This window comes from Gavia stellata, chromosome 1, assembly GCF_030936135.1.
Source record: "Gavia stellata isolate bGavSte3 chromosome 1, bGavSte3.hap2, whole genome shotgun sequence".
NCBI classification, from domain to species: domain Eukaryota; kingdom Metazoa; phylum Chordata; class Aves; order Gaviiformes; family Gaviidae; genus Gavia; species Gavia stellata.
This window is the reverse complement of record NC_082594.1, coordinates 75006611-75078699: the sequence shown is the minus strand read 5'-3', so window position 1 is coordinate 75078699 and position 72089 is coordinate 75006611. Positions and strand designations below refer to the sequence as shown.

Sequence of the window (72089 nt, the reverse complement as noted above, 5' to 3'; positions counted from 1 at the left end):
ACATTGGGACAAGACGCTACACCTAAAATGACTTTAAATTCGCAGTTTTAAAACTAAGTATCAAATTGACTGGGCTCTTTTAAGGCAAAATACTGCAGTGCATGTACTCAAATGCAAATTATTAGTCCAAGTCACTGGAATTTTTCTTTTGCCCAAGCTTGTAGAAGCCCTTAAGGGGTTGTTTTGTTTTGTTTTAAATAAATGAAGGAAGACGTTTTGAGTTACTGCTTTCCAGTTGTTGCTTAGCTCTGTCTGCAGAATCTTCATTTAAGAGCTTGTGTTTTAAAAAACAAAACAGGGTGAAAAAAAATCTAGCGAAGCTAGCAAAGGTTTTGCACAAGCCTACAAGCTTTCTGTTGTTTTGCCTATGCTGTCAGGAGTAAGAAACACGCAGCCACAGAAATCTAGCCATACAAGAAACACTTAGCCCTTTTTACACAGGAAGATCAGATACGCATTGTGTTTAGAACAGTAGTCCAGATTACTGCACAAACTCTGGCATGCAATTTAAATACTTTATAATATAAAGCCTCTGACTAGTTTGAGCTAGGAGCCTACGCAGGCGCAGATGAACGTTAATATGGCTTCTGTTGTTTTGTTCTAAAGAGGTTTCTGAAGAAGCGTTCCCAAAGCTCTGATCATCTCTGCATAATAACCAGAATGGAAACAAACATCACAATCTTTAGGCACAAACGATTATTTTAGAATACAACAATTCATACCAATTTTTCCAGTTTGGACATCATAATCAAAGGCATCCACTGAGTAGGACAAGCTGTCGATGTAAAAGAAGGTTTTGTGATCCAGCGACCAGTCCAGCCCATTAGAAATGTCCACCTGATCAAAGTGCTTCACTACTGAGAGGTCGGAGAATAGCGTATACAGAGAGCCCTGGTGTCTTTCCAGCACAGCCGGTCGAATCTCCTCAGCCATCGTACCTGTGCAGAGCCAAAGGGGAGGAAGCAGGTTCAGAGTGAATGGGCTCTCCTCCAAGTTTGGTTGCAGCCCCTCACTAGGATGATGATCACACTGCCAACGTAGAAGGGAGCAGTGCAGGGGCTTCAGAAATTTGGGGAAGAAACCAAGTTAAATGCAAAAGAGAAAGGTAGACTTCAAAAGTGCTTGCTTTTAGCCTAAGATGAGAAAACACAGCGGATGTTTATTTTTTGCTGAACTGTGGCAAAAATGGTGCGCAGCATGATTTCTGCAAAGCATTTTGTTCAGTCATTCAAACATTAAGAAAGGTGTGGTCAGCATTTAACTTCCCACAAATCTTAATGTCTTGTATAGCAGAGAGACCGGAAAAAAAAATTTCCTTCTCCCTCAGAACGAGTCTTACTAAAGCCTCTTCAAAAACAAATCTCATCTTCGTGGCTCGAAGTTGGCATCTGAGACTGGCTCTTGAGAGGCTGAGTAAAAGCAAGTTAAGGTAAGCCTAGGGACCCAACCACAGGGCAGACGCACAGAATGGCGTTTTAAAAACCAGGAGGACAGGATCACAGGATGGCTGAGGCTGGAGGGCACTTCTGGAGATCATCCAGGCCCACGCCCTGCTCAAAGCAGGATCAGCCACCACAGGTTGCTCACGGCAGTGTTGTGTCTTGAAGATCTCCACAGAGAGAGACACTCCACAGCCTCTCTGGACAACCTGTTCCACTGTTTGATCATCCTCAGTAAAAGAGTTTTCTTACATTTAAACAGAATTTCCTGAATTTGAGTTTGTGCCCATTGCCTCTGGTCCTCTTACTGGGCACCACTGAGCAGAGCCTGGCTCCCTCTTCTTTATGCCCGCTCCCTCAGGTACTTATACACACGGGTAACATTCCCCTGAGCCTTCTCTTCTCCTGGCTAGACAGTCACATAGTTTTTCGAAATACCATCTATAAATTCTGATTTACGAAGAACAAAACCCACAATATCATAAATTTCTCACTGGAAAAGTATTTTCTATCAGCACTCTGCCAGTATTCAAAACAAGCGTGCCAACAGGGAGGAGACAAGGCCAGCGTCTTTAACTAGGCAGGCTCTGAATAGTGGGCCTCTTTTTAAAAAAACAGTCAGGATAAGATGGTGTCCAGGTGATACAAACAGATTTGTAAATGGCATTAAATTCTGCCTGAAGACAACCACAACAGAAAAAATGCCCACCATTTAACTATGAACGAACACTTGCTGCATCTACAACTGATCACTGCATGTCATCACCAAAACCTAACAGAGCAGCAGAAGGAAGGACCTGCTTGCAGCATACCTGCGAAATACCTCCCTGCAGGATCCACTTTCCCATCATTGAATCGGTTGTTAGGTTTATCCTTGTCCACGTGAGTAATGGTGGTTACCAGCTGCTCTTTCCATTTCAAAGCTGCGAACCTGGTTCCGAGGGTGATGACATAATCCCCAGATTTCCGGAGAGCCACAGAGCTCACGGGAGCATCTAGAAACAGGGTGAAATGGAAAAGAGGTATATGCTATGGAGAGACATTTCTTTTCTGCCCACCTTAGACAAGCAAGCAGTCACACCAAACTCAGTGAGACCACAGGCAAGAGAAACAACCTACTTTTCCACCAACAAAACTGATGTTTAAATAAATAGAAATAGATCCTTTCACATGAAGAGGGCATACTCAGTGCATACAGAAAGTGGCTATGAAGAGAACCACCACTTTGGGACCTATAAACTCAGGGAACTTGAGGAGTGATAATCATTACCAGCACCTGGTTCTGCTAGATGCTTTAAAAAAACATAAAAAGGGGGACAGATACAGGCACGTATACTTTTTTATGGCAGGTTACTGCGTGGGTTCCCCCCCTCCTCAGGGGAAAAAATGATTGCCACAACAGCTCTGGAGCAACTGTGTTTGTTTAACCCAGCTCCTGGGTAAATCAGCCCTGCATAGCTGTTCAGTCGTAACTCCTGGAGCCAGAGAGTAACTCTGCAGTGAAACGGTTCATGCTGGGCAGTAGAGCCACCCCACTGCACCATACTCTGCCGTGCAGTTCAGACATGCCTCCAGCAGAATCAAAACCACACCAAGGAGTGGCAGAGTTTTCCAAGAGTTAAAGCAAAGCAGAAAATTAGTAAATGCTCTATGGTTAGTTTACACTCATTTAAGCTATTATACTGTAAAACCTCAATTGCAGGTTATTACAAAGGAATTTGGAAAAAAAACCAGAGAAATGACTGTGAGGATAGCATTTCTGTAAAAGCCAGGCACAATATAAGGAATAATAGCTTTAAACAGGGCAATAAAATCTGCGATAGTATTTAACGGACAAGACTTAAGAACATGCATGGGACTAATTGCCAACTTTCTAATTTAAAAATAAAACATTTCTTGTACTTATAGCTTTGCAGAAGTATAATTAGGTAATAGTTTCACGAACACTTATAATTGCCACCAGCCACTACTGCTGCCAAGAGGAGCTGCTCCCTTCCGGCTGCTTGCACTTGGCTTGGGGCACCCCTTCCCTTTGCAGCCCCACCAGCGGTACCACCATGCTAGAAATCCAAATGCTGTTTGTCACCAACACCTGACATGCACCGCTGATTGCAAGCTCAACTTGAGCAACTCCTTCACCTAGAGATGTGTGTGACCACACTGCTGAGGCTACTGGTGGTCTGGGCTTGTACACGCTGGGCCAGTGGGTGCCACTTTTCCTTCCCACGCTAGTAGAGAGATGTCGAAAGAGTCCCCTCAGCTGTGTGTGGCACCTGCCAAAGGAAGTCATTTTGCTGCTCTTCCAGTTGACAGTAACCACGCCAATAAAAGCGCTTTTCTGCCTGCACCAGCACCAGGGGCTTTGCCAGCAGAGCGTGGGAACACAACTCTCCACTCTCACAGCAAAATACCTGGGGCCACGAACCACAGGAGCCCTTCCACCCGGGCAGCCCCCAGGGCCTCCCTCCCACCCTGGGGGGAGCAGCCCCCAAGCACAGAGCCAGTATACCCCTGCCTGCCTGTCCCTGAAGGTGTCGGCCCCCCAGGTGCCCCTACAGCCACAAGAACAGCCCCATACCTTCCTGACAAAGCACCCAGGGGAAAGGGGCGTATCAGGCTAAAGAAACAAACACAGCCACCCTACTGTTCACTGCACAAATGCAGTGCAGGCTGTATTAGCCCTTGCACCTGGCTCAGTCCACAGCCACAGAGGGCTTTGTTAAGCAGCATCCACAGGAACCGATTTATTTGCAACACCATTTTATACCGAACAGAAAACTGACCAGAAGGTCTCCCCCCTCCAGGCACGGTTATGTATGTAGCAGTGCTTTCCCTGTGGAGTTGAAAAGAGCATTTGAAGTTGTTGCTAAGTGTGGGGTTGTTGTAATTGTCTATAAGCTTCAGTAATGACTAATTTCTCTCTCAATTTCCACTTTGGACATCAACCTGCTATTTTAATCACATAGCACTCTTTGGCTGTTTAGGGTTTTAGCCTTTTAATCATTGTATTCCTAAAGGCACAGCTATTAATTACAACTAATTTATTACTAAACACAGGAAACGGAAGTAAAAAAAAAAAAAACAGTAGCTACTTCAGCTACTATGCTTTCTACATCCCCAGAGAGGCCACATGTAAAAGATTACACCTTTGAGAGTAGGTCCGAGTTGGGGGAGGAGGCAGGGAGAAGCACGCTCCTTCAGCTAAGGTAAGAGGAAGTAAGCTTGGGAAGCAATGTTTCCAAAATTAGTATCAGGCCTTGTCTCCTCTTAAAACTGGCAAATACAGTAATTTGAGGGGCAGACAAGCCCAGATCAATTTATTGTGAATAATGTGAACAGCTTATGGGTGGGCAAGAGCAAGCAATTTTCACCAAGCGTTACTGAACACGAGAAAGTAATAAGTCCAAGTACTTAAACTAATAAGGAGCTATCTTCAGACAGACAAATATTTACATTATCACATCCAGAAGTAGATCTGCAACTCTTTATGAGAGCTAGCACATCTCCTCCTTTGTGGAATAAATACTTAAACTATTGAGACTCTAGCTGGCGACACTGTTACCTTAAAAAAAAAAATAATCTTCTTAAATCATTGTGGGAAATTTTGTTCCAATAAAGAAAACGTTATGGGCATTGCTCACTCAAATCAGTAACAAAACTCCCACAGACATCAACACCAGAGAAGGAGTCTTGGTGACCCTTACCTCTGGGACAAAGAGAGGACAGAAGAGAGCAGGTTGTGAACAACTTACAGGAAAGAGAAGTAGATCAAACATAATCCAATAGCACAAAATCATAAGAAAAGTCCTCACAACCACGTCCGGCCAGTCACTGCATTTAGTTTCTGCATGCAGCACAAGCCTCAGTGTCCTCTTTGGCCTCGCAAAGCCAGGTTTTAGGGAGAGGCCTCCTTGCACCAGAAAATGAACATCATCCAGCATCACCTACAGGAGTCCTGCCCATGTTTGGCAGGGATGCAGTACCAAGTCAGAACGCAAAACTCTTGTGTTCAGAAGAGGGTTTTTTGAGCCATTCCTTACCCACAGAGATGGTCTGTACTTGGTTGCTGACCGAGTTCCAGCGGCACACCTTTCTACCCGTGATGTCCACGCAGAGGAGCGCGCTTTCCTTCTCGTCCCAGACGGGCGACTCCCCAATCCTGTAGCCCTCGCTGGCAATGCATTCGATCTTAATGGATGACATGCCTGTGGGGAAAAGCATTCCGCTTTTACGTATACCCGTCGAGAGCAAGCGCGTATAATCAACCCCCGGGTCTGACGCTGAAAATCGGTATTTGTGTCTGCGGCCGTTCAGAGCCACGTTTTCAGACTAGGGGGGTTTTACCTGGACAGAGGACAGAGCAACGGAGTTTATTTGTGCTGCTTGCACCGACCGACCGCTTCGTGCTAGTTAACGACTCTCACAGGTCCAACAGCGTGCGTTTCCCCCCCGCCAAAGCCTGCGGGGAGCGCGGCCCGGCCCGGCCCGGAGGCGGGAGGGCGCCTGTGGCCGGCCGGGCGCCCCGCCGGGCCCCCCGCGGGTTCGGCGCACAGCCCTGCCGCCACACCGGCCGGCGAATTTAGAAAAAAATAAATAAAAGGGCGGGGGGGCAAGCCACGACAGAAAGGAAAAAAATAAACCCGTTGGGGCGGGCGGGCGCCGGGCCGGGGTCTGTCCGGGAAAGGCCCGTCCGCCGGCGGGCCCGCCCGTTCAGGCGCACCTCCCGCGGCGGCGGCACCGCTGCCGTGCGTGGGACAGTATCGTTTAAACACACGCATCTGAGAGAGAAAAGAGTAAGCATAAAACACCCCCCCAGACACACACCCCGCCGGCCCTACCTGTTCCAGCAGCGCAGCCAGCGATCCCGGCCCGCCGCAGCCACCACTCTTATAGCAGGGAGGGGAGAGGGGAGGCGGCCGCGCTCCTCCGGGCTGAGGGGCCGGCGGCGGACAAGCCTCGGGTGCCCTCGCCAGGGGCGGGCCCCCAGCCTCGCCTGGGGCCTGAGGCCGGACCCGAGCCCGGCCCGCCCCGCGGCGGGGCGGGGCGGCCATCTCTGCCTGCCGGCCGAGGCCAGGCCGCCTGGGATCCTCTCGAGGTAGTGCTGTGAGGGCAGCGCAGGCAGCGGACGACAGCAGCTGCTCGAGGTGGGGCGGCTCGGCTCCCCCCGCGCAAGAGCTACAGGGAGGAGGAGGAAGAAGAAGAGATTTCTCTCCGCAGTGGCCAAGTTTCTCCTCTCCTTGGAGAGGTTCGTTTCCAAAAGGCCTGGTTTCTGCATGGCTTCTCCTTGCTGTGGTTTAGGCATCCACTGGGCCTTGGCCCCGACTTCCAGCACAAGGGATCTTTGTCCATAGCTCCTACAACATTTCCCTGCATATCCAGAAATGTAGGGCCTTCAGCGTGCCATGCCCTCCTTCGCTCCCTTTGCCTCAAAAAACTTCCAAAGGCGCCAGGCAAATAGCTGGCATCAGAATTTCCATGTGCAGTTCTCCATTGCGCCTGCCTGTCTCCATGCTACTGCCGCCACGGCTCCCAAGCCTCAAGTTGTAAAGCAAAAGGAGCTTTGTAAATGCCAGCTCTCCTCTTCATCATCCTATGACAAATTGCCTTTTGACTTGGATTCGGTCATCCCCGTAGGGATCCATGATACCAAAATTACTTTGGTCTCACTGCTCTGTGTCTCACATGTCTTCTCCTGGGAACTGGGTGCACAGCAGGTAGGCGCAGGCTGGCTTGCCCCTGTGTCCCCACAAACCGGCATTAACGTGGCTGCTCCAAAACCCACCTCTCCCACAGCCAGACTCTTTTTCCAGCTGGCACTTGTAGCAGCCCCTTCAGTGAAGTGGTACGGCACAGCGCTGCACACCAGTGATTGCACAGCACCCACCCACACCTCTTACTGGCAGCCCACTCACAGCTCCTGTTGAAGGCTTTTATCCGTTCCTGATCAATCCTACATCTTCCTGTGGGCAATTGTCTCCTGTCAGGCATTTTTACTGGGTTATCTCTGTACATACAGCAGATGCTCCCACCCCAAGCTTCATTTGGTCACGTTTTTTTCTTTCAGTGGTATTTTTGTGAAGTTCGTTGGCCACATACCCTTACCAACACGTTTCACGCAAGCTTCCCTGAGTGGACTACTAACATGGTATTTACTAACTTACTGTCATCTTACCTGAGCAGTTAGGCTTTTACTTTACAAGCTTGCATAGCATTAGTTCAGCACTCAGCATTGAATTTTCTCTTTCTGTCCCCTCTATGGTGTCATAACACAAACAGCAGGATTTAATCTCAGACCTGAGACAAACAAATTATTAGTGATTGCCAACACAGAAAACAAACATCCAGAAAAAAAGTCCCACAGCTCTCTTTCTTTCATACATTTTACAACACGGAAAGAATATCCAGAGGTTTAAAAAAAATGAACATATGCAAAGAACTCATCAAGTAAGTACGGTGAAGTACAATTATCGCTTTTTACAAAGAGCCACGTTTGCTGCTCTCCCATTGTCCTTGCACATTAAGAGGCTGCTTGGGATACGTGGCCAACCCAACAGCTTACTGAATTCAGCAGCAGGAGATACTCATACCCTTAACCCACCTGACCAGTCCCTCTGCTCCTTGCTGACATAGGCATTTGCCTGCATGGTTTGGAGGCATCAAAACAAGCTGTGTGTTGGCACACACCTTGGGAGAAAATTAACAGCTTCTGTGAGTGCCAGGTTACAACACAAACTCTGGTCGTCTTCTGAAGTGCCAATATTTTGAACTTGGATCTCTAGTTACACGGGACAGTACTCCTGCTTTGTCTTTTCAGCAATGGCTAATCCAGGCTTGCTGAAAGATAGAGCAGGGAGGAATTCATGGAGGGGTCCCTTCAGAGAGCGTCAGCTGAGGTCTTCTGCCAGTACAAGTTCACTATTGGAGAGAAGAGCACAGAAGAGATGGCTGCCAAAGGTGGTGCTGCCATGTGGTTTCCCTGCCAGGAACTGCACACTGTTGCATTGCAGCCACAATGTCTACTCTGTGGCCTCCAAATCTGAGCAATGGGGAGCAGACGCAGCACCTCCATGGCTTCCAGAGGAGGTGGCTGGTGGCCCAGCATTTATTCCACGTGGTAGCGCACGCTGCACACTTACTCCTCCAGCTTTGCAGGGAGCAGGGGAAGGGGAATCTTATTATCACAACCATGAAGAATACAAGGACTAGATCTGCAGCACGGGAGGTCCTGTAAGGTGTCACAGCCCTCACCCAGCCTGCAGGTTCCCTGAGCCTGCCACAAGCCATTACCCTTCTCGCCAGTCAGGAAATGCTCAGCAGTTTTGGAGAATGGCCCAGTGCGCCACAAAAATCCCCCCACCCATAAGGACTGCAGGCAAGAAGGGGTGCTGGATGATTTCAGGGGTTATAAAAGGAAACTAGTTTTTGCTTATGCTGGTTCCTGGAAGGTCACAGTTGTTGTTCTCTGCTTTTATGAGCCTGCTCCTGCCATTTCTTCATCTTTAGAGCCATCTTTGTCTTTTATCTTTCACCTTTAGTTTTCTCCGTTTACTTCTACGTTAGTCCTCCTCCCTGCTTGAAGTTGGGAGGGCTGTAGGCCTTATCCATGCCTGGTACAGAGTGCAAATGCCATGTATCAGATGTGCAGATCTTACAGCTGCCTCTGAGCACCACACGAAGGCAGTCTGTCAGGCCTCCTCTGCAGCTGGGCAAGATGCGGCAGACAGCAGGGACTGCACCAAGGGCACTGGAGCCCAAAGAGCCACTACCTCAGTGTAAGCCTGCCCTGCTGTTACGTCCATTAGGGCAACCATAGTGAGCATGTGGGAATTTACCACTTAGCAAGTAATACTGCTGTTACGTCCATTAGGGCAACCATAGTGAGCATGTGGGAATTTACCACTTAGCAAGTAATACTGCATTTGGGGGGTGGGGGGAACAACAAAAGAAAACAAACAAAAAAACCCAACACCAAGCAAGAGCAGAGGTAGAAATATAAGATCAGTCACTGCAATCAGTTGGCTGGCAAGCAAGAGTTGGCACTGCCATGCACTTGTTTTCAGCCAAATGTAGTTTCTTGGAATTGACTTCTGTGTCTGGATCAAGCTTTTCTTTGTTAGTAAGCAACAAGTAGGTCCAGGAGAGATCGAACTGCTGAGAAGTCTCAACTGTTTACTAGTCTGGATGATCACAGACGTGTATTTAAATACTCATACAGTTCGAACATTTGCCAAAGTACACCATTTTCCTGCTTTGCAAACGTCCCCTCGGGAGAAGGTGGCACAAGGGTGCCAACAGCAGACTTATGCCCATTGATTAATTTATATGTTACATCAAGTCTAACACCCATCTGTCACACTGTCACAGAAGTTAATGCAGAATGGATTAAGAATCTCAAACAGTGAATCTTTTCTAAGAAAGGATTGCACCAAATTACCGTGAAGTCATATTGAAGCATTTAGCCTTAAAAGTACAGTTTCTCTCACAGAACTGGCAATGGTACCCTCTACTCATTACAGTTTACGCAGACTTCTTTAAGCATAATTTCTTATATACTGGCCACGGTCTCATGAAAAAGCATCTCACACTGAAGAATGTAGTGCTATAAGCAAATGTGTGACCCTTCCCAGTGCAGCCAGCTTCTCAAGTGTTTCACAAACTCCCCTCACACGTTCATCTCCAACTTCTTTGTCACGGGAGCACCTGCAAGTGCTAGTTCCTGCCACCTTAAGCTGCCTCACAAAGCTCGAGTGCCCAGCCTGTGCCTTTCCAGCCCTCCACTCTGCACTTGGAGCAGCAGGGGAACAGAGTGCTTCAGAAAGGGCAAGCGTTCTTCAGTGGAGCATGGCCAAGACATTTTTCATTAATGCTCTACTTTTCTGCTCTTTGTACCCCACGTGACCCGGATTTGCATTTTGCTTGCCTCAGGATTAAAAAAAAAAAAAGAGTATTGATATGTGCTACAACAGCTGTAAAATTATAGCCACAATGGAGGCTGTGCCACAGAGCCAGGACTTCAGGGAAAGGCAGCATCTTTCATTCAAGTAGCTGATTTAGCAACAGCGCTTTCAGTGTTCGGGGCTTTCAGGCACACAAGCCCTTCTTCAGGCCCAAATCAGAAGCAAACTTCAAATTAACTGCAGGTTTGGGGCAACTGCTCTGAGCTTAATTTAGCATGTTCAACCAGAGAATTTGAGAGAAGTCTGTTTTCTTTATTAGCCGTTTGTAACAAGTGTAAGCTGCAACTTGCTTATGGATATCTACATCACCTGGCTCATGCAGATTTTAGCCTCTGTGCTTCCTTAAGCCAAGAGAGGCAGCTGGCTTGTTGTAGAAGGAATAATCAGAAGAGAGAGGGTAAGGCAATGCCCTTACTCCACTTCAGAGAAGATAACAGAACAATGGCTGAGCCATCAGTTTTAAGGAGGGGAAGTACTTTAGTTAGGCTCCATTCAACCAGATGCAAATGGAGCCTAAAATGCCAGTGATGCCAGGGCAGGAATTCCCGAACTACTCAGCGCCACCCTTCTGAGATAAGAGGGATGGAACCACAAAGGAATGCAACCAGACACCGTGGTTTCAGGTGAAGTGGGTGGGCTAGTTTAGCGATTTCCCCCCCCTCCCCCCTCGGATATGTTATTCCCTCGTTAGGGCCTGCACTTGCAAAGGTATAACCAGAGCCATTTTCCCAAATGGCATGTAAAGCATTTTCTTTTTATAGGTACTACCCTTGTGGTTGTTGAGACCGCAAAAATAAGGAGAGTGGCGTATCTCGATGCCTGTCGCAAGCTCCAAGGCTTCCAGATGACCAGGAGGTTTCTTGAAGGTATCTTCCTTTATACGTTGCTGTTGTGCTAGGTTTGAAATTCTTCTCAGGACACTGGCCCACCAATTTGGCCAGCAGAACATCTCTGGAGCTGTTAGGGAACTCTATCAAAATATGCCTTGTGTCCCTGCTTTGCCCAGTGCTCTTCCCCGGGGTGACAGCAGGGAAGCACCTGGGGAAAAACAACAGAAACCGGAAAAAATGTCTTGAGCAGGGATAAGTCAGAAAAACCCATAAAGGTGTGATTACAGAGCCTACTGGGAGATTTAAAACAATGTCTCAGATAAGGCAGCCTAGGCGAGGCAGATACCCAGCTTCAGGGCTGCTGAGAACGCAATGGGAAGGCAGGAAGGGTCTGCCCAGCCTGAAACAAGAGTCCCAGAGAAGGGCAGGGCAAGGTGGATCCAGGAGGTTGTCCCAGCCAAAAGAAGCCTACTGGAGAAAGATTATCTGGAAGCTGTATTTCCAGGGGCAGGGAAACTAATGGGCAAATATCTGAGGCTCCTTCTCCTTACACAAGGTAGTCAGGCAAACTTATCCAAGCTTTCTGCAAAGGGGTTAAAACTTGAGGAACAGAAGTAGGCAGGCACATCTGCTATTTTCAAACAACTTATCCAACTGCTATGCAACATTTTGTTTCAGAAAACTGTGCTTGCAGTCACTTTAATCCACTTCTGTCACATCCCTCAAGAAAAGTCCAGCGGTTGACAGATGCACTGACTTGGTTAGGAGTGGAGCCCAGGAGCAGTTATCCCAGGACGGTCTCTGCAAGAGGGATATGTTGCAGAATAGCACCCCAGGAGGGGCAAAAGCCTGTTCAGCCATGAAGCTGGCCTAAAGGAAGACTTGCAAGCAACAGTAGCAGGGCATCTCTCACGAAACCACAACCCAGAAGTCTGCGAGTCTTCACTTCTTCCTAAAGAAGCCGCACTGAGGCACTCCATTGTTTTACATCTCTGCCCTTCCCCAGTACTTTTCCCTCGCATGCCAAGCTCTCAGGTTGTGCAAGCAGCTTCCTTTCGCTCATTAATTCACATCAAAAGCATGTTTTCCCAATAGATGTGTCAATTCCCCGCAGTGCTAAACCTTCACAAGTACTGGGATCATCAAAACTTGCAACGATCAAAATGACTGGTTTAGCTGATTATCTTTGCAGCTCATAGAGGCAGGCTTTGAACACTTGGTATTGCTCAGACCCTCCCAGATATCAGATACACATCACGTGTCTGCAGTACAGCCTGTATGCCTAGACCCAGTCATCAGTGACGTACCACATCAAAATCAAGTGAACATTTCAGACTTATTTTCAATAGTTAAATGTTTGTAATTCTTCCTTCTATGGTTTGGGATTCATGGTGCAAAGAAAACAAAGTTACAGCTGTGAAACATTTCTCTTCGGACAAAGGCATAAATGCAGAAATGGTGCTGGGAATCACCACGCAGCCTGTGTTAGTGCTCGTGAGAGCTTGGCCCCAGTTACCATCAACAAGTAACCACACTTACTTATTTGTAAAGACTCTACAAACCAACAGCAGCTGTTTCCAAAATAATGGGGATACCAATTTCCTTCCTTGGCCCTGTCTTTCCCACATCCTAGCCACAAGCAGACTGTATTTGCAAAGGGAATGGGAGGTCACTGGTCAGAAAGTCACAAAAAGGAAGTCTGTTGCTGGAATCTGTTGCAAGAACACCTTTAGGGAAGGAGAAATCCTGGTCCTGAAAAGCAGCTGACAATCCAACACTTACTGTTTCTTCCTCCTGCTGATGTTTCCTCTCTTCTGTATGCACCTTTACTGCCTTCTTCCTTTTTTTCCTCCTGTTTTCTTTTCAGCTGAGGGACTTGTTGCTCCATTTCACCCAAACCACCTCCAGCTCAGCTCCCAGCCTGCTTGGGGCCACCTGCTCAGCCACTCCTGCCCGTATGCCAGGCCACAAGCATGTTGGCCGCTCAGCTCACTACTTGCTCTGCCACTGCCTGATGTGCTGCAGGCAGGAGGGGTCACTGCTGCCTCCAACATGCTAAGTGCAAATCCCCAGTCCCTCTTGAATGCTGCCAGCTACCAAGCCGACTGGAGCAGGAGGGATGCTATCGGATCGGTTGTGCAGCTACACCTGCTCCTTTCTCTCCATCTTCCTCCTCTTTTTTGCCTTCTCCTCTGCTCTGGCACAGGGAGCAGCTCCTCTCTGCCAGCAAGGTGTATCACAGCACCGGCCTGTGGGAGCAGGGGGAACTACAGCAACAGGTCACGCAAAACCGACATAGAACATCAACCCAGCAACTTGCCTGCACCGATTTGTCCTTTGCACACACACGGCAATAGCTGGCTGTTAAGTATTCACTTGTGCATGTGTGCGAGTGTACAAGAAGTGGGATGAGACAGAAGGCCTGGTTATGGCTCTTCCTCTATAGCTTAATTTGTCCAACCAGCGAAAAACAGTCATCCTAAGGCATAACCAAATATATTAAAAAGCAAGGCCAGGGCAGCAAATGGTCTGTTAACATTTGCTCAGCTAGGCAGAAACAAAAGCCAGGCTTGGACTATTTGCTATACACAGCAAATTAGTGTTCAGCGACTTTTTTGGGTGGCTGAAGGGGAAAGGTTTTCCTTGACACTTCAACTTGTTAGAATATTGTCAACTCTGCAGAAATAATTTACTCCTGATGGACACAGTACTGCTGTTAGACTGATGAGTTTAACAACCTGCCAGACACAGAGGGTAAAGCCCTGAATAAATCACAACAAATGAAAATACTGTTAGCAGTTTCATAATTTAATGAAAAAGTACTTGTAAAAAGGGGACATCTGAAAAAGACCAAGTCCATCTTGGAAAATTGAATATATATATATTTATATATATAAAACAAAATGCAAAAACACAAAAAAAAATTGACAAATAAGGTTAAGAGGTAATACTTCAAACAGTTAGCCACCGAACACACAATAAAAACTAGCAAATGCACTTTGGGGACAATACTTGAGAACTACATAACCAAGGGCTCCTTCATATATCTATTAAAATCATGTAAAAATTAGCAAAACCATTGCCCAGACTGGAAACAACTGAATTAACAACCCCAGAAGAGCAGAAACGCTGAGTTTTGCTGAAGCACCATTTTCCCTCCCTTCTGTCATAGGCTTCCAGTCACAAAATAACACGAACGCTTTGCTGACCTCCAAGATAAGTGTTCCCAATACAAGCTTCATAAAATTTCATGACCAGCGAGAGAGGATTACTAATAAATATCGAAGGAGAACTAAGAGAATCAGAACTGGAATACAAATGAACAGACATTTGTTTACTTATTCTGAATGACCCATGGCTTAGAACACAAAGCATTTCCCATTAAAATAAAGTATGTGGAAACCTAAAATGCTACTGCATATTTACACCAAAAGAAATAATTTTGAAGATACAGCTCTAGAAAGATCAATTACACAAATATACATAAAATCAAGAAGTGAAAAAAAATAATTAAGATGCATGAAGCAAACAAAGCAGAATTGCCAAGTATACTTTTTTTTATTTCACTACTGAGAAGTCCTCCAGCCCCTGACCTGCTAGTCCTATTGCAACTAGGGAGATTTCCAAGTTTAAAACAAATATAAAAATGTTGTTGCCATTTCCCAAGCTAAAAGCAATAAATTAAGATTATGAAGACAAACAGGTGGTTGTTTGGATTCTGCATAGCCATCTTGATGCTGGGTGGGGAACACTTTTTGTTTCTAGACAACATGAACGCTCACAGAAAGGAGCCGCATGACGTGCCCTATACAACCTACAGCCCATTTCAGCCAGTGATGTGCGGACAGAGGATGTTGCATATTTATGAAATGTACAGCATTTCAGAGAAAAACAGTGCAGTTACTTTGTTGATCAACACAACACCATCTAGAAAACAAGAAGTTAGTTTGCATTCAAACAAAAATCTCCTGTCATTGAAACGACCAGAAAAGGATTCCCCTCCCTTCTTGCTTCCTCAGTACTGGCTGAAATTTAATCACTACTTAACAATTGCTAATTTTAAAGGACATACAAGGAAGTGTTAGTTTGGGAAACAGCAACTGATCCAGAGGTTGAAAAGCAGCTTAACAAAATAATAGATTTTCAGCAATTAAAAAAAAAACATACTCCAAATGATGACTGGCTAAAATTTTACAGACCTAGATGCCAGAAGTAAAGCTCTTATGCCTGTATTCAAGGCAACTAGGGTTGAAAATTTGTGCCTGCATAAAAAGTTCAGACAAAATTATTTCTAATTCAGCTTATTTTAAAAATACCAGGTGCAAACACCTCTGGACATGAGATCTCAGTTTCAAGAGGAACCTGGCATCACTGGTGATTGCCTAAATTTAAGTATCAAATAGCATTTTTCTTTGAAGTAGTACATCTACTTTTGTAAACACTATCCACAAAATTAGCCATCTGTACTTGTTAGCTGGGTAAAATATTTACAAGTGCATCCCACAACAAGCAACTATGTACAGAGGTTAAAAAAAAGAAGTACTAGAAGTTGTATATTTACAAAATAAGCGAATTATTGTGAAGAGAAACACAACCTTCAGCAAGAGCAGGAAACATGGGGCACGTCTAGAGGTCAGCGAGTTTGGCAGCGCTAGCGACGCCAGCTTCCACCCTCCACAAGGAGCCTACAAACAGCACTGCAGTTCAAAGCCTCCTGCAGAAAAGGATCGTCACTTAGTAGTCACTTTGGGCCTGATCCAGCAGAGCACACCAGCATGCACTCAGGGAGCTGAGCACAAACGTTCCCAGGGGAAACCAGCAGGACTTTTCACATGTTTAACTTCCTAACACATGCGCACGTGCATTGCTGGATCAAAGCCATACTGCAGATGCCGTAAGAATGCAGTTTCAGGGTCTCCATTTGCAGTCTCTTGCAACACGTTAGAGCAATGCAAGGACGCCTTTAATACCTGTCCACCACCACAAGATTGACATAACATGAACACATTGCCTCGCACATAAGCTGGCAAGGGGGAAGTAGTTTCCTGATTTTACGCAAAGGTTAACCGCTTCATGCTCTCCCAGATGTTACCCTCTAATAAAACACATAGATCTCCACATGACTTTGCAACAACGCAGTTAACCTTGCGAAGACTGCAAGCCAATTCACAATTGAACAAAACTACTCCGATTTCTCTCCCCTCCCCCCCATTCCCTACTGCAACTCTTCCTAACATAGGTCCTGGACTATTTTCTGGAACCTTTTGATGCTGAGCTTTGCACTTGTACTCTGCAATACATAAAGGCTGAGTTACCCCGTGGGGGCTTCTAATCACCTTTGTACCGAACTGTGAGAAATCATATTCTTTTTGTTTCTATTGTGACAATCTCTTCCAAAGTCCTTACTTGGGCTTTCTCTCTCTGAGCTACTTCGTCTTAACCTCACTTGCTCTTTGTTTTCATCACTTTCTGCTTCAGAGTCACTCAGCTCTAAGTCAGGACAGTACCCGTCGTTGTCCTGGTAAGGAGCACCTTCAAGCGTCTGCTTGCTCCACAAGCGATCTTTCGTTGCAAGTCTTCTTGTTGGCTTTTCACAGCACCGGAGATCTTCCGTGGTCCTCACCAGACTGTTGGTAGCCTCTTTAAAGGACCGGCTAAAATGTTCTATGGTGGATTTTCTGAAACCGCTCTGGCTGGCTAAGTGAGCCGTGAGCACGGACTCTTGTTCGTAGGGCGTCTGGCTGGAGCTGTCTCTCTGGCTCACGTCTCCAGCCCTGCCCATCAGACCATTGGACTTGGCCACCAGCCTCGAGTTCTCCTGCTGCACCCGCCCATTCCCAATGGAAGACTGTCCGTGCAAAGCAGCCTGGAGCGCTAAGGGCTTCCCGGACGGCTGGCCCCGGTAAAACTCCGGCATCTGCGTGGGGCCAGAATCCTTCGCCTCGCTCCGAGGTTTACCAATCCCTACCAGCAACCCGTTACTTCTGCTGTCGTGCTGATACCTGGAGTAAGATTTTGCTTTAATTTCAAACGATTCCTTTGACATCGGCATGCTCCGTTTGCTGTAAACAGTGCTGTTGTTGTCAGGAGAAAGCGGTCTGTTGCCAGGCTTCAGCGAGTTATTTTTGCAATCTCCTAGTGCCGATTTGGGCATTTTTAACTTCAGGGTGATCCTGGGAGGTGGGTAGAACAGCGTGTTCTCTAATGCATTTGTCAGGGTATGGCCTACAGAAGAAAGAGGGGGCAGAAGAAAAAAAAGCTTTTTTTAAAAGAGGGTAATCATTTTGTTATCTGTAACAAGTTTTATAGTCCATTAGAAGGTTATTCAACAGTAAGAAGCATTTGCAAACAATTAATGTGAAATTACTTTAGGACATTAAAGTAGAAGTTGGGATAATGAAAACTGTTCCAAATTATCCACTGTTTCAGAATTTAGGTATGCATTTTAGCATTTCCATTAAAAACAACAATGTGCCTTTTAACAGGGCTTTAAGCCAGTGAATTGAACCAGTTTTGAGATATGACTGAAGTAGTTCCAAAGCAGCTATAAAAAAAGGTTCATATTCAGTTTTGGATGGAGAAAAAAAAAAGAGTTTCGATTTGGACTTAGTTCAACTCTCTGCTTTGTATTATAAAATTCTCTACAGTATAAAAGTTTTTTCACCCCAGTATATTAGTCTTTATGATATTATATGCATATAGCACCATTGCAAAGTAGCTATCCAGCTATTCTAACAAGTATTAAAAATGCACTTGTATTGGTAAAGACATAAAATAAATTTAGTAGACGTTTCTAATAAAATGCATTTACACAAAACCAAAGTGCTTTAGAGTATTGCTGCTTCCACAAAGTACTAGTCTGACCTAAAACAGTTTAAGAAAACCACCTTGTCAGTACTAATGAATCCTATCCATGTTTCAGGGGTAGAGAAAAAAAGCACAAAGACTTCATTCTAAATTCGTCATTAAAAACATAATATGTATCTTGAAAGAACAGAGAGATCTTAATTTCACGTTGAAGAAATAGCTGCCTTCCCTATTAAAAAAAGAAGTAATTGCACTGTAATGTATACTCTTTCCAAATGTTGTGTTCCTTATTTCAAAACAGTTGCTATAAAAATGAAGGGCAGAGTGGGTTTTGGTACATCAGCATTCCTAAGCAGTTACTGTTCACTATTAAAAACCAGAGTACTTAAACTCTGTTTGAAGGAAGGAGAGAAACTGCAGATGGCAAGCTAAGAAACGCCTCTTTGCACTGTTCATCAGGCATGCAAAGCAACATGAGAACAACAGTGATTCCCATCAGTCACTCTTCTCTTTGTCCTGAAGGAACCAACTACTGACAGCAAGCAAAAAAACTTCTCAGCTGGAGAACCAAGCAGTATTGCAGAGCTTGCTGTGGGAAAACAGTACCATAAACCAGCAGCCCAAGGAAGCAAAAACCGAGAGATCACCACCAGCTTGTTTCTGCTATCTGGTTGCCATAGTGATTGACAAGTAATAGGCATATACCAGAAATGGCCATAAAATAGAGAAATATCCAAGCAAATATTTTAAGAGATTAAAGAGTTTTGTGTGTGTTGCTACTTTCATTGACTGTGTACTTGAAGAAAGTTTTTAAAGGCAGATTTACAGTGTTAAAAACGCTAAACAGGAACATAAAGAGAACACATTTTTTTAGTTTAAATTACAGACAGAATTTGTAAAAATTTTACATTTATATGATTACCTGCAGCTATTTCCTGATTAATGAGCTGGACTTGCAAATTGAAGACCTGTTCATGTACTTTACTGTGAGACAACTTCAGTTTCTCTCTCCTGCTTACCATGTAGCATAGATTTCTTACCTGCAGAGGAATAACAGGAGACTTAATAGGCAGTATGAAAATAAATCCTGTCATAGTTTAAAAAAGTGCATCAACAACAGAATTAAAACAACATTATGTGCTAAATCCCTTGGCAAAGTTCTTGTGGATATTACTGAACATACGTAACTATGAATTAAAAAAAAAAATATATCCTGGAATTTTTTTTTAATTGCCAATCTAATGAATGCCTTGAATATATTCTGCAAGACAGCAGAATATATTTTCATCTATAAGAACAGTGAGTGAACACAAAAGTCCAGTCAAAAGAAAAGTAAGTAATTGCTAAGACTTGCTTGTCTGTAAGCCTGCTTCCACTGTGTATAATGCTGGGGATGTTACTGCAGGCAATACGGGATTCTCCCACAATTTCCCTGCAAAGCATCTCATAGAATGATTTTTAACAGCTAAATTATGTTTATTTCCCCTAAAATTATTGCAATATTATAAAGTAATACTTTTTACAAAGCTACCCAAGAAAGCCAGCCTGTTTGGACCAAAACTAACACGCAGAACACGTCTAAAAGAACATTCTGGCTTCTTGTGCAATGTACACGTTTTGGCTGATCCATTTAGCAGTTTCTTTTCCGACTCCATTGCATTGACTCATGAGGTTCAACAAGGCCAAGCGTAAGGTTGCCCCGACCTACACCTAGGTCGGGGCAATCCCCAGGATCAATACAGACTGGGGGATGAATAGATTGAAAGCAGCCCTGCGGAGAAAGACTTGGGGATACTGGTGGGCGAAAGACTGGACATGAGCCGGCAATGTGCGCTCACAGCCCAGAGATCCAATCATATTCTGGGCTGCATCAAAAGCAGTGTGGCCCGCAGGTCAAGGGAGGTGATTCTCCCCCTCTACTCCACGCTTGTGAGACCCCACCTGAAGTACTGCATCCAGCTCTGGGGCCCCCAGCACAAGAAAGACATGGACCTGTTGGAGCGGGTCCTGAGGAGGGCCATGAAAATGATCAGAGGGCTGGAACACCTCTCCTCTGAAGAAAGGCTGAGAGAGTTGGGGTTGTCAAGCCTCGAGAATAGAAGGCTCCAGGGAGACCTTATTGCAGCCTTTCAATATATGAAAGGGATTATAAGACAGACAAGAGAGAGACCAGGCCTGTAGTGACAGGACAAGAGGCAACTGTTTTAAACTGAATGCGGGTAGGTTTAGACTGGGCATGTGGAAGACACTTTTTACAGTGACGATGGTGAGACACTGGAACAGGTTGCCCAGAGAGGTGGCAGATGCCCCGTCCCTAGAAGTGTTCAAGGTGAGGTTGGACAGGACTTTGAGCAACCTGATCTAGTGAAAGATGTTCCCGTCCATGGCTGGGATGTTGGACTAGATGATCTTTAAAGCTCCCTTCCAGCCCAAAGCATCCTGTGATTCTCTGTTTCAGTTCCACATAATTCTACTTTCACTGCTTGTTTGAGTTAATAGAAACATTTCCATCTAATGTAATGAGAACAGGAAGAGGCTCTGAAAGTTCTCAATCAACACTCAAAAGAGCTTTCAGAACACAGAAACAGTGTAGGGGCTGGTTGAAAGATACTTGCCAAACATACTTCCCCCAGCACTCAACTCCATCTGTTCAGAACTGGAACCTCTCTCCCCAGAAAGGAAATTCCAAGATTCCCATTTTTATATTCATCCCAAGATATAACTGAGTAGAAAGTCTTGTGGCATAAGAAGTTCAGAAACTTTGAGACAGCCATTTCAAACTATGAATTACCTCCACTCAGAATAAGTACATCGATTTCAACAAAATTTGATGTAAAACAACCGCCTGACAAACAAAAAGAAAAAGCTCAAAAAGGTCTCTTGAAAGAAAAACACACCCCAAAATCCCAACCCTCCATTTGAAGCATGTTATGGAGGGGTTTTTTTGTGGTTTTTTTTGTTGTTGTTGTTGTTGTTTTGTTTTGGGTTTTTTTTGTGTGTGGGGGGGGCTTTTTTTTTTTTTTTTTTTTTTAAAAATAAGGATCCATATCCAAAGTAGCCCTGCAAAAGGAGAGCTGAGATTGATTATGACTAGATTCAAGACAACAGTTACACTGACAAGTGCAAATCTTGGCTCCAACACTCATCTCCCTGTATTTTCATGTTCTTCTCTCTCCAATAGTTTTCCTTTTTCTTACAACACTATTTCTATCTTCTGCTTTTCCTTCCCCTCCTCTCCCATGTCTCCAAATCACATTTAGCATGTCTTCTTTATTTTATTGCATTCACTACCTATCTCTAAGCACTTGAAAACTGCAGGTGATCACTAGCCAACAGGCCAATCTAATGGTCAGCCTCTGAGTGGTAACAAGCCTGGCTTCCTCCCCCATCAGCTGCCAGAAAGGCACTCTGTATGCCTTCCTAATAAATTCCTGCTCTGAATTTTGCTGAAGGACTCCATCTTTTCAAACTACCAGCTAGCTGGCAATCTGACAAGAGTCCAGCTAGCTAAGGATAAAAAGGTAATTTCCTTTTCCTCCTCTGTAAAGCCACAAGCAGTGGTAGACTCAGAGGTTATTTTCAGACTGCTAACCAACCATAGCACCTAAGGCAGCTACTACATGCAGTGAAAGCATCTAGGTCAAGACAGCGACGAGTGATTCAGCCTGCCCACTACCTGGGACTAGCTGACACCAGTATGCTGGCGAGGAAGAGAGGTGAGCAAGACTCCCGAATCAGATGTCACGGGAAGTGGTGTGAGTACGGGCCAGCATTACATTTCTGTGTGCACGGAGCCAAAATGTTACCGTGGAAGTTACCCATCTAGGACTTCACCTACTTGCCTTCAAATGATGAGGGTGAGAAGCTCTGCGTTAATCTATTTTTAGGATTCTCCAAAAGCTTAATGCATGCTCACCGAAGAATATTTACTGCTTTACCTATACAAATTGATTTTTGCAAACCCAGAATTGGCTAATATTTACCATTCCATTATAACCAATACTAAAAACCTTATTAATCACAGATCAAGAGTCCCTCCAGCCCAAGACAGAAAGTAGAAGATAAGAATTTGTTAAGCCTGCCCCATTCCTTTGCTGTTTGCACTTACTTTCGTTTAATAAAAGCAACATTTGATGTTATTGAATCTGTATCACTAGCAATTACTACAGCTGGGTCAAATAAACTTACTCATTTTTTAAAAACATTTACTCAATTGAAGTTGAAATCAAAGAGTCAGTTAGCAAATATGTCCATTGTGCATAGAAACATGCATCTTAAAATACATAAGGAATAACCTCTAAGCAAGTCAGGAAGCACTCCTTTCACATTGCATCTCTCACTGGACTGAGAAGGGACGGTTCCTGAAAGTTTCTGCAGCAGGCCATACAGCATATCAAAAGACTGGAGTTGAAGGCCTTACTTTTTTTTAATACAATTATTATTTATTAAATCATCTCCCTGTGCTTCCCCCATTCCCACTTCCATCCACAAACAAAGACCTTGCTCACCTCCAAATAGTTTTTCAAAACTTTACCAGTTAAATTCTTACCCTCTCTAGGTCTTGCCTCAAATGCATGAACATCCTCATGCGAGTATGAATGCTATCTTCTTTTGGCTGCACCAAGCCATTTTCTTCATCCTCCTTGGGAGGAAACAATGGTTTGTTAAAGTTACTTTTTCGCTTGAGTTTCCAGTAATTGTAGATGAAGTCTACAGCAAGTTTAGGAAGGCCCAGTTCTGCAGCAACATCCTCCACTTTAACTAGTGAGTAAAACTCTTCTTCCAGCTCTCGGAGTTTCTGGGCTCGCAGACTGGTTTTCTCGCTCTCTGTTTGCTTCTGGTCTGACATGCTCTTGGGGTGCTCATCAACATCAGGCAGCGAATTCTGTTTGTTCTTGCTGTGCTTTAGACAATATGACTTGAACTTGACCTCATCCCCATCATCCAGGATAGTCTTCATCTCTAAGCTATGCTCAAAGGCACAGGTGACATGAAAGGCAGTGATGCAGCTTTTCACGGAGCACTACAGACAAAATAAAATAAAAAGCCTCAATAACTAACAGTAGCAACAAACCAGAAAAAAAGGACAAAATTATCTTAATTACATGAAAGTCCATCCCTACAAAAACATATTTCCTAAGCACTCTTGAAAACATCTGTTCATCTCTTTGAAGTTGGTGTCACCGAATTTAGTATTTTCTCATTTGTGAACAGTGTTCAACAGAAAGACCTTTCTATCCATCTCTGACCCACATAGTAGCAGTCCTTACACATCTCTCAGCCTTATCCAAAAGAAGGCAACTCAGACTAGCTCCTAAATCTCTGTGCTAGTGAACTAATTTGATAGCAAACAGCTATGAAGAAGTAGGCATCTATCCAACAGTCATCTGCATTGTAAAGCATCTCAGAACACAGGACGAACAAAATGCAAAACCGAAATTGCCCTTCTCATGTAGACTCAAGAGTTACCACAGGACAAGTACGTACCTGAATGCAAGCACCAGTTTTCAGTTTGCATAAACTACATACTAGAGCCCATCGACTTGGTGGAATGTGAGACACCTTTGTGATTGGCTCCATCCTTTCTGGGCAAGCAATACTAACCTATAAACAAAAAAACAGCATGGAAAGCAGTTATCAAGGCAATAAAAACAAATTCTCCATTAATACTAGAAAAAGAAATATGACCACGCATTTATCTCACTGCAAGATCTCCACGTGCTCATACTTCTCAGCAAGGGACCCTAAAAGATCCCACATGAAAACAATATTGTGGAATACTACTAGTTTAACTTGGTGGCTAAAAGCTGCAATTCTTTAAAACATTTGAGGCATGTAGAGCATGCCTCGTTATGAACCAGTTGAGAGACTGCAGTAAGTGATGCTTAAAGTTTATTTCCTTTCAATTATACTTTATTTTTTTTCTGTGCTGCTTTAACGTGTCTAACTTAAAAAGTACCAAAAGACAAGCTACTCAGAACAAAATAGGAACACTTACTCATACTTACCTGAAAAGTTCCTTCTTTAAGATCCACAGATCTGCTACAATAGCTACTTCTGCCAGCTCACAATTTGGGGCAGAACCAGACCTATCAGTCAGCAGCCAGGGAAAGCCTTGCTTCCCAGCTCTGCCTCTCCACTGAGTGTTCCCAATGCAAAAGGTGATTCTAATCCACTTTCCTAACTACAGATCGTATCAAGTATAATTTGAGAAAGAATACAACAAACTTCTCTTACTGCAAAGCACGGTATATTCTCTTGTGCCAGTTTTCACATACTTAGTCTGGATGATCCATTTGTCTCTGGTAGACCAGATTATGGATATTAATACTAAAAGAAAGAAAAAAAACCAGATAAGCACAGGATACCTTTTCCTATTCTTTGTTATACTAACGTCCACATATCCGTTGCGATAGAAATTTCTCAGCTGCCTGTTGTCCATACTGGGAAATAAGGATTGTCCTCCATAATTTGGACACCAAACCAGACATAAATCATCTCTGTAGGCATCCCTGAGCCACTCCTGACAGACAGGATTTATCCAAGGACAGAAACAAAAAGTTGGCCAGCTCTGAATGATGAAAATGCAGAACTGGGCCAGTGAGAGAATGGCACATGGCAGAAGATTTCAGTGAGGTAACTGTTCTGTCCCAAGAATGCCAGTCTCCAGAAGCTTGTATTTTGATGCTTACACAGCACTTTTTGAATTTAGCAGTTGTGTGCTTTGGAGGGCTACCTGCCTGAAGTAGAAATACAATGCTGATTCTAGCTAGGAATATCTCCACACTTCCTATGAACAATTCACCTCAACAGAGCAGACCTTATTTCCAGTGGTGGGAGAAGGACCTCTTCTCAAAGGGGTCAGATCTAAGAATTCAAATAAATGAGGTTCCTTGGTCATGCTCTGTGGCACTGTGAGGCCAGAATAAAGACAATGCCTTAAGAAATCAGTTAAGGCCGAGATTTGAACAGCAATTTTTTTTTTTCTAGAAAGCTTTAAGAGCGTTATGCTACACTAGTTTTCAAAGATTACCTCCATAATAAGACTCTCCTAGGGAAATCCAGGTTGCATGAATTAGTTTAACACGTGATAATTAAACCACTGACTTTACAAGACTCAGTAGCCTAAGCTGAATTTCCTAGCTTCCTTTTTGGGGTATATCAACAATCACTCGATGCATGTATTATTTTTAAAACCTGCTTAATCCCTGCGGAGGAAAGGCTTTGTTTCAGCAGACCTCCTCTGTGAGGTAGACTTACCCAAAGAAAGCAGTGCTAAGTTGATGAAGTCAGAGAGTTATAGCTGCTATACTCGAACTGAGTATTTTTGCTACTCTCTCTTTATCATTGCATTGCTCTAAGGATCATTTAAGTAGGTGGAAAAGACAGCTTTGCAAGAGATTACTTAGTTCATCATTTCCACATTTAAAAAAGTTGATCAGCAGTTCATGAATTAATGACATAAATTGACTGTAATAAGATTTATATTTGTTGTAGTACTTCATCCTCTGGTCCCCCAACTACAATCCACATCTTCTGAAAAATACTGAGGTCAACCTGCTGCATGGATTTCCAGAAGTCTTCATTAGGAAGATAGTGAGATGCTTCAGAGAGGGTCCAGGTTTTACCAGACAAGGAGAACAGGCAGGCAATATGTGATGCCCTCATCAGGTAAAGATGACAATTTAATCTGTGGTGGGAAAGTGACAAAGCTGTCCCTGAAACGCTTGAATGGTTCCACAAAATCACGTCCAGCACTCTTAAACATCATCAAATATAGCTTTTTTCCTCCAAAAATGAAAGAGCCTTTCATCAACCTAAATTGATCTTGCTTAAAACAGAGCTGGTTACAAGTTACACAGGTATTTCTGAAACGATATTGTACAAAGATTGGCCACAATTCTCGTCCCACTTACCACTACACTAAAAGACAAGACTTCCTTTGGGAATTAAGGAATTATATCAGCTTGTCAGATTGTTTATATTCTTTTCCAAGCAAGAGCTGGGAATTGACACAGACCTTTTCCCTGTCCCTCTCTGCCCCTTTTAATGCTCTCCCTGCTCCTTCCCCAGAGAGGACTCATAAGGTCAGGAAACATTTATGTTGGAAGCACAGTTCATTCAGCTTGTAACGCTGCCTATTTATATTACCCCGCTTTGTAAAAGCGCAAAGAGGCGCTTACAGAGTCAGGTGCGATTTATTTATACTGGCCTCATGCCGCCTGCATGTTTCTGATATTCGAAGACAGGAGTCAAGGCAAAGTCTGTTGCTCACGAGGGATCCAGAGAGCAGAGAGGCCAACCTTTTAATTCCCCAAAACCACCCATACCAAGGCAGAACTGATCCATCTGCCATAACATGTAGCTGTTTTCTCTGTTATTTCTTCACCTTGTATCAGCTTACATTTTGACTGCCTTACTCTGGAGAAGTTTTAAGAGTGGGAGAGAATGAAGACAACAGGCTGTTGAAGCCTCTTCTCTGCAACTGTTAACGCACGTGAGCTGCCATCTCAATTGTCACCCTGCTGTCCTGTGCTCCCTTACTGACCTGCCACCAGTGGCTACATGTACGCACAATGATCTGCATCAGTGGCTGGGAAGAGCAGCCCCGTGGCTGGAGCATGGTGACTCACAACAGCAGCTAAGGATACTCAAATTTGATACCCTTCCAGTTGTAGCACAGCAAACTAACTTTCTGCTTCAGCTAACACTGTAGTCATTGAGGGAGGACATAACTGTAAGGGATTATCTAAGGCAGAGAAGGACCTTGAATTTCAAAACACTCAGTATGAGTTTTCCAGTCTCAGTGTTTCCTTTGTTTTATTTTTTTAAAAGAATGCCTTTTAAGAAAACATGAAGTAGACTACTCATTTACACTAAAAGACAATAAAGGCAGAAGAATAAAAGGATATAAACTAACAATGAGTACACTTTGGAAAGTAAAAATCTTCAAACATCCCATCAGTCAAGGGTCAAGAAAGCCTTCTGACAGCATTAGCTCACAAGGAAGGGAAGGAAGAAAAAACATTTTAAGACAGTGCTGAATTAGTTAATGAAGGAAAATACCTGATGCAATTGCCTGCAACAATGCTAGCCTATACTTGGTGACTCATGAAGTCCCTCTCTGAACCTTTTACCACAAGGCAGACATGTTTATGGCCCATTCCTCGCTGTATTCTGCCTTGCTCCATTTTATTAGGGCCATAAGACGAAATGGCAGTAACATTATAATTCTTCTATTTCTTTTTGGGGAGTTCCAGTGTGCTACTATCTTGGGGAGAAGAAAAATAGGTTTATAAGAATACATTCTCCCCTGAAGTATCTATCCCCAGGTCTTCAAACTCTGGATCTTTCTTGTCCCCCGCAGCACATAAGGCCACAGTGACTTTCCAGACAGGAACTGACCTGCCATTTTAGCAGAGTTCCCCAAAGATTTCTCTGGCTTCTCCAGTGACTGAATTGTTTTACAGGTGAAAACGCAGGAGAGACAAAGACAGAGAATGGATCCAAGAGACATTTCCCACCCCTACTGGCAGGTCTCACATCCTCACTATGGCTGACACACTTGGCATTGGTGTGGAGGGGAGGAGGTGCCTGAGGCCTGGAGAGGCCTGGAGCCACTGAATGGGCTGTGGGAGCAGCTAGATTCAACCTCTCCCACCTGGGTGCTCGCCCGGCAGCTTCTCTCCCTCATCCATAGGAAGGTGGGCAGGTGGCAAGGCAGCGTGTGCTCCCTGCCCTGCAGTCACCTGCTTCCCAAACCTGCTGGTTCCTCTTCTGCTGGAGAGAGCATCAAGGCAACCACATGCAGAAAGGATGTCTTAGGAAAACCAGTCTGCTCAGAGCCCTGAGACCTTCCAGCCAAGACACTTCATAAGTACAGGAGGAAAACTCAGGAGATTAAAAAAAAAAAAATTAAAATAAACATTTTGGGTTTTTTCCCCTCAACTCCTCTCTCCTTAAAGGTGGAAGAGATGCCAGGAACTACAAGCAGGCCTGAAAGGAAAGTGCAGCTGCAAAGATAACCCCTTAAAAAGCAAATGTATGCCTGAAACAGAGCTAGGAATTACACATTGCATCTGGCTGTATGTAAAAAAAAAAAAAATACCCAGAATCTTAACATCTTCCTTAAAGTTTTGCAAACATGAGGCCTAGCTGTGCTTGGGAGCGAAAGGTTCAGAAAATAAGGCATCCATCCCCCTGATGTCATGGTGCTGACAGATCTGGCTTCCACCTCACATTAAACCACCCACTGTAATGGATCTGTGGATCTTACCAGAAAGAAAACAGGAATATTCAAAGTACTAAATTAAACATGAACCTCACCTACACACAAGTGAGCATGCTGATTTACAGAATTACAATGTGATGCTAAACTCGATTCAAAATAGAGGAAGAAGGGTAAACTTCATTATTAAACTCTCCATATATGTATGCACAGATATATCAAAAGAGCCTTTACTTATAAAATGTAACATAGAAGATAAAAAGCCTCATCTCCCCACCATTCAGAAAAATTTCAGTTCAAAAAAAACCCTTAACTACAAATCTTAGAGTCCATCCTACACAAATAATGCAATGGGGGGAGAGATAATATTTTTTTTTTTAAAAAGAAAAAAGAAAAGGAGTCCATGTATGCATGCAAATTATACACCTAACGGAAAATAAGAGAGACAGTGATGCTACAGTTGTACAGTGCGTACTAGCTTACATCAGTAACCCTTTCCAGCAGGTCGCTCAGATACCATAATGACACCAAGAAGTGACTGCTGAGGGGACAAAGTGATTAATTAATGGAACGTAAGCTGGACTCTCTCCCAGTCCTCACAGATTGTGCAGACTCATCAGAATAAAGTCCAGTATATTAAGCCAGATACCTTAAATCATTAGAACATAAAAAGGCAGAGGAGGAGGACAGAGAGGAGTCTACAATACAAAAGAAAGAGGCAGAAATTAAAAGTTTTACCTCTGGGATCCAGAGAGCACAGCTCACATGTGCCCACTTGGTCCCTATCCTGGTAGCTTTCATGGCACCTCCTCTTTTGGGACACAGGAGGCACTGAGGATGTATTCCCAGGACGCAGGTGCGACACAGCCAGCTTCCTTCGGGCACTTTTAAGATTCCATAGCATGCCTAGGAGGAAAACAGTATTGACATCATTGCACTGATATGATTTCACACACAAGCATTAATATTCATACAGACCAAAGCTTTCAAATACTAAAGACACAGTTTGGCCTTTATTTAATCCTTCTCTCATTTCTTTTACCTTAAAACCAGTCAAATGATCAAAGAGATAAACAGCCTCTAAAGCAAAGTCTTTTTATGCTGGTTTGTTTTTAAAACGTGTGCTGGTATTATTTGTTTGTAGTGTAAAACATAACCCATTGTGACTGCACAACACCACTGGTGTTAAGAACCTTCGTCTTTCCTTTTAGTGACTTTTAGATTTCTGAAGCAAAAAAAGGTAGACTTTTCTTTAAATTAGCTTCTGCATCTAATCCTTTTTTTAAAAAAAAAAATAAATCACAATTTCCTACCACTAATAACTTTACACTCTAACATAATTCTATTTAGATGTGAAGGGATATGAGCTGTTTGGCTGAAGACCGTTTCCTGTAACATTAAATTACCTTTATGGTTACAGTTCTGTGAATTGTTTGTTACTTTAAATATTTATATGATATTGCAACAAAAATTATGGCATATACTGAAATTATGACATGCTGGGTTTTATGCTTGTTTCCTGAGGATTGCACTTAACCCCTCATAAAATGAGAAATTTCTTAAGTTTTGCTAGGTTTGAGAATTAAAAACAAAAAGGAAAAAGAAAAAAAATTATTCTGCTTTTTGATTCCGATTCCTAGCAGTTCTTAATGGCTAACTACATGTGTATCTAGATACATCCTGCTGGACATGGATACACACATATTAAAGCTGAGTCTATCTGAAACCATTGGCTGCCACCAAGGTCTAATTCCACTAAACTGCTCCAAATAAAACCTTTATCAAAAGGGTGGCTTTCAGAGGAAAGCCATTCCTAACCATTCCCACCATCCCTAACACTGTCTCTGAGAACACTAACACTGAAAGCCTCAACAGAACAGGATGATTAGCTGTAACCAGTCTTTGAGATTCAAATCTAGCATAAAATTTCCACGCTTGCCTTCCCAGCCTTCTGATTATAAGATCTCAGTATTTATTATGAAGCAATATCATAAAACATTGCATGCACATTTATGTCAGGGCTGTAGAGACAGGGACTTTCCTGAATTACATCCTGCATTATGGAAACGCCAAGACTGACTAACCTAAACGCTATTTTAATGTGACGACTGTTCTAAAACCCCAACAGGGGGAGCTGTAATCTAAATTTTACAAACGATTTTTTTTTTCCTCTTATGTGGCACATTCCCACCAGCATTCTTTCTATTACTAATGCAGAAAAGGCATTACACCTAAGAGCACATTTAGGTGGTTGGAAATGGACTGAAATTGTTTTCTAATTTAATCCAACTAACAAGTGGAGGAGGTCTATACTACTAAACCAGTAATTTCACAATGTGTTTGAGCTAGCACGAGAGGGCACCATGAAGGAGGAAATCTCTCACACCCCTCCTCCCCACCACCTCCAAACTGTGTGATGACAAACAGACCTGAGGCTACGTGGTGAACCAGGGCCGATCCAGATTAAAAACAGAATGATTTTTTGCTGTTGTTGTTAGGATTAGCTCTAGCCCAGACAAGCTCCCCAGTTTGTTTGAGGCAGGTCCGCCATGGGGAAGGATCAAGAGCAAGGAGGCAGCAGGCCATCAGCTCAAGCTCAGCTGTCAGCAGGCAACCAGGAGCCTCCAACTGCAAATTCATCATCACCTTTGAACAGGCACAAACAGGGTCTAAAGCAGGCAGCCCAGCTGCCGGCTGTATTCCTGTCACTGGCCTTGTTACTGGCACTCAGGCTCACGTGGCTGCTTCACGCGGTGAATCAGATCAGGAAAGCGGCCGAGCTGGAAGCCAGCCTACTGTGAGCAGGGAGATGACAGGTCCTTTTTCAGCCAGATACGTTTTCTGAGTATTACTTGCAGTTGGTACAAAAATACATTTTTTAAAAAAACCTTCTTAGTATCTTTTCAATTTATAGCAAAACCCCCTTCCAGAACAGGATGCACAGAAACCACAGGATTCATATCCCTTTTTTGATTATAAGGATACCTCTGCCTGACTACGCTGAGCTCAGTTAGTGTAAAGCCTTGGCTACATCTGAAACGCTATAAACGTGAGCAACATTCAGACTGAGAGCACGGTTATTGCAGGTGTCTATGCCTTCTAAAAAAAGAACAGTTTGTTAAAGTGCCTACATGTGGTTTCAGATGGCTACATTTGGACAGCCCATGTCTGGCCAATTAACTAGTCAGTCAAGGAGGAAAAAACCCAGCTCTGAAACAAACGATCTTTAGATTCTTCACATAAGAGGACAAGCCAGCATTTCCTGCCCTGTTTATCTTCAAAAGCAGGTCTAATAACGGGAAAAGTTGTTTACAGTCACAGAGGAAGTACTTGGAAGTCCCAAGAACACACTTCACGTTCCTATTAGGCTGTAGACGTCCATGTATTTACCATGCTAGGCCACCTAAACAACTGTAACTGTCAGGGTACAAAAATTCAACTCAGTATTGTATCACCCTTCCTACCTAGAAAATCACAAAGCCCTCCAATTAACATTTAATACTAGTTCAAATTCCACACTTGCCAAGGTAAACTAAGACCACAGGACAGTGTCAACATTTCTGCAGGCACTAACCTGATGGACACAGATATTACACTTGTCACAAAACACCATGTCATTCCCATCTTCACTGTCAGGGGACCGGCACACATCACAGATGACGTCTTCATCATATTCAATACCCAATCCTTCTTCAGTCTCAATTGCGTGATTCATGTTCTCATGACAGTGCCGTTCCAGCACTTCAATCGTCTTTTCCATTGTGTTTTCATCCAGGGGCCCGCATCCTGTGACAAAGAAGAGAGAAAGGGAATTAGAGGACAGTCAGGTGCCTCTGACCAAGTCCAAGATGCAGGAAGAGAGAAGGACAACTTCTAGCAACTGAAGCAGTAGACACAGTGTCTTCTCTCCCACCACACATGCTAAAAATAAAAAATAAAATAAAAACATAAAACCTTTTTCACTCACTGGCTAATTGTAGCATTATCTTATAAGTACAAGTAGAACTACTACTGGAGTAAAAGTTTAAGTTGTACATAAAACACAAGACTGCACCTTGAAGAAAACACTACAGCATAAAAGACAGACAGCAGTTTCTGTAACTACTAGCTGCTACCATACAATGCTCCCTCCACCTCCATTACTTTAAGAAACACTAATGACATCCAAAAATCACACACAATGTTCCTTCAAAATTATACACAATGTTCTTCTGAAGACTAACTCCCTAGGAAATAAAGTTTAACAAGAACACTTTAGATCTTATAAAGGTACAAAAGTTGCCACCACCCAGTACCATCCAGTACACTACTTGAGTGATCAGCACGATTGATATAAGTGCTTTTATTGTTTTGCTGTTTGTTTTTTTTTTTTTAAAAATAGTGGATAAATATACTGTTGGCAATCCATACTGTCTGTTCACTTGAACACTACATATGCTATATGCATTTACCACTAATCAAACTTATCATAAGCAGAACCACTTAAAAAGGATTTGCTGTGAGACTGGTCCTCAGCTTGCAGCTTCAGGACATAACACTGCATAAGAAACCCTACAATGTTCACAGCTACAAGAAATCTCCAAACTGCATCCTCTCAAAATCCTCAGTCAAAAATTATGCTGCTGCCCGTAGCTCACTATTTACTCAGACCTTCAAAGGTTGGAATATTTGTGTAACATGAATATCAGAGGCTAACATTTTAACTGCTGGACTATGCACAAGAATATGGCTACTAATTTGGATTCCTTGTTGCAACCGATAAACAGGCAGATGGAAAAGATAAATGACTGCTGATACAAAGTGTCTGCTGCTATTAAACTGTTCTCACTGATGCCTGGATATTTTCTCACTCCCTGAATTCAAAGAATTACAGAATCATTCCAGGTGTGAAGGGACCTTCAGCGGGCTCCAATCTAATCCCTGGCTCCAAGCAGTCACCAGTGAATCCAGACAAGGTTGTTGCTCAAGAGATATGTCTAAGTCAGATCTTGGAAATGTCTATGGATGGAGATCGGCCCCCCAGAAAAGCTTTGGTTTTGCTACCAACATCCCTGTATGCCTGGGAAGCTTGTCCTTGCTTCTACCTCTTACATAGCTCCAGTGCCAAAGGATGTCAGTCTTGAGTTCCCTCCTTCACCAAGCCAGTGACACATCTCCTTGTTTTCCTGAATGTCTAGATGGATCTTTCTTGTGCTTGGAGGAGACTGTCCTTAAAGTCCTACTAGCTCTCTTCAGCAGTACCACTCTTCAGAGCTGCCTCCCAGATCCCCCCAACCAGTTACTTGCCTAAGTAGAAACCTGCTTTCTGAAGCCCAGGACCAGAAGGCTACTTCCTTTCCACACTCCCCTCAGGATCTCAGTCACCACTATTTCATAGCTGCTACAGCCAGTGCCGCCATCGATTATCACATCCCTGTAGGTTCTTCCTTATTTGTGAACAGCAAATCCAGGAGATGCCAAATATCCCCCCTTTTGTGCCCACCTGTCCTTCCTAAAGGACCTGCAATCATCCATGGAAGAATGCCAGACACACAGGCTATTCCACCACAACTCAGTTATTCCAGTGATAATTGCAATATTATTTTCCATAGCTCACTCCCCCTTATAGCCCTCTATACCCACAACTTGCATAGAAAAAAGAAAGTTTACTTAGCTGATTTTAAATGGGCTAGCATGTGTGAAACTTAATTACTCTGTTAAGAACCCAGCATGCAAGCTCCTCAGAACTCTGAATTTGTAGCAATAATACGTTCTAGTTTAAGAAACGGAAACATCTGCTTTTCCTACATAAAATTTTTAACTTTTGAAGTCCTAAAAATAATTCCACCTGGTGTGGGCTTTTTATCTCCTGCCTCAATCTGCAGAAGTTGCACATGATTTTGGATGTGAAGAAGTTTTTAGGCACAACAGGTAAAACATAAAACATTAACAGATTGAGCAAGTCTTTATTTTAAGCATTTTTAGCTCCTGTTTTACTTAGTATTTCCATTCAATTCTCATTCAGCGATCTTTAAGAGATCTTGCACAGCAGACTACAACTCAAACAGCAGAAACTAACTGCTGCTTTTAAAATTAGAACGTGTTGTGAAATTACCCATTTCTGTAAGCTCTTCGTTTAGCTCCTGAAGCCAAAATATGTCCATGTCATCCAAGTCATAACGACACACAGATTCTGCCAGTTCCAAAATGTTGATGTAACCTGGTTCTGTGGGCTCCTGGCTGGAACAGTGGATGTATTTCCTGGGTCGTGTATACAGTACTTCTTTCACCTTTTCTGCTACAACCCTAGAGTGAAAGTAAAAAAAGAAATAGAGAGTTACAGCTTTTTAAGACCCATCCTTGAAAGACATGAAATATTTGCTCTAAGTGTGAAGAAACCTAGTGTTTCACAGATTTTAAACTAGGCAGTAAGTGTAGCCAGGCTACGGAGACAGGATTCTGTAAATGTCATTTCTTCACAGAAAATGTGCTAAGGTTTGCTACGTATACGGAATCCTTTTTAAAATGTAAGCCTGTGCATATGATTTTCAATTTAACAAATGCTACTAGTGTGATGATGCAAGTGTTTTTGAAACCCACAGAAAGTATTATGCACAAACCCTCCTACAATCTTTGTTCTATATTTTTCTTAAACGACAGAATGAAATCTTGCCAACTGATTTCTTGAAAATACCAGCTTTTTCATGAAAGCTTAATTTATTCTGCTGGGGGCAGGGGGGTGGGGAAATGCTTGCTCTTCATTTGAGATAAACAGTCTACCCTTATTTTGTAAATTACACTTTATCCATGTTACAAATGTATTATTTTTGTTATGCAAGAACCATTCTGATGCCAAGCAAAAACGTAAAGGGGGAAAAAACAGCTAAAAATCATCCAGGAATCAAGGGAGAAAAATACTGGTGTTTTCAATCTTTCAATTATTTTAAGAGATAAACCTCAGCATTTGATTAGTAAACCAGCCTACGGGAATGGAAAGATTAACCTTAGCTAGATAAAGTCAATCTTTCTCTGAATTCAATGCAAGAAGCCCTGCGTGTGAAAGGAAGCTAGGGAGATACTGAATGGAATGGTGCCACGTGTGAGCAGCTCTGCATGGTTTCTGGAGCTAACCCTCCACAGGACAAGGAGAAAAGAAAAGATGTGGGAAATAAGGCAAGAGGAGTAAAGAAGGAGAAGGCAGCAGTCAAGCAGTACCCCACATAATTCTTACTGGACAATGTGGGTTGTCAATGTTAGCACAAACAATGTTCTTCTGCCATTCTTCCTCCCCCTTCACTTTGCTCATTTTTAACTCTCGTTCTCTTGTGAGCTTTGCTTTTCTCTGGTCCAGCCAAATCTATAGCAATTTTTTTCTCTAATGTAATACTGCTGGTATGAGATGCAATATATTTATTTGTAATAACTTGGTACTGACAATAGCCCCAGTGGAAATTAAATTATGCTGGCATCAGTGCTTTCACGGGACAATTCATTTATCTTCGGCTTGAAGACCACACTGGCAATAACATTTCTATGTTGAAACACACTCTGTTTCTACCAGGAAGGGTTGCAGGACTACAGTGTTATGTTTTCATAGCCTAAGCACAGTGTGAGAGAACAAAAGGTTATTTATCTATCTCCTGAAACCGAGATCCCTGAACTTCTATAATGTTAAGCAGCTATTTGTGGTGAGAGAAGACAGGAAGGGTTAAAGCTCTGGCAACAATAACCAAAATTGAATTATGCAAACAAGTGAGTAACTTTATCAGGTTATCAGTAACTATTGCGTGCCTACTGCTCTATGTCATCATGCTTTATAGGGAAGCCTTTCAAGTAACATGTATAAGATTTGGGTTTATTTTTAATTTATTAAACTCACTATACTCAAATGAGACAACAGGTTTTAATCCATGGCACCATGTGACTCAGGAAAAAAGATCCCCTTTTTAAACCTCACAATGTAGGTACTATAACAGCGGACAGACAGAACCAGGTCTGGACTGAAGTGCCACAGAAATGTTTTCCAAATTGGTACTTGTTTGGTTTAAGAACATGCCTGAAGGCTGCTGCACTGGAAATATTTAAATATAAACAACACAGAAAAGCTGACTGAATTTAGACAACCTATTTTTGAGAGACCATCTTCTCTAAGTTGACATTTTGTGCACGCAATCTGCATCTGATCACCATTACCTGAGAGAAGGCTGTGGAATAGTTTCTGGACTGGCTGGAACTTGCACCCCTTTCTCCCATTCTTGTTTCCATGTGTCCGCAAAGATATAATATTCATCAGGGTTGACATGGTGAGAATCTGGTAGCTTCATGGCACTAATGAGATCCTTGCGGAACACCTGCAAGATACACCAGGGAAAAGAGTGGCTGGAGAAAGAATGTTGCACTAAAGGAAGCAGTAGATATTTTTCTTAATCTACACTGAAACAATGCATATACCTCGATAATTTTTTTTAAAGAGTACCAACACACAAACAAGTAAATTTGAAACTACCTAGATTATTAACTCTCAGTATATCAGGTGCAGTACGACAAGAAGTTTACGCTAACTCAAAACCACGCTGCTGCCCTAAGGCTAGTCAGAAGGAAGAAGGCTGTTACAGGCGAAGAGGGAGAAAAGAAAGGAGGCCTGCATCTGATTTAAGACTCCTCACCATATCACTTTCAAACAGCTCATTTTACTTGCCAGTCTGTAGGCTTTACCCCAACTTAGATACAAGATTGCATATCCTTGTCTTTCACTCAGTTTAGCTACTTTAAACTGTCATATTCATCATGGGCTATGAACAGTTGCCATGGCAAAATTGATGCATAGGCACTCGTTCATTTATTAAAACCACTTGAAGTTTTACTGATCAGAATCCTTGGGATCAAAGATAAACAGCTGCCTTTGCTGAAACACAAGACCTGTGTTGCTCTGCGCCTGAACCCCAGCAATGCAGACAGAGACACAATCCAGCCTCAGCATCCTTTAGCAAACCTATAGGATGAAACACGCCATCATGAAACAAAGGAAGCCCATCAGTGACAAACCTCCAGCCACAACATTCAACTCTTGGCTCAAGAGAATTAAGTTTTTACGGCATGCAAACACGATTATCAGTCATCTCAAAGCTTACTTAACATCAATGTCTGTCAAATACAGGTGCATACAATTTAAATAAAGGGCATATGCATCCTCTGGGGATTTTTTTTTTCCTCCACTGCTACACTGCACCAGTTTAACATTCATAAAAGCAAAACAGTGACTGTGGCTTGGTGTTAGGGAGACATTGCAACTAATTAACTGTATTATCATAATGAGAAATCAAATCCTCAACGGACAATAAAATGAAACAGAAAATATCCCTGCAATAAGCTGTAGCAGGTTGAACTCTCTTCTTACTAATTTAGTTTTACAGCCGGAAGAGTAATAAAGTATCTCAGAGCCGAGTATCTTCATGTACCCCTTTTCAATTTGACAGCATCAGACCACTTATGCCTACTGCAAAAATTCTCAGCTGTTCTTGGAAATGATCAAGTAAATGTTATTAAAAAAGGTTCTACGCTATAAACAGGTATTGAAATAGGCTGCCGGTGACCTGGAACATCTGTGTTACTTCATTATGTCCTACAACTGCATCTCACATGGGCTGCTAGGAGAGCAAGTGGACGGAGGGAACTCAAAATCACATACTCAAGGCTCTCTTATTTGCTACTGGTGTGTTATCTACTTTGGTTCAGACCAGACTGGTCGCTGTTGTTGTCTGTGTAAAACTCCTCAGGTACCTAACAGGCCTGTAATTAAAATCTGAATGACAAGAAGGAAAACATTAAGACTGCAAGCATCTATTTTTTCCAAGCAGTATGCGTACACACCAAAAATAAAATTTAAAATTATTTATGCCACTTAAAAAGCATTTTTGTTCTCTGTGTTAGAGGTACAGAACCAGGATTATGAGAAACACCAACATGGCACAATTCCAAAGAACTCCAGAAGGAAAAAATAATCCAATAAATAAGAAGTGCAATGACTGGCTTAATTATCAGAAAATATATTCCTCAAACCTTGTCTGAGGTAAGTGCTTTACAAACTACCTTTTAAGCCACTGACAGAACATAGAAGTAGAATGCTTCATACCAAGCCCACTGTTTTTTAAACACTAGATGAAAAATGCTATTAAAGGCATCAGTATTCTAACTACATTGCTTAGCAGCAAATTCATCTTCTGATCATCCATTATGTATGTGAACTGTATCATCTCTATTTTTAGAGCACAAATCCCCTGGAGCATTGCCTTTTTTGTTGTTTTTTTGACTGTTGTACAGTACTGACCACACCATCACCATGCCGCAATATTAAGTCCTCTGCTTCAGATTTCTAAAATTTACAATAGAGGTAATCACTGTAGGTCAAATATTTAACCAATATAAACATAGCTGTTGAAACCTTAAGGAACCCCAAAACTTGACCAAGACTTCCTAAAAATTGCCTATTCATACTTGTGATAACAGTGCAATTGAGTATTTCCTGCAGATACTTGGAATCATTACAATATCTAGCTCTCACCATTCTTCATTTCTTCACATGTGGCCACGAAGGGTCTTCCAACAGTAAAATACTCTCAGAGGACAACTTATGAGAACATGCGCCTTGATCGCTTAGTCTGTATTTCCTTTGGTATGGAAATAAACCAGAACACCCAGGGGACCTAAAGAGAGTTTTCTGACAAACGAAGTAAATTTTACTTCAGCAGTCAGCCTCAAGGCTATGAACTAAGTCAATTCAACAAAGCGCAGACACACACCTTCAGGATTTAGATAACCAGCTTTTCCTAGTGGTTGTTTCTTTTAGGACACTTATTTGAAAAACAATGTAGCTCCTTTACTAACTGCATCCATAAAGCAACAGCTAGGCCACTGCACAGCACATACTCTCCTCTTGGCAAGTACCACCTTCACTTCCACAGTTACCCCATGAAGTGCAGTGGTCACCCTTCAGTCACCCAAAAGCAGTTCTATTTCTTACCATACATAAAACACAACCCTTCAACTTTATTTTAACATCATCTGTAGTATCATAAATATTGAGAAGACCTGAAAAATAAGCATGCCAAGTCTAGGCTAATGAGGCATTCCCATCTGGACACATCACTCCTCAAGAGTAGACTCAGCTAGCACTGTGTGTCTTTACCACGATAGAGAAGGGCCTTGCAGAGCTGAGCTACAACCGACCGCAGCTAGCAGAGCCAGGTCCGTACACACAGAAATTGGAAACCCTCCACCGCTGTAAGCATTCACAGAAGTTACTGTGTGATGGTGGGATTATTAAAAAAAAAAAAATATTTTTAGCAATTGAGAGCATGAAAGAAGAGTTGAGTTTTAGCCCTGCTTACCATGCAAGACTGCTTGGTCTGAACTTGCCATTGCATTTTGCTGCCAGGAATTTTTAGTTTCAGATGAAAGTGGTGCCAGCACTTTGAGTGAATGACATAAATGAAAAATACGTTTGCTTATGTCATAATAATAATAGTCTTAAGCATTTTGTTGAGAAACTCTAACAATTATTTCACGCTTTAGAGCTGGGGCTTAAATCTGTAAGAGAAGACCTTGTTCTCTGATCAAGATTAGCTTTTTGCTCTGCAGTAAAAGTCTGCCTGGATTTGCTGAGGCAATGAGAACTTTCTAGTCACCTCTGCAGAGACAAACTGCTGTCTCTAAAGCCTTTAAAGCTAAATCCTACAAAAATTCTCAAGAAATAAGGATGTTCTGCTCCCCCACAACAGTAACACACCAAGCAATAATGACATCATGGAGCTGTGGAAGGAAAGATATGATTCTATATGTTGTATTTGTTTTTCAGACTTCTGAGTCCTATTTGGAAATTATGTTAGAAGAGTATGTCCAAGGAAAATTAACTTCTTAGATCCATTTATAAATGGACCAAAAGCTGTCTATGACTTTAACCCAAACTCCTTCTGGAAGCACTGTATGAAAATTCTATATACAATCTTCCTCACAGGACCCTCTTGTGCTTACTCTGTGAATAAATCAAGCCTGTGAAACAAAGAACACTACTTTGTGTGAAGTTTCCTTATCCACTAAAGATATCAGGGAGGATACAAGTAATGCTATAGAGAATTACAGTAAAATATTTGCATCAAAGACAGAGTGGGTCTTGACAATACAACAGCCTTCAACAAACCCCATCTTCGCTGAACAATTCAAACATCAGATCTGCACAGACTGTCAGGCACCTTTTGTTTATGACCACTGTAAACCTAAAACCACATTTAAAAAAAAAGAAAAAAAAAAGAGTCAAATAGCTTTTCCAATACCCCTCTGCAAGCTACTACTGAAGCTGACTGATGCCACTGCTCATTCACCTTGTCTTGCCCAAATGCATGCGTGAGGGAAAACAAATGGATTGCGTCATCTCTTAAAAATGGAAAGAAAACCGGTATTTCTTCTTGTGACACTCTCTGAGCTTTCCAGTACTTCGAACACCTGCTTACAAACACCCAACAAGGGTAAGCTGCTTGTCACAGGTGCCTAGGCTACGACTGGGAAGCACACCTCAAAGGTTTGAGTAAACTATGGGTTAACTGCTCTGTTGCTACAATCAAAGCAGGATTTCTGCTGGATTGCATCTAATTGCTTCAGTCCTAAGGCTTCCCCTGGGCCAGGCAGAGCCCAGAGCGAATCAGCATATTTCCATTCCTCATGCCCACCACTTAGAGAGTCAGAAGTCCCACTGCCCTAGAAACACAGAGCCATGATTTTTAAAAGGCAGGAGAGGACTACTATGTCCCATCCCATCCTGCCGCCTCCAAGAGTATACTATCAGAAATCTGTTACAGAAAATGGCGTGGAACGAGGGCCAATATCCTCTCTAACCAGAAAAAGCTGAAACAGCTAGTATTTTCCTGAATTTTTGGTCTCCTTCACAACCCATCTTAAATGCCAACTTTGAAATTCCAGGTGTCAAACACTCAAACTACAGTGGGAACTTCCTGTAAAGTGTAAATTATACAAGACTTTTTCATCATATTTGGGGTCAAATAATTTTTTTTTTATTCACCTTTGAAAGGATCTAGTAACTTTTTTATTCCCATAAGCATTAAAGCTTATTCTACTATTGTAGCTCTCAAGTAGAACACCCTTAGCAAAATTTAAACACACTTATAAAGCAGCAGTTTACACCTAAACTCACCTCATAAATAATAAAACAAAAGCCAAATCATAATATGACCTATTACGAGTGTAATATAGCCACATAGCATCTGAGCACAGATAGTTTAATCTTTGTATAGCTGTTTCACAATATGCGCAAAAGACTGCCCATTTACGGAGGATGAAGCTCTTAAGGACAAAATTTGGTGGGCTCATCCTGGAAAGGTGGAAATTTTCTTGTTAATACGTTGCAAACTGAGCATGAAGTTTCTGAATTAAGGCACCTTATTACAGAGGAGTCTGGAGACTCAAGACAGGGTGGTTTTTTTGTTTGGTTGGGTTTTTTTTGGTAGCAAAGTAAATAAAGGGCAACATAATTTTAAAATGAAAACGAAGCTACAGTTCCACACATGTATGCTGACTGGACTGAAAAACTTAAGATGTTAAAAAAGCCGGGACAGAAAGGAGTAAGTGTAGCATTGAATTTGTAGTTCTCAAACATCCACACAATTTGGACAGGCACTGCATTAAATCCTAATGTTGGAACCCCTACTCCTTAGAACTATTTTTGTAGGTTACCCAGGACTCAAGCAAATTAAATATTGTACTTTTAAGTAGCCATGAATCTTCCTAGCCTCCTTCATAAGCATGTATAGGAAAAGCCAGGAAATCAGGTACTAAATCAACCCTACCTAACATCACATCTCTGACAGTACCTCATGAGCCAGAAGAATGTGCAAGAACACGTCAAGTTTCCTTCTGGTTGCTAATCAGACTTAAGCTTTGGATTTTGGGATTAATCCTAACAATCAATTTTTAAAATGGTATTAATTTATACAGATATTTAGAAAAATCTTTACTCATTATCATCTGTCCAATTCCTTTTTTAATCTTGTTTAATTCTCAGTCTCAACAACTTCCTGTAGTAGATGAGCTTCACAGTCTAATTGCATGATACATGGAAAGAATAACCTTTTAATTGCTACAGATTTCCTAACTTTTGGCCTCATTCATCCCTGCGCCGCCCCCCTTCCTCCCCAATTCTTCCATCACAAGGACAGGCAGGACTGAAGCTCTAGCTGTTTCCAGACCATTCATACCTTACTGTTATGCCTGCTCATTCACTTCCAAAGGTAAAATAGCTCAGCCTTTTCACAAGCAAGCTTTTCCATGCCCTTATGCATTTGAGTCACCTCTTACTAAAGAGTTCAAATAGCCTGAAAAGGTATCTCAAAGCAAAAAATTACCATAAAAATAAACAATGAGGTTGCACCTCTGATTTAAATAAAAGTATTGTAATTTTTTTTTTAAAAATCAACTAACCCAAGCAGGCTAAAAAGCAGCTCATTGAAACACATAAGGCATGTTTGCCAGAGGTCTTGAGAAGCCTATACAGGTGTCCAAGTTGTTGCAGTTAATTCAGAATTTTCTAAGATAAGCACGTGCATAAAGGTAACAGTCTCCTATTCTATTATGCATGGTACATGCAAAGCAATATGATTTAACCACATTGCCCATTCATTCACAGAACAAAACCAACCACTTTCAAACTGCAAAAAAAATCCATTTTCTGACAAGAGTCTAGTCTTACAGAGTGCTCCTCAGAATCAGGACCTACGATTTATGTGGCAGTTAAAAGTCACTAAAGAAAAAAGTTTCACATACCCAAGTAATGAAAGCAGACCATTTACTTGCGGAAGACAAGCTACATTTCACATGATAACACAGCTGTCACTATCAGCAATGAGGGATTAAAGACTACTGTTGCTGTGAGATTCAAAACCCTATTTGCAAAGAGAGGTAAAATACTGCCATCTTATATGGGAAGGGTTAAAAAAAGCACAATCCTAACTTAACTCCTTTGCATTTTCAAGAAAGAGGACTGAAAAAAACTATATAGAAGCTTGAGTGTCATAAAGATCTCTTAGGCTCTTTTGTGACCCCACTAGCCTAAGGGAAAAGAAAGGGTCAGTCATTCAGGACGGTCCAGCTAATAGGTTTTCCCTGCAAAAACGATTCCAACTACTCTGCCATCATTTTCTGTTGCAGCTTCCACGGAGACAGGAAACTGCAAAGTACAGGCTTCACGCTGAGCCAGACATCCAAATGCCTCCTCTACCCTGCTACTCCCACACAGCCTACTGCTTAGGCCTGCAAGCCCCTCCTGTCTAGTTTTAAGTCTGTGAGGGGCAACATCACTAATGGCACGTGGCCAACATCATCGTAAAGGTCTGAAAAACTGTTCTGAGTTATACTACTGGTGTGCCTGTAACTTTAACACAATTTATTTATTCAAAATAAAAGCTAAAGCTAATCAGATAGAATTTTTAAGTCACCATTTCAGTAGTTTGTAATAGATTGTCATCCAGAAGGGGAGCACCAAGAAAGAGCCACAGTCTTGCTTTTGAAATTATGCAGAGAAACACCATGGTCTGAAGCAGCATTGTTACATGCTTGCCTTGTTCTCACCTTCTCCAAGGAGGAGAATAGGGTAAGCAGACTCCAGGTCCGACCCAGTAACATCCCTTCTTATTGATGTAGACCCCTGGGGTAAGCCTGACTCTGGGAACTGGCTTTGACATTCGCACTCTAACACTGCACCCCTTTGCCCCGAAATTAACACCAGACTACCTTACTCCACCAAGACCACCCCCCATGCCCACCTCAATTCTGAAGCACCTGGGAGGCAATTTAAGGCAGAGCAGTCCTGAACTGCAAGCACTCATTTTTTTTTTTATAGGCAACCACAGAGGACCATGGCACATACAGACAAGTCCTGTAAAGCAGCTGACAGATACACTAATTTGCTTGTTGGTCACAGTACCAAAATCAAGCTTTTATTTGGAGAGAGAACTCAGGTACTTGGGTTGGGCTGGAGGTGGTTGAGGAAGTGGAAAAAAGCCTATGTATCCTCATGCAATTTAATTGAGAAAGCAAGGCTTACTGGCATGAAAGAAAAATTAATGTATGAAGACCACAAGCAAAAGTATTCCCAAACAGCTATTTATAGCTTTGACCTTTTAGATTTTCTGCATCACTAACTCAAGAAACAGCCTGCTGCCTGGCAAGCAGAGGTGAATGAAAGGAGAGCAATGCCAACTCGTTAAAGAGAGCCCCTGCTAAAGGGATGCTGTCAGCCTGAAATTTTAAATTTCTATCTAATAGATATTAGACAACTATTACTACAAAAAACTTGTGCAATTACAACATGATTTTTGGAAGGGTGTGTGGTGGGGTCTCTCTGCAGTCTTCGCTTTACACCCTTGTCGTCACTTGGTGCATAAATAATCCATTTCAATGCTCTGGTGACAACAGCATTTCATGTAATACACTCACCAGCATATGCTTTTCAAGGGGTTGGAAGGAGTACTTGCTTCTAGCAGAAGGAAAGGAAAAACTGGAAGGATAGCCAAGAGTCTTAAATACAAGCAGTAGAGATTATTACTGTCACCTTCCCTTCCATTCCCTTTCCCAGAGGGCTTAATGTTTTTTTTTTTTTTCAGGGTTCTTTTAAATATCATACTTGGGACACTCCTCCAGAAGAAGACATATTCTAAGGTTTGAGATTTCCTTTTTCTTTCTTTTTTTTTTCCTGGGGGGGGGTGGATCTTAAATGAAAGATGACAAAAAGATGCCAGTATTACTGGAAGGATGGGATTATGAAATACACTTTTTTAATTCCAAGTGTATATTCCAGATTTTGTTCTTCAAAGTTTCATATTTTCAAGCATTAAAGAGCTCAAGATTTTGTCTTGGAACAGGTAGAAATCAGCAAAGAGGATCTCAAGAGGAGGAACTGGAAACATTGCTCATTTTAATTCCTAGAATTTATGTAAACAGAACACTTGTATGTTATATACATGGACCACATCTTCATAATTATTGTTTATAATGTACATACGCACATAAAGACAGCATGGAGCAAAGGCAAAGAAAACAGTAATAGGACAATCCCTAAGGGGAAGAGATACAAGAAGAAAGCTGGATGGTAGGGCAGAAAGAAGGGATTGGTAAGGGCATAGCACTGAGGTGTATTTGAAACAGCAACAAGTCTGGCAGTGTATGTGTTTCAGTTCCCATTTGCCCAGCTTGGCTAGTAACAAAGCTACTGCCTAGACAAACATGAGCAACAATTACAAGACCTCAGTAGCCACGAGCTGTTTTAAGATTAAAATTCTTACAGAACCATAATCCTTAGACCAACATTTTAAAGGTAAAACACATAATAGGCTTTTCTTAATCTTCTTGGTGGCTGTAAATAAAACACTATGTAGCTAGTTCTGGCCAATTTTGCTTTTATTGAAACATTCATGCAAGCTTCTCTTTTAGAAATGAAATCAGTGAGTTTTCTTCAATTAACTTGTGCTAAAAATTAAGCTTCTGAAGAAAGGACATGTTCTGTAATGTTTACTTTGTTCTTACCAAACTAAACTCATATAGTTAGCAGCATTTAGAAAAGACTCATGACGTACGTTTGCTGAATAGCTTTTGCTGTATGAGCACAATCTATATAGTTTATGCAACCTCTCACAGTAGTATCTAAGCAGGTAAAAAGCTGCTGGTATAGTACACAAAATTACTTCTGGGACATAACTCTCAGCTTTAAATTCTAGAGAAGCTAAGCGGGTTTTGTCAGTCCTTTTTTCAGTAACCTTAGGCATCAACAGTCATACTAGCATGCTGAAGGACTCATTTGGAGGCAATGTGACAGCAAGTAAGGGGAATTAGCTACAAGAAACATTTCTCCCATTTGCAGTTATTATGTGACTTCAGCCCTTAAGAAAGCAAGCATCAAATCTGGAGAAGGCAGCCAACAAATCCTTCCCAAAAAGGGCTACCAGTGGAATGGCTGATAAGATATATTTGAGCACTAAATTGTACATAAATGCCAATTCATTCAATTGGTGAACACAGATCCAGTGATGGTGGTGATAGGTGTAGAGGTCCTAACAGGTAGTGAAGCAGAGTAAAAAAGCTTTATTGAAGGTAAAAGCCAAGAGTGAGAAAGTGACAGAAGATGAGTAAGCACTGTTCATACACATCCAGCCCACTTAAGTACCCACTGTTTTATCCTAAAGCAGAAAGAAAGTATCCTTCCCATACACATGCACCACTTCTTTCTGTGGCATGCTCTCAAATCATAAGACCATCCCAGCTTTTTCAATTTCAAAATGAAACTAAATTTCAGGGGAAGAAAGAGCTACATGTTACTGTCTGCAAATGCCGTAAGTCATTTTGGGAGATCAAACACCAGAGCTCCTATAATACTTGCACAGTGGGGAAAACACAGTTTCACAGAGAATTTGACAGGTGACAAAAGGACTCACTGGCACTAGTTCAAAGCTCACTATTTCAGGCTCAGAAACATGAAAACTACATGACAAAAAACTACCAGCGACTAATCTTTAACCCTCGTTCTCACCTCAGCAGGTTTCTTTTGTTCATTTGCTGGTGTTTTTGACTTGCTCCTGTATTTAGAACAAGATGAAAAGGAAGTGGAAGGACCTGTTTAAAAAAAAAAAAGGACTATTATAGCTCGTTTCAATTAATTTCATTTTTCAGTAAAACACAAGGCACTCCAATCTCTTGAATTATCATAATTTTTTGACATGACGTGGGCAAAAAACTCTTAGGCAGTCTGTAGGCTTGATTACAGCTCCTCCTGTTCCACTCATTCTTTGCAAAACCACAGCACATTGAGTTTATGGGTACATTCTGCTCTGCCCAATACAAGCACGAGTAAACAGAAACAAGCAGGTAGACCACCTCATTTCTTTTCTAACAAAGTGGAAGGAGGAGCAAAACGGGGGACTGAGTTTGTAAGTGCTAGTAAAACAAACTAAAAAGCAATGATACTAGAGCATGCTGATGAGAGATGCAAAAAATCATAGTGTGATGTCTAGACATTTCTGGGCAAAATATCAGTACAGGATACATTGATGACTCGCAACAAATATGACAATGAATCACCATTTTATATAGAGTTATTAGATAGGCACAGGTTTATAAAAAACAAACAAGACCCTGCCATACAGGGGGGTTTTTTGTGGATAAAATGGGAAGATGCAACCTCAGGCAGACGTGTGCCAAGGAACATTTAAAATATAACTTTATTAAATTGTGTAACAGACCAAAATGGAATAGATCAAGAACCAATATAAGGTAACATAACTATCTTATATATAACTCTAACATATCAATGCTGAAATAGCTTGCCACCCCCAGTAATTTTAAAGTTGAGGCTCTGCACAACAAGAGACAACAGGACTCCTTTAAAAAAAAAATTACAAAATAGGACCCTGGACAGTAAAATTTCTCTTGAATTAGATTTCTTTTTCCAAACTCTGAAAGGGAAAGATATACAAGTTTCTCTTCAAATTCTAAGTAGACTCAAAACTCCCCCCACGTTTACAGGATCCTTCACCTCATTTTCCTCCCATAATAGGATTCAGAATACCAAAGACCACAGAATGCAAAAGGAAATCAAGCAAGAAACATTGTTTTTTAATTGCAAGAGGTGAAATGGTTTGCCCTCAAACCACAGAAGGAAACCACAAGGGGGTGATAGACCAAAGAAAAACTAGTAGGTATTACTTACTCTCATTGTCTGAACTGTCACTGGTGCTTAGATGCCTGTGGCGTTTCATCCTGACGCATCCTAAAGAGAAAAAAAAAGTTGATAGCAACCATTCTACCAGAAAATCACCAGCTGCTGGCTGACGCTGAGCTCTTCGCACTAAAGGCAAAGCTCCTCTGAAGAGCTTTCAAGCACAGAAATAATCCCAGTTCAGCCACTGCGTTTTGTTTTTGCAAGCAACTATTAGACCACAGCATTATTTGTGAAACTGAGCACCCTCAAAACCGGCATGCCTCTGCTGGGCAGAGCTAGCTTTAAATTTTGCAGAAAGGAGTGCAACCCGCCAGCTGATTCCCGGCTGGGCGTGAGCGGTGCTCTGCTCTCGGAGGAGACTCAATGTCCCATCTGTTCAGCCAGAGGAAGAGTTGCCATGGTGGCAGCCGTTAGCTGAGAGATGGGTGGAGGCCAGGAAATAAGGTGGATGCACAGCAAGGCAAGGATTTAGAAATACCACTCACCTTAAAAAAGGCAAAAAACCCCAAAGGCATCCATGCAAAACAAAAGGCAGACTTCAAATAGGGACAATCACAGAAAATGGTGACTGATGCCATTTAATTTAAATCATCTGATCACTGCTTAGTTCACAAGGAATGTGGTTTTCAGAAGTTTGAGAAATGATCAAGGGTATTGGTGAGAAATTCTTCCCTGGTGCTGCACCAGTTCCATTAAAAAAAGGTATTGACTTTGTGAAATTGATTTTTGAACATGTAACGCATACAGAGAATGGTGAAGAAGAAAATTCTGCACCGCTACTTAAGAGAAGAAAGAGCAAAATAGTGATGAGCTATATACTCTAAACAAGTCCCAAAAGAAATCCATATACATTCTTATAAGTCCTGCCACTCTATAACATTCAATGTTACATTTGTTAAATAAGAACCAATAACAGTTTACAATTAATAATACTAAATGAAAATCACCCCCATCTTTTTAATGGCTTGAATGAGCAAATCATTAGAGAAAAGTAGTTAAAAATGATTCTGCAAGAACAGACTTTTTTTTTTTTTTTTTTTTTTTGTAAAGCAGAAGATAGGCACAAGTAGGTTACAGACTGAAGTATCCTATCCTAGACAGATGAACCTGAAATGCCTGCAGTATTAGAAGTGCCAGCCTGGCCACACCTGAAACTTCAGCAGCTTCATTTCTTAAACAAAACAAAACCACATGCCATTAAAAAAAGCAACACAGCTAAATATCCCATTTGATAAAACCTCCACATTAGTTACTGTACAATGGGTCTTGAGATTATCCAAAGACCATGGGATAAACAAGATTTCCAGGTAAGAGAAGCCTGTCCAAAGGCTTTGAAGAGATTTCATCTGAATTGTTTGCAGCACAATTGTCTGATTTAGTGGAAATTTTCAGTAGTTTCTATATTTAAGTGAGTGAGTTTACTGAATCTAAATGCAATGATCACTCAAAGTTTAAAACAATCCTTTTGACCTATCTTATAAAAAGACATTGCCCACACTCCTGGAAGTTGACAAAGGAAGCAATGCATGCAGTTTTCAAGCAGGTAGATACAGAACTTCTGGGTCAGATATTTAACCCAGGGGGAGGACAGGCAGACACAGTGGTCACCAGGCATGTTTACAAGACCTTGGGAGACATTGAAAAGACACATCTAGGTGTGCTGAGCAGTATTCCTAGTTTCGATTTCTTGGCAAGAAACGCAAGTGCTTGGTGCTTGCTTTGTTTTTATGTTCAGATGAGTTTTTGAGCAGCTGTTAAAAGGTCCTGAAAGCTTATGGCAGGTGATTCTCATCTCTTATAGTCCATATAAACATGCAGCAATAAAACCTTTTCACTACGTACTAAAGATAGCTATCTGCAGAGCACAACATGAACATTCAATTAAAGCAGGGTCAAACACGAGGTTGAGAGAGACAACTGCAGGAGGGAACACCCAGGAAGCCTGGACAACTGAGAAAGCAAAGAGGAGATGGCTACTTCAAAAACAGCTTACACAGAAACAGCAAGTGTAACAAAAACTTCAGAACGGAAAGCACACCTCTGCCAACAACTCCATAGGAGCAAAATAAACAAAACCAATCCAAAACTAAAAAGAAATTAAAAAGTTGTATTTGAGAAGTGGATTTGTAGCAGCTCAGGCAAGAGATTTATATCTCCATCATAGCAGCCAGAAACAGAAAAAGCAGTCACCCAGGGTAAAAGCCCCTAATAGTAGTAACACTGGACTCCTGCCTGTTTTTTTACAGCAATGTTAACCACCACAACAGAGAGTAAGAGCCCACAGAGCTACAACAAATCACAGGTGTGCTGCATCCAGGAAGACAGGTTATTAAAGTGACGAACATCTACAAGTTCACTGTACGTCCCCACGTGATACAGGACTAATGGCCTCTGCATCATTCAACAGGACCACCTCTTCAGAGGGCTTCACTTTTGTTTTTAATAGGAGAGAATCCTTTGCTGTAGCCTTGCGTACACTGGGACTGCCACACAACTTCCAGCTCACTTCCACCCCAAAAGCTTGAGGGCTCACCAGAAAGGCTCACTAATGATGTTTCCACCCCCTAGCCATTACAGAGGGATCCCAAAGTAACACCCATTTTATGGTAAAGTTCCCATCTTATTACTTCACCTGCCTTGGCAGAATACAGAAGAATCAGCAGATGCTCAGTTCAGAAAGACAGGAGATGCAAAGCCCCACAGTGTGGAAACCGATGTCAACCTTTCCCAGCTTCAGTCCAATTCCCCCCAAAGCAGTCCAGCACCCTCCAGTTTGCCCCTCAGCTTCAGACAATTGTACTATTAGCCAGGTGATACGGTACAGAGCAAGGCTGAAAGCAACGGTGTGCCTCAATTCCTGCTTCTTCCATCACATTTATATTTTATCATTTGCAAAGCACTGTGAAGAAATTAAAATAAAATGAATATATACACACACACATGTCCCTAAAAGGGCTAAACATAAAAAGAAAGAGCAATCCACATGTATCAAAACCCCAAACCAAAAAAGCAGAATGAAAAATCCCACAGAAATGGATACAACCTCTCATATATCCCAGCTTTTCCCCTTTTCTAACTTTACCCCTGAAAACTATAGTGACAATAAAGCCTAGAATAAAGGAGCACAATTAATTTCTTTCAACATGTGCATCAAGACTTAATGAAAAGGTGAGAAATAAATTCATGAGACTGCCAGTACCCTTTTCCTACCTCAGAGTATCAGTTATAATGAATGGCATGTTGCAACACCAAGACAATCAAGTAAATAGTATCATTTTTACACACAAAATGCAAAATTTAGTAAGATTTTGTAACAGATAAGAAGCACTTTTTCCCACAGAATAGTTCAAAAAAGAAATCTGGAAAACAGCCTCAAATAGAGGCTACTTATGAAGAAAAAAAAAGAGATAAGAAAAGATGAGCCGTTGTTAGGAGCATGATGGAAATGCTGTACAGCAAGCAGCTAAAACCATCAGCCTCCTTTCACTTCCATTATCTTCATCCAGGTGTTTTGCAAATGCGCACATTGAACTTTTTGTTTGAATTTTGAGAATTTAGTTTTAGCAGTTTAGAAAGTTTAAGCTTTCTAGCAGTTCCAATGTACAAGCTAAGAAAAACAAGGAGCATAAAGCAACTCAACACTAAAATGTCATTGCAGAGCAGAAGAGGTAAGTGGCTCCACCCTCGCAAAAAGCCCCAAGAAAACCCTTATTTCCCAGTCACTGAGTGGTGATTCTCACTACCTTAAAGGTAAGTAGGGGTGCTTTGGCTGTGGATTCAAAATGTGCTCAAGCCTTATGGTCAAGCACAGATTATCTTAAAAATGATCATTAAAAATAAGAACATAACGTGCCTTGATCTTTTTTTGCCTTTTTTTTTTTTTTTTTAAAAATCCACAGAAGGACTTACAGCTGATCAATCACTTACTTGTATGACAACATATACAAATTCCAAAGATGTTCACCTTCAGGGATCTTTTAAACAAAAATTAAAATACAGGAGTGACATTAAGAAACCACCATGTCACAAGCAAAAACATACTCAACTCTGCAGGCAGTTATTGCAATAGAACATTTTCTGGCGTCATTTTAATATCAATTACCAGAGCAGTTCCTGAACTTGAACCAAATTCTCCACCTGTAACATCTCCGACTTGTCAAGCCATGGCTGCATGTGTATCCCTGATCTGCTCACAACAACTTAAGACAAGAACTGCAACTTAAAAAAGAGAAAATCTACCTCATTCCCTACAGTCATCTAAAACACCTGAAACGCAGGTCAAGATGCCCTGAACCCTTCAGGTGTTCAACTAAAAATAACCCCAGGAAATGCACTCTCCTCAGCCATAGGCAGCAACATCATGCAGCCAGCACTTCCCAGGCTTCCCAAAGGCTGCTGCCCCTATTGGGAATTTTGCCCTGGAGCCAAACCCAGTGCTGGATCCAGCACATCACTGCACTTCCAAGGAAAGCCAGGAAAAAGCCACCCTGCACTCAGTCTCACCTGGCTGAAATTAAACATGATTCCAAACTAAGAGTAATCAACAGAGCCAGCAAGCGCAAGAATCTGACTAAAAGGGTAACACTGATATTTCCAAAAATCTAGGGGAGATGTTTTGTAATCAATGATTTCTAAACCATGTTTGCTCCTTTTTGCTTATTCACAAATGTCTGCCCTGCTGAAGTGAACAAGAAACAGCCACTTGCCTCTACCACCATTCTCTCTTCTCCCTGAGGAAAATCAATGTTGCACTGACTTAAGACACTTCGTGTTTCTGAAAAGCTAGTTACCATGCATTAGTCAAAAAAAAAAAATCAGTCAAGCAGCATATATAAACAGCAGACAGTTAACAAAATTTCAGAGCCTTGTTCAAAGCAAAAACCCGTTTCAACTACCTGCAGAAACAACAGCAACAAATGTTTTTCCCTTTTCAGTTTGCATCAGAGTAAACAACTAAATTTACCAAATCAACTATTAAGTTTATTCTCTTGTTCTGACACATTCCTCAGCATATTTCATCAGTAACAGAGTTAGCAGAAAGAAGGATGAGGTATCTCACAGAGTCTGAATTCACACAGCATATTAGGCAAGACATTAGTGACAAGCGTACAAAATGAATCCTTAAATCCAGCCAAGATTTCTGAACAGAACAGTATCTCCAAGGAGTAGCAGTCCTTCCTTCCTGGCTTCAGTTTGTTGCAGAGAAAGATTAAACATCCATACAGCTCAATACCTGTTAAGACCTATCCAGAAGGAAAAGGCAACCAAGAAATTCAAAGAACTGTAATGCAAATATATCATAGACCTGTGAGATTTTATTTTTCCACATTTTAAAATAGACTGACAAAAATGGAACTGGCCACAGCACTAAGGAAACTTTCAAGTGGGACAAAAAATAACCTACTTTCTTTATCTTACTAAAAAGAAAAACAGCATCTATGTATGTAAAACAAATGACAAGCTACATGCAAATCTCAGATTAAAATTCTGTACTTACATTTTTACAATATGGCTTGTCTACAAAAAAAAGGCAGAGGCAGTAGGTAGACATTTCCAAGTCTCCAAAATGTGGTTTATGTAACCGTTAAATTTAGATTAGGAAGCAAATTATCTTGAAAGGTCTCCAGGAAATGTAGTACAGTAAAACCATTTAAATAGGTCAAATTTCATAGTCAACTGCCAAGGAAATTACGAAATATGAGTAGAGTTAATACAACCTTTCAAATAACTAGAGGAAGAGAGATCACTCGTGTTTGGGTTTTTTATTATTATTTTTTAATATCCTACCCAATCTCACAAAAAGGCTACATAAACTGGAAAAAACACCCACTCAGAACTTGGGTTAGCAGTATTTGCTGCACTGAAAAGGTCTGAAAGGTTAAACAATTCACAGAAAAGGAAGTCCAGCAAAAAAAAAGTAACATTGTTTCTTTATTTCACTCTAACCAGAAAATTTTTAAAAATTAGTAATATGCACCTACTCTACTTAAGAGCCAGAGTGACCACATCTATCCTATCCCTCCCCCTCGCCCCCAAAATAAAATCTTGAATTATTCTCTGAAGACTGTACGGGGCCTACCACAAAATATAACTTTTCTTACTACTATTTCATACTAAGTCTTGGTTAACATAATAATCTGTAATTCAACAAAGGAGGGACACGGCAGCTTTTAGAAGCGGCACTACCAGTGACAGCCGATTCCTTTGTCATTAGGTAAATAAATAATTTTAGTAGGCAAGGAACTGCATGTTACAGAAATCTGGCTAATAACATGGGTCTGTATGAAGTGCAATAGCAACTAGACATAGTCTCAAGCTCTGTTTTCCTTATACGTTACCTTTTTATATACAGCAATTTGGCAGCTGCCACAAGGATACCATGGGTTTAAAATTGAAGAAAAAAAAAGTCCAAAAATATCATCTTCCAGCATGACTTACCCCCTGAAATAGTTAGATTCTGGACTGAAGTCAGCTGATAGATCATAAAACTAGGTCGAAGAAACCCCAAATATAATCCCCCCCTGCATTCACTTGTGGATTATGGGCCAAAAGGGAACCTTGACATCATTTTGTGTGCCCTTCTACGCTGATGATTCATCGTTTGGTCTAGTGCAAAGTACTTAATGCCCATCATTAAAAAGAGGGTAAGTGATGCTACTTCGCATTTATAATGTTCTTTGACGATACGATAAAATACAGCACATCCCAAGTACAACTGCCTTTCCTACCTTGAAAACAGAAGTGCAGCTTTTAATTCTGGTGCCACGTCCATGCGTCAACCGAGCGTGAGGGCAAGGGGGGACAGATTTCCACCAGAGGCCTTCAGCTAAATCGCCTCGCGCCAAGCAGCTTGTTAGAAATCAGAAATTCTCCTCAGAGGAGCAAGTCACCAGCAACACGTGCAGTGCCACCATTACCTCAACAGAAACTCTCCAAGAAGCCAGAAATAAATGAAATCACGCTCTCTTCCCTGTGCTTCCTTGACACCCGGCAGTGGCCAAGCAGTCTCATTTTCATCTTTGAAGCAGGCTGCACGTGTTGGACTGTACACAGAGCAGCCAGGTGGGCCAGGCTGACATCAAAATGTTTCTGCCCATTAAACATTGCAGCTTTAGCATTAGCATCCTGAAGACGATACCAATCTGGGCAGAATCAATTTAAAAAAAATAAACATCAGACTTTCATTAATTCAAGAAAATACACCAATGTGTATGTGGTTCCGCTCCTCTCTATTTCAGTCCTCATAATTACTTTCCACTCCTGAACACAACACTGTTTCTACACCAGCTGTCTATTAACAGAACTATTGTTTTCCTAAAACAGCAGTAGAGATTTGGATGCAAAAAAAAATTATTTCCTTCAAAATACCACACTGAGTTTGAGCGAAAGCCTGCTTTTCAAATAAAAAAAGAAGAAGAAAAGCACTTCCTCCCCTGAAACCGCAACCAGGCCGGCGCTGCCTGGCATCGCCACGCTCACACGCCTGAGGCGTGTCTGCCCGGCTGCAGCCCAGGGAACACTCCTCACCCACCTCCCAGCACCGCTCCCGGTCAGGGGAAACACTAAAATGAAGGCACGGCCCTCAGGAAAGGGAACCGCTGCCCTCAGCAGGGTACTGTGCTCAGCATCACTGCCTGTGCATGGCTGAGGGGGCACGACACCCCACCAGCACTCCCGTTCTGCCCGTGCCAGCCCAACGCACCTCACGGCCAGGGGAGCCCTCCCTGGAGGAGCAACAGAGCCCCCAGCGTGATGAAATGAGGAACAAGTTCCCAGCAGGAAAGTCACAGCAGCATTAAAAACACAGGCAGCCCCTGGAGCACCACCATCTTGGCCACCACACAGCAGGTGGATGCGGGAGGCCAAGGTGGCCAGCAGAGCAGGCAGGCCCACAGGGCAGGGAGGGGCGCCATGTTGCTGGAGGGAAGCCACCACAGCTCTCGCCTCCTCAGGCCAGCGTCACACAAACAAACCACCTCTTGTCAGGCTGTTGGAAACTCCACAGCAGCTAATTGATCCCTGAAGGAAACCCCCAGGAGGCAGGGGCTAGCTTGCGTACAGCTCTCTAACTACCTGCAACAAGCATCGCGGAGAAGTGCCTACCCCAGCTACATGTGCTCAGGGAGTTCGTCCGCTCTGAAGAGTGCTCAGCAGGGCAGACACAGTTACTTACCATGTGTTGTCTGTTTTACAGGGCTTCCTCAGAAGAAAACTCGTACCTAACATTAACACTGAGGCATCTAATAACCAAGGGGCAAAAGAAAAGAGAAAACCCCACACGCCCATGTGTACTTACTCAACAAAGATGAAGCTAAGGACAACGTCCACTTTGATGAAAGACCGGTGCGGACGTACTGCTACTGAAAATGGACCAGTACCAGGTCATCGCTACCAGTGCTAAGCCAGGTAAACAAGGAGCCCAGGAGCTCCCACAGGGGGTTTGACACCCGAAGACGGCCACGTGCACTGCATCTGCAAGGATACTGCAGTCACGGGCGTGCCAAGCGCCAGCGAGGAACAGGAGCAGCACACGCTTGCTTCACCAATACGACTGAGCAGAAAAACCTCAGAGAGCGTTTAGCTGGGCTTTCTATTTTAAGAACTGGTATGATTCACATTACCTTGGCTCTAAGTGTTTTGCAGTCTTTACCGTATCTACTCTCACGATAAGCTCATGTTAAGCAAGCACTGAAAGCCCTGACATTTCAGAGCTGCGGCACAGAGCAGCCATACATCACGCGGGGAGCCTCTGGCAAAGCAGGCAGCTGCATACAGGTCTTCCACGCGTGTATCCAGCAGCCTCGCCACTCGCTGCCCTTCCTGCTGATGCACACGTGGAGTGATGCACTGTGTCACTAAGTGAAAATCCCTGTGATGCACTAAGTCACTAAGTACTGTTATGCTGTTGTGTAGTGATGAAATTGCACAACAGCAAGGCGGGGCAGGAGGGGGGAGATTAAAAAAAAAAAAAACCAACAAAAAACAGAAGCCTCACTACTTAATTGAAAATTAGGCAATAACCAGTATTACACTAGTTCAAGTGAAGCTGCCACTTTGCCCTATCTGCCTGATGCTCCCAGCAGTTGCCCACTTGTATCTATTTCACTGCTCTCCAGCTGTACTAATGCATGTTTTCATGACAAAACACAGGTAAGGAAGTAGTATCACAGGTAGGAACACAGGTAGGAAATATTATAAAAGGAAGGAAGGATCTGGAAATGTATGCACTATTTGGGATTAAGAAAAACAACTTTTCTGTTAATAGCATAGGCAACAGTTCTCATATCCTGCAAGATACTTGCTTAAAATAATCAATTATTTTTTGGTATTTGCTAATAAAATAAATTAAAGTCAGTTTCACTGTTCTTGTTTTGTTTTTTTACTAGATCTCAAATAATAAAAGAATCAACAACAGCAGTCTGCATTAACTATTTTATCTGACTCATGTATTTCTTGCTTATAACACTTTGAAGAGGCTAACCGCTTTGCTGCAAAGTTTTGCATCACTAACAAAACCTAAAGGATTGCAAAAGGCAGAAAACATCAAGTTGTGTTTTTATAGTCTACTCAAAGAATAAGAGAAAGCAAGAACACAAATATTTCCCTATAGTATGTATTAAGTTGATAATTTCTTTCCTCATCTGACAAGAAATGATTTTCATTTCCAAGTTGAAAATAAACATTCTGGATGCTGAAGTTTTCCTCAAGTAAAAAAAGGGCACCACAGGGATCCTTGGATAGGAACAATTAAAGGAAATGTACTGTCATAGCCAGAACTCAAAATAATATTTGGAATATTCCAAATCATTGGTTGAATACTGACATCCTACTATATTTTCTAGCATTTCACACGACACATTTATATGCGGTTGCACTATTATTTTAGTTCTCCATGTCAAACATCAAAACGTGAGCAAAAATTTACTAGAAGATTTGTCAAAGCACTTCTTTTCAGTTTAAAAAAACTTTTAAAAAAAGACAATGACATTTGTCTTAATAACTAATGAATTTAAATTAATTTTAATGGCCAGTAAACTAATGTTACGTGCTATAATCTGTAATATAGGGAGGGGTCTTTTAGTCAGACAGATTTAAAATAGATTTATAAAAACATAAATAGCATTCCAAGTTTATCCAAATCACCAAATTGAGATGGGAGAAGACATCGTGGAAGAGATACTGTGACCAACTGATGTTTGTCCATTTTTAAGTACAGAGCAGAAGCAAAAAGAAAAAATTACTGTTTTTTTCTGTCATAACGCAAGGTGCAGCAATGACAAAATAAAGAGCGAACTTGCCCACTGGGGCTAATGCCACCCTGGAAAGGGGAACCGAAGGATGATTGTACTTGCTCAGAGTTTCTAAAATGCCACATCTTGTCTGAGAAAGCAGTCAAGAGATGCGTCCTAAAGACCACATAAGATTCAATTTCTCATCAAACAGCCAAGTTGAAGCCAAAGTACTTTTATATTTTTTGAATGAGGGGACACACTGATCAGGACGTACCATTAACACTCCCCTAAATTCCTCCTTCCTCTTCCTCCCTGTTGACTAAATAAACAAGATTAAAATGAGTAAGACTAGACCACCACCCTTCTACTGTTCCTAGTTGGAAAGCTTATCCTATACGAGCTGTGCTTAAGCTGATTGAGTAAATGGAGGTGGCTTTTTTTGGCACAGGAAAAAAGGTGCCACCCCAGAGGGTGGATCACAAACAGCACTATTACTTGAATAGGTGGAGTCAGAAAGTACAGGAAAATGCTACACTTTCCATCCTATGAGGATAAGGAACTATCACAGCTGACTTTCCAAAGCTGCAGGGGTGTGACATAATGAATCTGATTCCAAAACAGGTCCTTTTGTCCACTCTGGACTCCTGTACTGGGAAGAATGGAAATGCTTACAAGGTGTGGAAGTAGGGAGGTGTCTCACCACATCTTTATTCACAGGGAAGAGCCCACACACAACATGCTGCAGCTGCTGCACCTGAATCCCATGCTGTCAAGAGCAGTAATAAAATCTCTGCTGAGAAACAGGGAGAGCAAAGGGGAGGTTACAACTGAAAATGCAACTATAAAAATCAAACAAAACAAACAAAAACACCTTTACAGCAGAGTCACTCTTAAGACTCCATGACACAATGCAAAAGCTGCACAGTCGGTATATTTTGTACATGCAACTCCAGTTGGTCAGTGAGGTTTTTATAAACCTGTAAAGAAGTCTCCTTCTCTGCAGGCTCTTACCCTGCGCAGCTGCAGCTGTATCGGTTATCAGGGGCTTTGCAATTGAGAGGAGACGCATCTGAACCTGCGCTCAGGCTGCAGCAGAATAAAGCCACCTGAGGCTCCTCTTCCACCATCCACCTCCCCAGGTCTGCAACAGCAAAAGTGACCAGTTGTTCACACGAAGCTGTGACCCAGGAGCAGCTCGGGCATGCTCCATCCGCTCCCTCGGATGTCCCCACCAGGGAGGCTGAGCACTGCTGCCTACTCCAACCTCAACTATGGCTCCCAGTTAACACATGCACCGCCACACAACAGCACCTGCAGGACACTTCCGAAAGGTCTTAAGAAGTTGAAAACACACGTTCATTGAATGCCTTTAAAAATGGGGTCCTTGCAAATCAGCTGTAGCAGGAACTACTTTAGGAGGAGAACAGCACAGAGACCTGTGCGTTGATCCAAGAGAGGCATCCTTCTGGCAAGGCCCAAGAGCAGCAGCGACAAGCGCTGATACAAGCCTGTCTGGTTTCATTTGCTGAGCCACACAGAGAAAGCTTTATAGATGAGCAACACCTAGTAGATCACTCATTTGAGCTAAGAGCAAGAGATTATCTTCTCCCTCCCTCTGGCACCACTGGAGAAAAGTATTTGCAGAACGTGAACCTCCAACTACAGCTGTATGGGAAGCGTGCCATGGCTTTAGGGTAAGAGATTAAGCAAACTGAGACTACCCAGCTGAGAAAGAAAGAGGCAGAATAGGAGAGATCTGCCACAAGGGGTAAAAAGAAGTGAAGAGGATGAAGAGACTACTCACTGCTTCTCATGGCCCAGAAGACAAGGGACACAAAAAGTTATGGACCAAACTTCAAAGGAAAGTCACTAGGAGAATAAAAAAGTAATTTTGTACAAAATAACTTACAGAAACTCAATGGTGCAGATGTCGCAGGGGTTGAAAAGTAAACAGATTGAAGAGAGTTAGACAAATGGAGCCCAAGGGCTATTAAACACAGTATGTCATGTCAATCTGCCGGAAAACCCAAAGTCAAAATTCTACAAGAAACAGAGTCTATAGGAGCTTTATAACATTTTCTTTCCCTACTTGTCCACTGCTGACTATTATCAGAGACAGTAACTGGCTTAATTCAGTAAGGGAGCTCATCTGAAAGCAGATTTACTCATAACAATTCACCTCTGTGCGATGGATTTTCTTTTTTTAGTATATCAGTTCCCAACCTGATCTCTGTGGAGTAGAGATCAGATAGGTGGTCTATAGGGCCATGGTAAATACTAAAATGAGTATGTTTATCAGACAAGATTCTGAGTACAATGAGCACAACAACCAGCAATTCTGACAGTTGACATACTGTTGCCCTGAAAAGTCTGTTAATCGCTGTTCACTGTAGAGAGCTATTTTGACCAAAATAGCTCAAGTAAAGATGAGATCATTCTCAATGTCTTCAAGTTGTTAATTTGTTTTTTTTTAAATAAAAAGCAAATAAACATGCTGTGCAAATATAACCTACATGCACCTTAGGGCACTATCCATACAGGATTTTCTTTTGGAGAACCCAAAAGAATGAAAGGAGAAACAAAACGCATCCTGAAACAACCCGAAACGTACGCATTTGTGCACACATGCACGCGCATGCACACACACAAAAACTACTATTGCACCTCACAAATCTGAGCAAAGGAAAGAACAGTCTCTGTCTTACCTTGCTGCCTCTGGAGGCACCGGTATGCCTTCTATACGTTAAAAACTTTAGTCTTAAAATCACCATTAAGCATTGTTAAATTCACTGGTGAAACCTCCTTGAGTTTCATATAGCTATTACGGAACTGTTTTACAAAAGCAACTGCTTTGAAATCTGTTACCATCTTTTTTTTCTGCTGTAATTTTTAATATCTGCCACAAAGTAGCAGAGACACATCTATTTATATCTATTCCCAACTCCTGTAAGTCATGTCTAAATCTAACACGAATCTGCCGACATACATAGTTGCAAACAAATGCTGTATTCCATTTCTAGGTATTGCAGTTAAGCTTTCACAAAGCTAAGACAACACTAAAGAGAATGTGCTGCAAGAACTTAAAAATAGCTAGATAAACTTTAAGCTAAGGAAATTAAGAAATTAAATAAAAAAGCCAAAACAGAAAAACCAAAATCCCACCGCAAAACCAAACAGGCTGCGAGAATTTCTCAAGACCCAAAACCTTTTAAAGTATCCAAAATCAGAATATACAATAGCTTGTCAGCACTTTTACAGAGCAAGAGTAACTTGAATTATAGCTTTCCCAAAGCTGACCAGTAAGACAGTCTTGTAAGTGACATGTTAGGAAGCCGACACATATTTAAGACAGAAAAACACACAGAAGTTTATGCCTATTTTTCTTCTTTTTTTTTCCTCCAAGGCTTCTTCTCTGCAGAGATTCAATCCTTTAGTAATCAGACTTTCAATTCCATGTCTGAAGTTTAAGAATCCACTATACTTCCTTTTCCTTCCATTTTTCCAAATCTGGGTAACTAGCATGGTGTTCTCATGTGAATTCTTACAGGTTTGTTATATCAAACCTTTCCAAGATACACATCTGAAGTTAAACTGTCTCTCTCCTCACTCACAGGGAAATAACCCAAAACCTGCAGCCAGCATTTTGTTGCTGCTTGCTTGAATTCTGTAAGCTAAACTCTTAAAACACCCACTTAAACTACTTAGAAAAAAGTAATCATGCTTAAACTTCTGTCTATAAAGCCCAAACATGATAGAGATCCACCTCATCTGAGCCATTTATTTTATTAGTCAAATGTATCTGAGGTCGTGTTTTCCAACTGCAACAGTAAAGCACATTGCATTATAGCCCTGCTAACAGTACAGAATCAGGTGGGAGGAGAGACCAGTGCTGGCTTTGTGTAGAAAAGAATTGCCCTCAAAGACAAAGGGATGGTGCAAGAGTAGTCAAGGCCAAAACTCTATTTGCAGAAAATCAATGGGTTATGCACAATAGCAACCGCACTCAGATGTTCAGAGCCCAGCTGGAGTCTGTAGATCTGGTCTCCAAATTCAGAGTATTTGACACTGAAAACTAGAAAAAACACTTTCCCCCCACCTTTTTTTTTTATTTAAACATTCAAAGCAGAAGCAAGCTTTGAAGTAGAAGTCTTGAAATTGAGATGACTGCATCCCTTTGCCACTCCTTATGATCTTTGGTAGCCAGCCAAATGGCTCAGCTTAGCTTCGCTTTCCACATCAGTCCAAAAGTTGAATAAGTAATAAAACTTGCATCAGGAGAGGGCTTTATAATCACATTAGAGACATGCAACAGAGACCAGCTACCTCGGTTCACTGGACAGCTTCAACAAGGCTTCATAATGAGGTACAGGTGTTGGCACTAATTAGGAATACCCAGCTCACTGCTGACATCAGCCCCTCAAAGCCATGACTGCACTTTAATCCTTTAAGCCACATAAAAGAAAAGCAGAGAGCGGGCGGACAAAAAAAAAGTCTCTGAAAACGCCTCTGCAGAGAATTGAAATATTTTTGCTTACTTAAGGGAAAAAAATAGACGTGTCACAAAACTGCAGGAAGTTTACTGTAAAATATCCGAGTATGTAAAAGAACCTAAACCTTGTGCACAATCAGAGTTTTTAATTTTAGGAAGGGTATCACAGCGTACAGTATGTATTCATCACAACTATCAAAATTTATATGCAGAAAAGAAGCACAGAACAAAAAGGAGTAGAAGCAGCACATGTAAATATTGTAAACATACAAGATAAAATTATTCCGTCTATGCCTACCAGCCTTCCAAGCATTACAGGGTACATCAAGATAGATTTTAACTGAAATTATGATAAGGAGTTCTGCAGGCTGGAACCTCATTTTTAAGAACTTCTTTTATGACTTCCTCTCCTTTAAAAGATTTTATATTCCTTTAAAATGCACAAAGCTTTGGTTTGAAAGGCGATATCTGAATGCTGAAGGTATATAGGTTCAATTTACACATTGTAAACACCAACACACACTTTTTTTTTTTTTAAATAGCAGTTCCTCCTTCACTTACATGCCAGGTCATGAGGTAGATGTTTTCACTTCAGCTGATGACATCACAAGCTCCTAAAAAAATGAAAGGAGTGCTATTTAGGTAGTAGGAGTGACATCAGGCATTTTGTGTTTGAGCTGCAACTTAATTTTTGGCAAGTAAGTGAAGGGTATATTATATTTTTATTGCAATTTTCCCAAGAAAATGATACCTCTGTAATATAAACCCTTAAATTCCATAATTCTCACTTAATATATGGAAAAATTAAACGCATCAGCTGTATGTACACATACTACAATATAAATACATGAAGTACTGCAATTAAAAGTAAATTCATAAGAATAATCTCAAAGTCAATTTTGTCATCTCTTAATGTGAATGGGAACCAACTTTACCAATACCAACAAAATGAAACTTTAATTAGTATATTCTCTATCCTGTTTTGGGAATACAAAAAAAAAACCACATTCAGGTAGCTGCACAGCTATCCAGCTGACTTAAGGGGCTGATTTCTCCAAACATACTGATGCTTTCTTCCTTCTAAAGGGTCTTCTATGAACTGAGCATGCTTATAAATGCACAGGAGGGCAAACAAAAAATAAGTATAGAGGGAAAGCTCCACGTGGCTCCTGCCTTGATTCCTCAAGACATTCCTTCAGACCTCTCCTTGACAATCCCAGATAGTTCAGCTTCCCTGGCAGGGATTCTGCTTACTCGCCCTTTTTAATCTAGTCCCGAGCCTTGAGCAATATTAAGTATGGGAATAGAAGGAATTTCTCCCTCCACCAACTGCCTGCATTCCCCTCCTGCAGGATCATGCACATGTATGCTTTGTGTCCTATTGTAATGGACATGGCAAAAGCATTAAAGTCGTTACACCCAACAGATTAGTTGCAGCACTCCTCAGAGATGTCAGCAGTTAGACCAGGGTCTGTCCTGGCAGGCAGTCCACCCCACGCCTTAGAGTAAAAAGCTAACAAAACCAGGACCACTATGAGCTGGGGAACAAAGTATTAGAGAGCAGAAATTCAAGTAAAAACCAAGGAATTGATAACTGCATACCCTGCCAGAAGAAAAAGAATAAAAAGGGGGAGGGGGGGATGGCAATGTCTTTCTAACTGAAATAAGGCAGTTTCTGGCCAAAGTGTCAGCACCATGCTGTAACATTTCTGCTTCTCCACCCATCTGCAGTACAAGAAAAGGATACCACCACCCGTCCACTGAGGAGTGGCACAGATCCTATTACTTAAGAACTATTGTTGCTCAACTTCGGCTGTGGTATCAAAGGAAAATGTTTCCTTACAACTCGGGAGGCGGGGGGAGAAGGGGAACACTTAATATATTATAGCTACTATATGTTAACCTTACAAAGTGTTAACATTTTGGCTATGTCGATTTTCTTTGATGTTTGTGGGTTAGTTTGTGGTTTTTTTTTTTTCTTTTTAATCATCCCAGTTTCCTCTTCCCATCTCCTTGACAGTCTCTGCCTATACCTCACATTAAGAAATTAATTTTGAGCAACGTGAAAAGATCTGTAGATCAAAGCAGTACCAGAGCCAAGGCTGCTGAAACGTGAATCACGCTACGTGGGTCGGGTTTTTAACTTGAGATAAGCAGAAACACTCCACCATTGCCACCACACACATGGCCTGAAGTGATCCACAGGGCCCACGAGCAGGAGATGAAGTGCACTTGGCACAAGCATCGATGGGAGCCTCCAGTCTCCATGCAGAGGGACCCAGCTCATGCGCAGCAGAAACACGGTGTGCCGAGCCAACACACAGCAAGTGGGGCTGACCGGAGGGGCTTGCTTTAAAAGCCCACTGCTGCTGCTCATTGCTGCCCATCGCTGTTGCAAAACTCCAGTATTAATGCTGCCTCTACCCTCCGGCTAAGAAATGCCGAAAGCCTCACCCACAAAATGCACTGGGGGAGGGAGGGCAAGGGAAAAGACAAAGTAAAAAATTAATACACGGCTGGATCAATTTTTCAAATATGACTTGGAACAAATTTTTCTTATGAGATGCTTCATTATGGGATAATTGTTTAGTGTCCCGATTGAACCCCTTTAATATAAGTCTTCCATAGAAACACAAGCAAAGCTCTGGTCGTGGCAGCTCAAATGGCATCATTAAAATGCAACACAGCCTACAACTTTAAGTGTGAACAAAACCAACGCTTTTGCCTCCCAGCTGAACCACAAAACTAATATATTTTTGAACTCTTCATTAAAAACACATTTGTTTGCTCAGTTAAATGCCAAGATGAACTCTGAAATACCAAACCGTTCAACTAAAAATCTTTTCCTTCTCTAACCCTTACACTATACAGTCATAATCTTCAGTCCCAACTTTACTTATTTCACAATGATGTACTGATACACAAAATTGCATGAAAGATAAAGCTGACCCCACAAAATACCACTTCCCCTTTCTTTTTCTTCTTTTTTGGAAAGCCAGTCCTAACATACTGATTCAGAAACGTTAAACTAACTCGCCTCAAATTAATGAGCAGGGGGCTCTTCGCTAGTAGGTAAAAAACCAGAAGAGTGCTCCCCAGCCTGGAAGGGTGCCAATCCCCCAACCTCCTTGTCAGCAGCACGTTCAGGAGCGGGGTAACGAACGCACAGGAGACGCTCACTTGCCCGCCTCTCCGCACACACTATGCCAACAGACTCCACGTTTCTACTCACTTGGTGTATTTAAAAAAGCAATGGGGCAGCAACCGAAACTGTGCACAGAGAAACAGAAAAGAAAAAAATATTACAGGAACTAAAGGAAAAAGTAGACACAAACCAAAACTTAGAAATGCACAGTAGCTCTTCATAAACGCTGCCTGGGAACTAAGTGTCACCAGGGGAAAAGGCATCAGGAAGATTTATTTCTTAAAATACAACTTTTAACAACAGAAAACCATTTGGAACAAAGACCTATTTTTGCATTTATCACTACTGTTATACTATCATTCCCCTCTGTAATTTACCATAGTACTTACCAACAGCCAAGCCTCCAAAACAATACGCACTGGTTGAAAACAGTGCTTTGTGCTTCTCTCCTTAACCGTCCCACACGCTGCACTGCCATTTTCAAAAAAAGAGAGAGTTGCAGGAAAAAAAAAAGGTCTGCCAGGGTCCTGGAAAAGGGCACCGAGACAGGACCAAGAGCTCAGACGGTGCGTAACAGAGGCTCCGCAGCCTTTCCAGGTGAGCCCCTTCCACTCTGCACGACCCTGACTGCCAGAAAGCTTGTCCCGGCACTTAAAGCCCCCATCTCCCTCACTGCGGCTCAAGCCCTTTACCAGCTGTCTCTCTGCACGGGACCCTGAAGAGATAGTCCCTTTCTTCTTTATACAGTTAACTTCATGTTTGAACACTATGCTTAATGCTTCTGTTAGTGCATCCTAGTCTTTTCTCCAGACTAAATGAAACCTAGTTCTTTCACCCTCTGCTCATAGGCCATGTTTTCTACATTTCTGATCCTTCTAGTTGCTGCTCTCCACCACCCTTTCTAAGGCTGGCACACAAAACCGCCATGAGGTTGTGATGCCCAAATCTGGGCGAAGTCTCCCAGCTGAACTCTTCCCTACATGGAAAATACTCTTTTCTTGCTACAGAAAAAAGTTCTTTTCTGTCACGTGAGTCGCAGATAATAATTCTACGTACAAACTCCAATGCGTTTGCTTTTGCAACAGCATGACCCCGTTGCCTCATGTCCTGGCTGTAAGGAGTTACTGCTGCTGGGCCCATTGCTCCCAGCGTGCAGCCGAACCCTCCTGCCGCAGAGCTGCCCCTCAGCCCCCTGCTCAGCCCCATCCAACCCCTCCTTCCAGACTCCTCCAATCTGTCAAGATAACTGTAAGTTCAAAGCATCTTCTCAAATAGATGTGCAGCTCCACCCAGTTTCATCCAGGGATTTAATGAGCTGAGTCCTCATTCCTCCACCCACATCATTAATGGCAAACATTAATTAATTAATACTGGACCTAGGAAAGACCACTTAAATCTCACCAAATTCACCTGTCTTGTTTGAAACTAATTAGTAATTATCATCTCAGTTTTCCAAGCAGCTGCAAACATTCCTGTGAGCATTTCACCTAATCCACATTTCCTTAGCTTGCTTCTGATAACATGCATCATCTGATAACTTGCATCATCTACTGTGTAATTCTCACCTCACAAATGACTTAATACTGAATTAGAAGCATGGTCTTGGGATGCTTCACATCTCCTTCACAATAAACAATCCCACGGACATAACAACTGCTTATGTGGGAAAGGTATTAGAAAATAATTTTATTATTTTCTTTTCTTTTTTTTTTTCTTTTTTTTTTTTTTTTTTTTTTTTTTTTTTACAGACTGTTTCAGATATCTAACACATGTAGCCAGCTCCCCATGGACTACCAGTAACATTACACAGACCTCTTACAAAAGGCAGATCAAGATTTTAATACTACCAAGACAGCATAGGAAATAAAGCCAGTAGTTTTTGAGATTATTAATAAATTAAGGTATGAAGCAGGAAGGTAATCATACTCTTCCACTTATAGTTCTGGAAAAACCATAATAGGAACAAGTATCCAAATACCAAAACAGTATCCATCGCATTTAACTGCAGAGATACTTCCAGGCAATACTTATCCTATGGGTACTAGAAGCAGAAAAGAAAAAGTCACTAAGCTTTAAGGAAAGTGGTTCTAAAACCCTTACTAAGTATTCACAACAAACAGGGGTGGATTTTTGCTTGTAATACACTGTGATCTGATGCTTCTTCTTCACAAGCTTCTAACAGTGCTAACTACAGTAAGTGTTCAGCAGCTTCTCGATTTTTACCTCTTTTTTGGGTAAGCCAATGTGGAAGAGTAATTCAGTATAAATTCACAATCTCGTCGTAAAAATCTGAAGATAGTCCATCTCACCTTAGGGTAGGTCAGAGATGCAGAAAGCGTCTAGCAAAGCCTGCAACTCTCTAGCACCTTCACTTCCTTCCACTGTCACAAAAATATTTCATCACACCTTTATGCAGCAACAAGCCTATTCTTAATAATAACCAGTGACTTAGCAATTCCCAGCATTCAATTAAAATTTGCTGGGAAAATTTCCCACAGCGGCTTACCCCATTTTCAGACAAACAATGCAGCAGGATGACTAGAAGGATAGGTTTCATAAGGCGACTAACAAGTAACACCAAGCCGTTTTATGAAACTCTCTGAAGTCCTGGGCCCCTAGGCACTCGGACAGTGACCCAACACAGCAGTTATTTAGCGCGTGTATAGTGCCAGCCATTCTGCAAAATACTTAAAACTTCTTATTTGGTGCTTGAAATTACTTGTTACACAATGTAATCGACATACACATGCAAAAAGTGAGTCGGGGGCCGAAACAACTGCCCTGAAGGGAAAAGCTACCGAGACCGACATACACACAGTATTTAACCTAAACACCCAACGTAAGGTGCACCCAAAGTTGTTTATATTCTTCATATACCAGCATGGGCCTGTAAGAGATCAGATGTAATGGGATAAATTAAAGGAAAAAAAGTTTAGGCTTAGCATTAAGGAAACGTCCTGACAGTCAGAACTGCTGGTCCGTGTCCCTGGGGGAAGGATCAGAGGCTGCAGCTCTTGACGTTTAGACAAAGATTGGACAAGAGTCCTGGTAGCTGTGCTGCCAAGACAACATGCTCCAGCTCAGCGTTTCTCAAACCGGCCTGAGGGCAAGGCAACAACAAATGAGACCGGAGTATAAAGAGGAGGACTGCACAAAGCAGTTTGTTCGGCCTGTCTGCACTGACTGCATGTAGCCACATAGACAAGTTGCTGTGGAACAGCAAATACTCTGCATCAGCTACTCCATAGTACATGTGCTTATTGCTGCATGTTGGGGAGAGCAAAGCAATCCAAAGTATTCCACCCTTACCTCTCTCTTCCGTACATCAGAGACTGTGGGATATATAGACATCGAGGGATGCTATGGTGTACAGCTGCATGAGAGGACAGTTACCGCATATCAGCTCAGGTATGTGCTCCTTTTTTTCAGGATGAAATGTTAAGATTCATTACTTCAGCCTGGTGCAGAATGCTCCTCTCTCCAAAGAGTGGGTATTCCCAGCAGCAGGTCGCATTGCAATGCAGAGGAGTAGAGCAGAAAGAGACCACAAATGCACGTGGCAGAAGCCTGCAGTAGAAGAGCTAAATTGGGATAAAAGTATTGGATTCAGGAAGCATCCTGCCAGTTCCCACGAAGCCTGGAATGGGGTACAGGCAGAAGCAACAAATGTATTTGGTGCTACCTACCACCAGGAGCTGGAGAATGGGGCTGTGAGCCACAGACCAGCAAAAACGGGCTGTTTATAAGGACCTGGAGCCAAAAATAGAAATCCAGTTCTTGAGGAAAGGGAACACTATGTCTTGCCATTAGCCACAGCCACATGTTGGCCAGTCAGATTTTCACTGTCAACCGACCTCATTCTGCTTGTATATCCTGTCCTAAACTGATGTGCTTGTGTGCATTGCCTAAAGCTGAGTGATGGCAGTACTATTTCATGTTATATTCTGAAGGCAGGTTCCAGTGAACATTTCAGAATCAATAATACGGATGACCTAGAAGCATCTTTTCCCATAGCTAATCTCCATTTTTTGTGCACAGTTATGGATCTCTTTAGTGGAGATCTTAAAATAAAAAACCAAAACGATTCACCAAGTGTGAGAACTTCTGAAGTATGGTAACGGATGTTATGTTTCTGATGGCATAGCCATGGCATGCTCATACACTCTGCAGCAAATCCCATGACCCCACCACACACACACGAAGGTCACAAATGCTATAAGCAGCATCGCTTTTTCTTGCTGAATCCTCCACACACTGACAATATAATAAATGAAGGGCCAGATTTAGACTTCAGACTGAAGTAATACCGAACTGTGGACTTCAATGCCTGCAAGTTAGATCTCTGGCTCTGGCCCAACAACAAGAAGAAACCAAACCCTGTAAGACTTTAACTCCCCATGCAGCAAATGGAAAGGTCTTTACAGTGGGACTGAAAGTGCCCAGCATGTTCAGAACAGCCAGATCACACACCAAAGAGGGAATGATGCCAGCAATCTCTCCTCTCTCACAGATTCAACTGCTGATTTGCAGCCCTGTAAACAGATACCTCCGAGAATCAGATCCATACCTGGACCTTTCCACCTCCTCTCCTCACCTCACACGCACTCCTCAGGCATCCCATTCAGCATCGCCTAAGGCCTCAGCAGTTGCCACACCGGCAAAAGCTGTCCCTCATTCCGGACCTCACCTTCCCAGCCCTCCGCCCTGTCCATTGAGACTCAGCCCCAAACGCACCTCCCTCCCAACCCCAGCTACTGAACCCCAGCCCCTTTCCCTCAACCCCTTTCCCTTGCAGGACTCCAGTGCTGCCTACCTGGAGCACGCAAGCACCCATGGCCATCCCCACCACTCCGCTGGAAGACCAGTCTGTGCAAGCTTTTCCTAATCTACGTCGTGCCGTTTAGCTTCGCCCACTTACTCGCAGGATGGCCACCAATTGCTGGGTAGTGTCAGGAGGAGCTCGTGCCTCAAACCACCACTGACTTTTACAAAACAAATGAGCCTGCTGAGCCTCTGTTCCTATTGTGGTCGATGCAAGTAGAAAAAAACCCACAACAACCCACAACTGATTGACATCAGATAGTTTTAAAAAAAGATTAAGAATTATTTACATCTGGATTACAGGAGGAAAGCTATCTCACAGCTGGGTGACAGTTGCCAAGAAAAGATCATGTTTCATTTTCTGGATACGTTAAGTTGTAGTGCTCATCAGTGTACAACACAGGTTCATACAGGCTACAGAACCAGCACTCTGGAGTTTCTTCAACTGGTCTGGATACAAGGAATCTGAGCACTTAAAGTAGCATGGATATACTGAATACACACATTACCTTTTATTTAACCCACAACAGCTAAGTCTATGCCAAGAGAGAAGTACAAGAGAGCTGTCAGCAGCTGACACTTACCAATTGCTGCATGTTATTTTTACAGTTACTCCACTGAGTTACTCATCCTGAACAAGAAGTCATTTAATATATTAGATTCCTCAACAAAAATATTCTTTCTTCCTGGCCTTGAAGGTGGTCTCAGTGGACACAGAAAAAAACAGCCTGATGAACAGCTCACCTCATATCAAAATGTTTAGTCAGTATTTAACTGAATGATAGTAAGTTCCCAGAGAAGAAAAAAAAAAAGAGCAAAAAAAGAGCAAAAGAAAACTAACAGAGTGTTAACTTCACTTGCTTATCACAGTGATTTAAAGTACTTTCGACATCCTTCATCAAACTCAGGACACTGGTATTTGTGAGATTTCATAAGGAAGGCCCCCCCTGTTCTTCCTTGGTCAGACATCTGATCATCATATCAGCACACAAACTGTTGCCTCCCCCTGTAAAGAAACCCCATAAATAAATAAAGCACCCAAGCTTTGCACTTAGACCACAAAACACAAGGCTTGGAGCACAATCAAATAACAATTAATGAAGCATCAGACACGAAAACACAGTAAACAAGACCTCATCAACTCCATCCTTTGTGGCTACAAATTCCATAGCGGCAACCAAAGCTGAATTCTTTCTTGAAGATTATCTTAAATGGTTGGGGTTTTTTTACTACTGTGAAAGAGAAACCTGTGTCAACTAATTAATCCTTTCCAAAGCCATTCCCGCTCAGTCAGACAAAACACATGACAAGCTCCGAGAAACAAGCAGGGAAATTTTGGCCTTGGTGGAGTCAATAGGAATTAAAGTCAGTGCCAAAACAGAGCCAGA

General features: G+C 42.1%; 2 protein-coding genes across 2 annotated transcripts in view; both read right to left on the bottom strand.

Annotated features, from left to right (window-relative positions):
• The window catches only part of LOC104261212 (regucalcin), a 13464-nt gene extending 7089 nt beyond the window's left edge, over window positions 1-6375 (bottom strand). Inside the window, exons 1-4 of the mRNA XM_059818735.1 lie at window positions 6278-6375; window positions 5480-5644; window positions 2252-2434; window positions 723-938 (exon numbers count right to left, since the gene is read on the bottom strand). Coding sequence (XP_059674718.1) covers window positions 723-938; window positions 2252-2434; window positions 5480-5642 — 562 coding nt within the window. The 5' untranslated portion in view covers window positions 5643-5644; window positions 6278-6375. The remainder of the gene's footprint in view (window positions 1-722; window positions 939-2251; window positions 2435-5479; window positions 5645-6277) is intronic.
• A 10083-nt stretch (window positions 6376-16458) lies between these two features.
• JADE3 (jade family PHD finger 3) lies at window positions 16459-44320 on the bottom strand. The gene is made up of 9 exons (XM_009808840.2): window positions 44267-44320; window positions 36434-36591; window positions 34356-34546; window positions 31836-32047; window positions 29000-29167; window positions 23521-23637; window positions 22583-23056; window positions 18956-19073; window positions 16459-17451 (listed from the first exon to the last, which is right to left on the bottom strand). The coding sequence occupies exons 1-9, from the start codon at window positions 44318-44320 to the stop codon at window positions 16559-16561; spliced, it is 2385 nt and encodes a 794-aa protein (XP_009807142.2). The 3' UTR covers window positions 16459-16558.
• Between the last annotated feature and the right edge of the window lie 27769 nt (window positions 44321-72089).

What these genes read in the sequence shown, in the direction of transcription:
- JADE3 (XM_009808840.2), bottom strand. Translation starts at nt 44,320, where the DNA reads ATGAGGATACATAGGCTTTTTTCCACTTCCTCAACCACCTCCAGCCCA. An exon ending in GTAATATCTGTGTCCATCAG is followed by an intron (nt 29,168 to 31,835) that starts GTTAGTGCCTGC and finishes TTTTCCTCCTAG; the next exon opens with GCATGCTATGGAATCTTAAA. An exon ending in TAATCAGGAAATAGCTGCAG is followed by an intron (nt 17,452 to 18,955) that starts GTAATCATATAA and finishes TTTCTTCTGTAG; the next exon opens with GCCATACCCTGACAAATGCA.